We start from the raw sequence: 71,854 nt of genomic DNA, 5'->3' as shown, positions 1-71,854 counted from the left end.
TTAAAGAATTTATGATTCCGCAAAAGAATTTCAATGCTTTGCTTGAAGAAAAATTGCCTAAGATTGATGAGTTGGCTAGGAATGTGGATAGAATTTCTCTTGATGTTGATTCTTTGAAACTTAGATCTATTCCACCTAAGCATGATATCAATGAGTCTCTCAAAGCCATGAGAATTTCCATTGATGAGTGCAAAGAAAGAACCGCTAGGATGCGTGCTAAAAAAGATTGCTTTATGAAAGCGTGTTCTTCTAGTTTTCATGATAATAATGATGAAGATCTAAAAGTGATTGATGTGTCTCCTATTAAATGTTTGTTTTGCAATATGAATCTTGATAATGATGGGACTGTAGATGAGTCAAGTTTAGTTAAAAGGCATCACAATGATTCGGAGTTTTTAGATCTTGATGCAAAAATTGGTAAAAGTGGGATTGAAGAGGTCAAAACTTTACATAGCAATGAACCCACTATTTCGGATTTCAAGGAATTTAATTACGATAATTGTTCTTTAATAGATTGTATTTCCTTGTTGCAATCTGTGCTAAATTCTCCTCATGCTTATAGTCAAAATAAAGCTTTTACTAAACATATCGTTGATGCTTTAATGCAATCTTATGAAGAAAAGCTTGAATTAGAAGTTTCTATCTCTAGAAATTTTTATGATGAGTGGGAACCTACTATTAACATTAAGATTAAAGATCACGAATGCTATGCTTTGTGTAATTTGGGTGCTAGTGTTTCCATGATTCCAAAAACTTTGTGTGATGTGTTAGGTTTCCGTGAATTTGATGATTGTTCTTTAAACTTGCATCTTGCGGATTCCACCATTAAGAAACCTAAGGGAAGGATTAATGATGTTCTTATTGTTGCAAATAGGAATTTTGTGCCCGTAATTTTATTGTTCTTGATATAGATTGCAATCCTACTTGTCCTATTATTCTTGGTAGACCTTTCCTTAAAATGATTGGTGCAATTACTGATATGAAAGAAGGAAATATTAGATTCCAATTTCCGTTAAGGAAAGGCATGGAACACTTTCCTAGAAAGAAAATTAAATTACCTTATGAATATATTATGAGAGCCACTTATGGATTGCATACCAAAGATGGTAATACCTAGATCTATTCTTGCTTTTATGCCTAGCTAGGGGCGTTAAACGATAGCGCTTGTTGGGAGGCAACCCAATTTTATTTTTTGTTCCTTGCTTTTTGTTTCTGTTTAGTAATAAATAATTCATCTAGCTTCTGTTTAGACGTGGTTTTATGTTTTAAATTAGTGTTTGTGCCAAGTAGAACCTTTGGGAAGATTTGGGTGAAGTCTTTATGATCTTGCTGTAAAAAACAGAAACTTTAGCGCTCACGAGATTAGCTGCCATTTTTTACTGGAGACTGCTTTTAGGTTGATTCTTTTTGAAGATGATTAATAGATAACTCCCTCACGTCCACCAATTTATTTCAGAATTTTTGGAGTTACATAAGTATACGCTTGGTACAGATTACTACAGACTATTCTGTTTTTGACAGATTCTGTTTTTCGTGTGATGTTTGCTTATTTTGATGAATCTATGGTTAGTATCGGGGGTATGAACCATAGAGAAGTTGGAATACATTAGGTTTAACACCAATATAAATAAATAATGAGTTCATTACAGTACCTTAAAGTAGTGATTTGTTTTCTTATACTAACGGAGCTTATGAGATTTTCTGTTAAGTTTTGTGTTGTGAAGTTTTCAAGTTTTTGGTAAAGATTGGATGAATTATGGAACAAGGAGTGGCAAGAGCCTAAGCTTGGGGATTCCCAAGGCACCCGAAGGTAAAATTCAAGGACAACCAAAAGCCTAAGCTTGGGGATGCCCCAGAAGGCATCCCCTCTTTCGTCTTCGTCCATCGGTAACTTTACTTGAGGCTATATTTTTATTCACCACATGATATGTGTTTTGCTTGGAGCGTCTAGTATGATTTGAGTCCTTGCTTTTTAGTTTACCACAATCATCCTTGCTGTACACACCTTTTGGAGAGACACACATGAATCGGAATTTATTAGAATACTCTATGTGCTTCACTTATATCTTTTGAGCTAGATAATTTTGCTCTAGTGCTTCACTTATATCTTTTAGAGCACGGTGGTGGTTTTATTTTATAGAAATTATTGATCTCTCATGCTTCACTTATATTATTTTCAGAGTCCTTTAGAACAGCATGGTAATTTGCTTTGGCTATAAAACTAGTCCTGATATGATGAACATCCAAGATAGGTATAATAAAAACTTTCATAAAAAGTGCATTGAATACTATGAGAAGTTTGATACTTGATGATTGATTTGAGACATTAAGGTGGTAATATTAGAGTCATGCTAGTTGAGTAGTTGTGAATTTGAAAAATATTTGTGTTGAGCTTTGCAAGTCCCGTAGCATGCACGTATGGCAACCGTTGTGTGACAAATTTGAAACATGAGGCGTTCTTTGATTGTCATCCTTATGAGTGGCGGTCGGGGACGAGCGATGGTCTTTTACTACCAATCTATCCCCCTAGGAGCATGCGCATAATGCTTGGTTTTTGATGGCTTGTAGATTTTTGCAATAAGTATGTGAGTTCTTTATGACTAATGTTGAGTCCATGGATTATACGCACTCTCACCTTTCCATCATTGCTAGCCTCTTCGGTACCGTACATTGCCCTTTCTCACCTTGAGAGTTGGTGCAAGCTTCGCCGGTGCATCCAAACCCCGTGATATGATATTCTCTATCACACATAAACCTCCTTATATCTTCCTCAAAACAGCCACCATACACCTACCTATTATGGCATTTCCATAGCCATTCCGAGATATATTGCCATGCAACTTTCCACCGTTTCATTTAATATGACACACTTCATCATTGTCATATTGCTTTGCATGATCATGTAGTTGACATCGTATTTGTGGCAAAGCCACCATGCATAATTTTTCATACATGTCACTCTTGATTCATTGCTCATCCCGGTACACCGCCGGAGGCATTCATATAGAGTCATATTTTGTTCTAGTATCGAGTTGTAATCATTGAGTTGTAAATAAATAGAAGTGTGACGATCATCATTAATAGAGCGTTGTCCCAAATAAAAAGAGAGAAAAAAAGAGAAAGGCCAAATAAAAAAAGGGAAAGGCCCAAAAAAAGAAAGAAAAGAAATAAAAGGGGCAATGCTACTATCTTTTTTTCCACACTTGTGCTTCAAAGTAGCACCATGATCTTTATGATAGAGAGTCTCTTGTTTTGTCACTTTCATATACTAGTGGGAATTTTTCATTATAGAACTTGGATTGTATATTCCAACAATGGGCTTCCTCAAATGCCCTAGGTCTTCGTGAGCTTTACTCATTTGCTCGTAGCAGTCGACAAATTCACCAAATGGATCGAAGCCAAGCCTATCAAGAATCTTGACTCAAGCACTGCCATCAGTTTCATCAGAGAGCTGATATTCAGATATGGAGTTCCTCACAGCATTATCACAGATAACGGTGATACGTCTCCAACGTATCTATAATTTTTATTGTTCCATGCTATTATATTATCTGTTTTGGATGTTTAATGGGCTTTATTATGCACTTTTATATTATTTTTGGGACTAACCTATTAACCGAAGTCCCAGTGCAAATTGCTGTTTTTTTTGCCTATTTCAATGTTTCGCGGAAAAGGCATATCGAACGGAATGAAACCTTCGGGAGAGTTATTTTGGGAAGAAACACAATCCAGGAGACTTGGAGTGGACGTCAAGGAAGCAACAAGGCGACCACGAGGCAGGGAGGCGCGCCCAGGGGGGTAGGCGCGCCCCCACCCTCGTGGGCCCCTCGTGGCTCCACCGACCTACTTCTTTCACCTATATATACTCATATACCCGGAAAACATCCGAGGGCACCACGAAACCCTATTTCCACCACTGCAACCTTCTGTACCTATGAGATCCCATCTTGGGGCCTTTTCCGGCGCTCCGCCGGAGGGGGAATCGATCATGGAGGGCTTCTATATCAACACCATAGCCTCTTCGATGATGTGTGAGTAGTTTACCACAGACCTTCGGGTCCACAGTTATTAGCTAGATGGCTTCTTCTCTCTCTTTGGATCTCAATACAAAGTTCTCCTTGATTCTCTTGGAGATCTATTCGATCTAATTCTTTTTGTGGTGTGTTTGTCGAGATCCGATGAATTGTGGGTTTATGATCAAGATTATCTATGAACAATATTTGGTTCTTCTCTGAATTCTTATATGTATGATTTGATATCTTTGAATTATTAGTTTGGTTTGGCCTACTAGATTGATCTTTCTTGTAATGGGAGAAGTGCTTAGCTTTAGGTTCCATCTTGCACTGTCCTTTCCCACTGACAACAGGGGCAGCAAGGCACTTATTGTATTGTTGCCATCGAGGATAAAAAGATGGGGTTTATATCATATTGCTTGAGTTTATCCCTCTACATCATGTCATCTTGCCTAATGCGTTACTCTGTTCTTATGAACTTAATACTTCTGATGCATGTTGGATAGCGGTCGATGTGTGGAGTAATAGTAGTAGAAGTAGAATCGTTTTGGTCTACTTGTCGCGGGCGTGATGCCTATATACATGATCATGCCTAGATATTCTCATAACTATGCGCTTTTCTATCAATTGCTCGACAGTAATTTGTTCACCCACCGTAGATTATGCTATCTTGAGAGAAGCCACTAGTGAAACCTATGGCCCCCGGGTCTATCTTCCATTATATTATTTTCCTATCAAATTACTATTTCTATCGTCGTTTATTTTGCAATATTTACTTTCCAATCTATATCATAGAAATACCAAAAATATTTATCTTATTATCTCTATCAGATCTCACTTTTGCAAGTGGCCGTGAAGGGATTGACAACCCCTTTATCGAGTTGGTTGCAAGGTTCTTATTTGTTTGTGTAGGTATAAGGCGACTTGCGTGTAACCTCCTACTGAATACCTTGGTTCTCAAAAACTGAGCGAAATACTTATGCTACTTTGCTGCATCACCCTTTCCTCTTCAAGGGAGAACCAACACGTGTTCAAGAGGTAGCAAACGGCTCCAACTTTGATTCTGATGAGTTCAGGGCATTTTGCGCTTCCCAAGGCACTCGGGTCGATTATGCATCTGTTGCGCACCCACAGTCGAATGGGCGGGCAAAGAGAGCGAATGGCTTGATCCTTCAAGGGCTGAAGCCCCGACTGATGCACGACCTCAAGCATGCTGCTGGAGCTTGGGTGACAGAGTTGCCATCTTTCTTATGGGGACTGAGAACAACTCCCAACTAGTCGACTGATCGGACTCCCTTCTTCATGGTCTATGGTGCTGAAACCGTACTTCCGAGTGATCTGCTGCACAATGCACCCCGAGTGGAACTCTTCTCAGAAGCTGAAGCTGAACAGGCACGTCAAGATGTAGTGGATCTCCTAGAGGAAGAGCGAGAGATGGCTCTGATCCGGTCAACCATCTATCAGCAAGACTTGCGCCGTTTCCATGCCCGAAATGTCAGAGGCTGAGCATTTTAGGAAGGAGATCTTGTTCTCCGAGTGCACCAGAAACGACCTCACAAGCTTGCTCCGGCCTGGGAAGGACCCTTCATCATCACCAAGGTGCTCCACAATGGGGCATATCACCTCTACAACGTAGCCAAGAAAGAAGACGAGCCACGCTCGTGGAATGCGGAGCTGCTCCGTCGTTTTTATACCTAAGCACTCTTATCGACAAGTTGTAATAAGAATCCTTTAGTTTGCTTATCAAAGACAAGATTTTTGCAGTATCTTAATGATTGTTATCCCTTAAGAATATGTGTTCAAATCCCCCAGTGGGTGGCTTAGCCGCGAACCCGATTCGCCTAAGTTTCAAAAACACTCCGAGTGAAGAGCAACCCTCTCACTCGGGGGCTTAGCCGCGAACCCGATTCGCCTAAGTTTCAAAAACACTCTGAGTGAAGAGCAACCCTCTCACTCGGGGGCTTATCCGCGAACCCGATTCGCCTAAGTTTCAAAAACACTCCGAGTGGAGAGCAACCCTCCCACTCGGGGGCTTAGCTGCGACCCCGTACTCGCCTAAGTTACAAAACTACTCCGAGTGGAGAGCAATCCTCCCACTCGGGGGCTTAGCTGCGACCCCGTACTTGACTAAGTTACAAAACTACTCCGAGTGGAGAGCAATCCTCCCACTCGGGGGCTTAGCTGCGACCCCGTACTCGCCTAAGTTACAAAACTACTCCGAGTGGAGAGCAATCCTCCCACTCGGGGGCTTAGCTGCGACCCCATACTCGCCTAAGTTACAAAACTACTCCGAGTGGAGAGCAATCCTCCCACTCGGGGGCTTAGCTGCGACCCCGTACTCGCCTAAGGTACAAAACTACTTTGAGTGGAGAGCAATCCTCCCACTCGGGGGCTTAGCTGCGACCCCGTACTCGCCTAAGTTACAAAACTACTCCGAGTGGAGAGCAATCCTCCCACTCGGAGGCTTGGTTGCACTCAGAGTTGCGCCACAAATACGACATATGGTTGCGCTCGGACCTGCGCCACAAATACAACGTATAGTTGCACTCGGAGCTCCGCCACAAATACAACGTATCGTTGCACTCGGAGTTGCGCCACAAATACAACACATGGTTGCATTCTGAGCTGCGCCGCAAGTACAATCACTATTCCGAGTGGAGAGCAATCCTCTCATTCAGAAATTCAGTCACATTGATAAAATCAGAAGAAGGCAATGCAAATAAAGCAACCAAGTTCAGATAAATCCATGAAGGTTCAGAACCACGAACTGAAGTACTCGGGAGTCAGTCCCGAAAGAGTTTAACGGTTACAAAATCACTCGGCATTCCGAGGCAAATAAAGTCAAGACATCAAGTTTTTCACTCGGCAGGAGGAGGGCTAGCTGGCTCGACGAACTCATCCAGGTCGATTCCATCTGCGATACGAGTGGCAACATCGATGAAGGTCTCCATGAAGGACTGGAATTGAAGCTTCCTGGTGTTGGCAACCTTGATAGCCGCCAGCTTCTCTTCTCTAACTTCCTTGCAATGAACACGGACCAGAGACAGAGCCACATCAGCGTCGCAGCGAGCAGATGACTTCTTCCATGCCTGCACTCGACCAGGGATTTCATTGAGTCGAGTCATCAGAGACTCGAGGTCATTCTGGAACATCACACCTGGCCAGAGCTCCGTGTCGATCCGCGACACCGCCACTTTCAGTCGAGCAAGATAGTCCATAACGCTGGCGAGGCGAGATTCCAGCCGTAGCACGTTCATCGCAGCTTCGTCCTTGACGGGGGAGTTAATGGGGTCCAGATTCATCTCAATCCGCCCAGTCTCTTCCTCGAAATTTTGATAGAATTCTACACACACAGAAAAATGGTGAGTCGACAGTCGTATGATGAGTCAACAAGTTGCAAATCAGTCAGACAAGGGAGAATACCTTCAAGCATAAAGAACATCTTCTTGGCAAGGCCTCCCGGATAAGTCTCCAGTTCGTCTCTCTTCCGAGTGAGATCTTCGACTTTGTCAGTCAAGACCACCTTGTCCTTCTTCAGCTGCACGACTTCTTTGTTTGCTTCATCAACGACAGTCTTCAACTTGGCATTTTCTTCTTCCAACTTGCCGACTGAAGCCAGCTTCTTATCGGCAAGTTCAGTTTTCTCATGCGCCGTCTTCTGCGCTGCTGCAAGGACGAGTCCTTTTGCTCCAAAGCCTGCTTCATTTTGTCTAAAGAAATAACATTCTTCAGACGAGCTTGGAGTTGTCGGTTTTCACTATGCACATCTGTTCGAGTGGAGTCACTCGGTTCAAAATACGAAAGAAAAGATGACAAGGCAAATAGTCGACAAGTTATTACCTCCCATGGCAGCTGCTTCATCCTTAGCCTTCTGCAAATTCTACTTAGCTAGCTCCAAGTCGAGATTGAGTTGGATCTGCTTCTTCTCCAGATCAGCAAACTTGGTTCCAAGATCACGGGATTTCTGCAGCAAACAACAAGACAAGTCAGTCAACATAAACAAGAGTCAGTCATTTCCGAGTGATAAGATGCAAAGATCAGATGATTATGGAAAAAAGAGTTCTAAGACTACCGTTGAATCAAACATTCAACAGTAGTCTCGAGGACTACACCCAGTGGGTGCACTTAGCGTGCCCCCACTGGTTCGATTTCCCACTCGACATGGTCTGCCCAGTATGAGTGGAAGGAGTAAAAAAAGAAGGAAACGACAACACTTGTTTTCAGACCACCGCCAACTGCCCGCAGTCGACCATGGTCTCGGGGACTACACCCAGTGGGTGCACCTGGCGTGCCCCCACTGGTCCGGATCCCACTCGGCACGACCTGTCTAGACCGAGTGGAAGAACTACAACCAAACATTTCACAAAGACCCCCGCCGAATCAAACATTCAACGGCGGTCTCGGGGATTACACCCAGTGGGTGCACTCTGCGTGCCCCCACTAGTTCAAGAGTACACTCGACAGAGCTACACAGAGAAGTCAAAACACCTAGTGGGCGAGTGGATGCAAGGCACAGACTCATGATAGATGCGTATTAAAGGTTTCAAAACGCTCATCCACGGACATCTTACGAATAATAAAGCAGCATTTTTCAAGTACCATATCCTAACAGAGCAAAGATCAAGCTAAAAGACCAGTCGGAAATCAACTCACCTGGACGTTGGTTTGAAGGGCAGAGCTGGCATCATAGGCAGCCTTGCTGGCCTCGTACACCACCTTCATTTGCTCCATCATAAGGCCTGCTTGGCGTATAGCTTCCTTAGCAGCGCTTACTTGGTCCTCTGGGACATGATGGGTAACAAAGAGCGGAGTTGGTGGAACAGATGGGGCAGCGAAGGGATCTGAAGCATGGAGTTGCATAGACGGAGCAAGGACTTGGGCAGTCGACGCCGAAGGACGATCAGTCGACACAGGATCGGCAGAAGAAACAGAAGCCCGAATTGGATCTCCGGATTGATGGATGACTGGTTCTGGCGCCGATGTCGACTAAGGCACCTTGCTAACAGGCACCCTCCTGCTCGAAGTCCTGCCCTTTCTTCCTGTGTTCTTCTGAGGCACGTCTTCATGGTCGTCGTCGTCTGGAAGTTCAATAACATTCGGTGGTGCTACAAAACACTCGACCGTAAGAGTACAGTCGACCAACAGAACAATTGACAAAGTGAGGGCAAGGCTGCGGAGTTGTACCTGCTCGAGAAGTGGCTGCATCTGCAGTCTCCTCGTCATCTTGCTACTTGTCAATATTCATGGACGTTCCAGAAGTAGCCGCACTGAAAGTTCCAAGAACCCACTCGGTCAAGCTAGTGAATGAGTCGGCGATAACAGAAAGGACAAAGAGAAGAAGCAAACACTTACGCGGAAGCAACAGGGACATCCACCTTGATCTTGGGCAGGGCCTTCCGGGGTTTCGATGGCGCGACCTTCAGCTGCTTCGCAGCTTTCTCTGACGGCTTAGGGGTAGACGTCCATGTGCGCTTCGGAGCCTGCGTGCCTGGCGGGGCTGCTTTGCCACGCCCGCCCGCGGGGTCATGCGACTGCTTGGAACGCCGCTCGGAGCGGGGCGGCGAGTCGATCTCCTCACTACTGCCAGAATCTTCGTTGTCTTCATCACTTTCATCTGGGAATTGCCAGTCGGAGCTTTCGTCCGCGCTCTCCTCTCCTTCCTGGAGCTGCTCCCCGTTTGGCATCGAATACATCTTGGTGTAGATCTGCAAGGCACAAGTCAACAAAAAACAATCGGATTCAAGAGCAACTGCGAATCAAAGAAAGAGAGCACTCGTTATTTTGAGCTTAACCTCTTCCGGCTCGTGCTCAGCATCGAATGGCAGAACCCTCCTGGACCCCCTGGGGTTGTCCTTGTTCCCGGTTATGCTTCGCAGCCACTGAGCCACCATCTCCTCGGTGACCTCCTCTGGGTGGACCCGAGCGGTGTCATCAGCGCCCGAGTACATCCACATCGGATGGTCGCGGGCTTGGAGAGGCTGAATGCGTCGACTGAGGAACACTTCTAGCAAGTCCATGCCAGCCACCCCCTCCCGGACTAATCTGACAACCTGGTTGACTAAATGTGAAACCTCGCCTTTCTCCTCTGGAGTCACGGTCAGCGAAGAAGGTAGGCGGGGTCACTCCATGGTGAAAGGGGGGAGACCGGTCGACTGACCCGGAGTCGGGACATCCTTGCAAAAGAACCAGGTCGACTGCCATCCGCGGACTGACTCGGGAAGGGTTATGGAAGGAAAGGTGCTTTTACCCCTAGTCTGAATCCCCAAACCCCCACACATTGGGGTCACGTGTGTCTTCTCGTCAGTCGGATTCGCTTTCTTTACCGTTTGAGATCGGCAAGTGAAGATATGCTTGAAGAGACCCCAGTGCAGTTGGCAGCCCAAGAAATTTTCACACAAAGAAACGTACGCAACAAGATAGGTGAAGGTGTTTGGGGGGGAAATGATGGATTTGAGCACCGAAAAAGTTCAAGAAGCCCAAAAAAAAGGATGCGGAGGTAGGGAGAAACCACGGTCGACATGGGTTGCAAGGAGGACGCACTCACCCTCATGCGGCTGAGGTTCAGACTCGTTCCCCGGCAACCTCCAAGATCCATGGGCAATCAAGCCCGCACTGGCCAGATCCTCCAAGTCTTCTTTCTGGATCGTGGATCGAATCCAGTCCCCCTGGATCCAACCAGGCGGCAAACCAGACCTCGACGATGACCCCCGAGTCGTCTTCTTGCCCTTCGCCGTCGTCGCCGCCTTCTTCGAGCGCTTGAGGGCCGCCGTCTTGTCCTTCCCCATGGCGGCGGAGTGCGCACAGGCTGAGCGGAGACGACGGGAGAAGAGGAGAATGCGGTGGAGGAATAGAGAAGGAAGAGATCGATTGAGGCGCACTGTGCATCACATCGACCCGAGCGCTATTTATGAGGCCACTATCGAGTGGCTGGCGTGTGGGCCTGAGTAATCTAATCATATCCCGCAATAGTCGCTCGCCCGATACGTGGCGAAAAGGTGGCGCGAGGATTGAGGCGCCCCTGTCTATCCACTCCGATAACTACGGCACGCTCCGTCCCGCGTGCTTCTCCAAAATTTCGAATCCCGTGAGATCGGGAACCACAAAGCAACCAATCACGCCAGGATTTCACGCCATAACAACACTCGAAGATTGTCAGTATAGTTCACTTGACGACCTTTGAATCAATCGAGGCGACTAAAACAAGGTTGAAGCTTCAGCAAGATTCCCAGACTCCAGCGAAATGCCTTCGAAGCATAGAATCGAGTCGAAATCAACTTCTACACTTCTTCACTCGAACCTCAATCCATTCGTGGGCTAATGATGATGACATGTACCTAGGGTAGGGTCATAGGCCTGACCTAGACGCCCTACCCAAGGACACTGCCCTAGAGTCAAAGACATTCAAAGCACAACAGAAGATACCGACTGAAATCACCTTGGAGTGCAATCCACTCGACCAACTATCTCACTCGGATACCCCAATTCCATTCGACCAAGATAGAGTCATTCGACCACGCGAAGAATCACTCAGAGAACAGAAGGTCTAAAGCCACTCAGAACGGCAATGGTCAGGCATTCACTCTGTAGTCTTAAAGGTCATTTATATCTCTTTATAGCTAGCGTTACCAGTAACGCCCTGTATTAATGTACATTAAACCCTGTATGACTGAGGGCTGGAGGGGTTTGACGCACGCTATATAAGCCACCCCCCTCCTCGGGTACAAGGGTTCACACCTCCTGTAACTCTCACGCATAATCCAGTTGACCAAGCCTCCGGGCACCGAGACGTAGGGCTATTACTTCCTCCGAGAAGGGCTTGAACTCATACATCTTGCGTGCACAACCTCACCGTAGCTAGGATCTTGCCTCCTCCTACGTACCCCCTATTCTTACTGTCAGACTTACTCCCACGACAATCAAGCACCGTAAGATCGAACCCATCACAAAGCAACTCTTCCCATTGCAAGATAAATAGATCAAGTTGGCTAAACAAAACCCAATTATCAGAGAAGAAATACAAGGCTATAAGCAATCATGCATATAAGAGATCAAAGAAGACTCAAATAATTCATGGATAAAAAGATAGATCTGATCATAAACTCAAAGTTCATCGGATCCCAACAAACACACCACAAAAAGAATTACATCATATGGATCTCCAAGAGACCATTGTATTGAGAATCAAAAGAGAGAGAGGAAGCCATCTAGCTACTAACTACGAACTCGTAGGTCTACAATGAACTACTCGCGCATCATCGGAGAGGCACCAATGGACATGATGAACCCCTCCGTCATGGTGTCTAGATTGGATCTGGTGGTTCTGGAACTTGCGGTGGCTGGAATTGATTTTCGTCGACTCCCGTAGGGTTTCTGGAATATTGGGGTATTTATAGAGCAAAGAGGCAGTGCGGGAGGCCACCGAGGTGGGCACAACCCACCAGGGCGCGTCTGGGCCTCAAGTGGGTTGTGCTCCCCTCGGAGCACCCCCCAGGCGCTTCTCCGGCCCACTGGATGTCTTCTGGTCCAGAAAAGATCCACAGAAAGTTTCACTGCATTTGGACTCCGTTTGGTATTGATTTCCTGCGATGTAAAAAACAATGCACAAAACAACAACTGGCACTTGGCACTATGTCAATAGGTTAGTACCAAAAAATAATATAAAATGATTATAAAACATCCAAGAATTATAATATAACAACATGGAACAATAAAAAATTATAGATACGTTGGAGACGTATCAGCCACTCTTCAAAAGTTAGATGATTCTTCTGTTTATTGGAAGAAATATTGAAAGTAAAACTGTAATAAGTTTAGAGGCGGAAGAAAAGAAGACTGGAATGTCCAGTTCAGGATGAATGTCATACAAGTTATAAGATGTAGAGAAAGTCCGTCAAGTAAAGTGTGATTCTTGAGAATCGTGATTAAATTGTTAAGCACTAAATTCTTCGAGAATTCTGGTTAAAGGTTGATCGCGAGAATACCAACACGATTGCATGTCATTGCGAATTGATGCAAGAATCACTACGGTCTAATGACCAACAAATTAATGAGGTTGAAATATGGGTTGAAAATTTTGTAATAATGATACTTTTTCATCAATATATTACCTATGAATTTAGTGTCATAATTCATTTTAGAGTTTTGTACACTCTAGCCCATTGCATAGAAGTTGCAAGGAGGTTGTTCATAAGAGAACAATAGTTGTTCGATAAAATGAACAAAAGGGCCATGCTCCTATTGTGAAAAGGATTTAAGTTATGAATATTGATAATAGAATTGAACATCCATAACACTGACGCTAAATGTCACAAGACTAAAACAACACAACATATGTGTGGCACTGTATTTAGTCACATTGGTGTCCCCCATGGAAAAAATTCCATAGTGATGGATTTTGGAGTCATATGATTAATTACGAATCATCTGACACTTTCAACCTTCGTCCAAATAGTGAAGTAAACTGAAATACCGTTCACAGACCATAAAGAACGAGCAACAAAATAAGTTGGAATATTCATATTGATGTATGTAGTCCAATAAGTGTTGTTGCAAGTAGTGGATTTATCTATCTTCAAGGATGACTCAAGTAGATATTTATATTTACTAGTTGAGACATAAATCTGGATTTTTGAAATGTTTCAAAAGATTTTCATAATAAAGTAGAAATTATTGTAACAAGAAAATTATGTTTCTACAATTGAATTGCAAAAAGGAATATTTAAGTTACAAATTTAGCGAATGTCTGATGAGCTGTAAAAGAATTTTATAGCTTACACCTCGTAGGAACACTACTAAGAGTAGAGTGTTTTGAGTAGATGTAATCAAGCTATGTATGACATGGTGCAATCAAATATGACATTAATTATTTTGTCAATATACTTTTAATGTGATGCTTTAGAGACAGTGGCTTTTACATTGAAAAGAGCGCCATCAAATTTGTTGAAATAAGTGCTACTTTGTAGGTTATCCCAAATGAATGGGTATCCCTCTATCACTATCTCAAGGCAAAGTGTTTTGTTAGAGAGTGCGGTAATGTTGAAGAAAATGTTTTCTGCAAAATAGTGAGAGGGAGGATAGTGCAACTCGATAAGATTACAAAATATTCGTAATCAGGTATAAGAAAAGAAACACTAGAATTGGTTCCAATATTTCATACTTTAACTGATATGTAAGCCTCTACATAAGATGTAGTTTTTCAGTCGAACATGCAACTGAACTATATAGGTTGGAGAATTCGTACAGACCTTCAGGATGTGCAGACGAAATATTGTTGAAACAAACAATGAACCTATAATACACAGAGAAACGTTGATGGACCCTGACTCCAGAATTAGCTGTACGCCAAAATAATCTGAGATAGTATCCACACACATAATTCAAGTTTAGAACTTGATAGACCCTCTGAAAAACTTAAAGTCTAAAGTGTAGTGATGGATCTATAGATTGACAAAGATAAAATTGTTTTATAATGCTTGACTTGTTGCAAATAGTTTATGACAAGATCAAAGAGTTGATTATGACGAGATTGTCTCATCATAATAATACTTAAATTCAGTTTGGATTAAACTAGCAATTACTAAATATTTCAGTTATGAGATATAACATATGGATGTCAAAATGATTCCCATGAGCTGTAAATATAACCAAGGTTGTATATTTGATACGGTCCAAGGTAATTTTCTTGATCGATAGGATGCTAGTAAATGTGCGAACTTCAAGAGATCCTGTAATGATCTAAAGCAAGCATAGTGGAGTTGGAATCTTTGTGTTTGACGAATTGACCAAATAATATGATTTCATCGATAGAAACAAAGATGCTTGTATTTACAAGAAATTAAGTGGGAGCATGATAATATTTCTAAACACTATGTGTGCACGACACAATGTTGATTGGAAATGATATAAAGTTCTTGATACAGTTTAAGATTTTATTGAAAATAGTTTTTCAGTAAAGTACTTAGGCAATGTAGTCCTCATATTAGATATAATAATCTCTGGAGATAGTAATGTCTAATCGGGCTTAGCCAAATACATATTGACAAAATACTAAAGCAGTTTAGTATAAAAAACGCCAAAAAGATTTTCTTGTCAAAGTCACATGAAAGGAGTTATTAGCAAGAATCGGTACCTTGAAATACTAATGAGTGAAATACATGATTTCAATCGTACTTGTGTTAATTCCATGGTATGTAAATAACCAGATACGTCTAGTACTCCAAGTAAGTTGTGAGTAAAGTTACTGGAATTGTCAAATTGTTGATCATATGACAACAGTGAAAATGTCGCTGAGTACTGACGACATGTTTCTCGCATATGGAGAAAATGAAGAGATTGATGTAAAGAGTTACATCAATACATGCTTGATGTAAGTAGTACCTCGACAAAAATCTTCAATCGGTGCTCCAAGCGAATTTCAGTTTAAATTAAATAATTTATGGTGGCACAGTAAGTTGGAATTGATCCAAGAAAGTTACTGTGGTGAAATCTATAACAGAAGGCTGGGTATATTGTCACTTTAGAAGCAACAATAGAGGGTGATGAATCAAAAGGTTCATTTATGTAAAACACTATTTTTCAGATAGTGGTTCTATAGCTCAATCTAAGGAATCAAAGGTCTTACCGGTGATTCAATATATACTAAGCTCGTTTCACACAAATTATGAATTTATGTGAAAGCATGATGGATGCATTGAAATGCAAATGATACACATGGATCTGAAGTTTTCTGATTCGATAGGACGAAATCTATACCACAAGCAAAGCATGGACTGACACCAGATTGTCATTGGTGTAAAATTTAAAGGTGCTAACTAGATTATTGACTCTAGTGCAAGTGAGAGACTATTGAAAATATGCCCTAGAGGCAATAATATTTGTATTTTTATATTTCCATATTGATAGTTATAGAGTTTATATTTCATGCTATGACTCCTATGATCCTGGAATATGCAATTTAGTGTAAAACTCATATGCACGTGTGGAATAATAAACGGTTAAATGAAAGGTTCCTAGTCTTGCCTCTAGGACTAGCTCAAGTGTTGTTGGTGATCATATTTTTCGGATCTTAGGATATCATTTAAAGTGTTAGACGATGGTCCTAAAACAATTTTGAGATTATGACGTTGGAAGAACAATCATATTGATCGACCCAAACTTGTTTGTTGTGAATTGAATTAATATCGTCTATATTCAAATGTAATAACACGAAGTGTTAACGTGTGATTTTTCTCCTTAGATCATGAGAGTATTGCAGTCACTTCTTACCGTACGGTGGGCTTTGGGGTTGCTCAAAGGTCACCTGTAACACAGTGATCATAACGACAACTTACAGGTTCATTGGAGAGTTTGACAAGTGGCCCGATAGCTCGAGAGTGAGATTTGCTCCTCCGACGATGAAGAGATATTCTTAGGGATCTCTCGGTGTGACGACATCAATCATCGTCTGGCCAAACACACGTGACTTCATCACGGGGATGGCTGAACACAATAATGAGAAAGAAGAACAAAACCAGTAACGAGGATTTCAGTATAGTCAGCATGCATGGTGATGACTCAGGAGGATACCAATGCATCCTGTGTTTTGTGAAGTATCGCGAAGCAAAGGAAACATCACATGATAACCAAAGGTTCACTCGAATATCATTTGTGTAATCATAGGAACCAATATGGATGTCCACGGTTCCGTTATCGGTCATTTAACGAAGGGGTTTCGTTCATGTCTATGATTTACCGAATCTATGGGGTCACAAGCTTATGGTAGCCACGATATGCTAAGTGTTAGTGGAACAAGAGTAATGACAATATATTTGTGAATTGTTTCATTAATATCCGGAATAGTTCCGAGAGGTTCCGGAAACGTTTCGAGGTCACTGGTAGGGTTTCGGTGAATATCGAGTAATACCGATTAATATATATAGGTGGAAAATGTTTTTAGGGATGTTAAATTATATATATATATAATGCTCTTAAAATGTTTAGAACAAATATATATTTAATTTAATATCAACTGGCCTGATAAGGCCAAGTGGTGGAGAAGGAATTGGGCCACCAAGGCCCAATAGGGGAGGCACCCCCTTTCCCTCTTGAGGAAGGCCGAATTGGGGTGCCCCTTAGGCCAGTGCCTTCCTCCTTGGTAGAAGCCCTCCCTCTCCCCTCCAGCCTATATATACTAGAGGATTTCCACCTTTTTGTGACAGAAGTTTTGGAGCCTCCTCTAGTTGATCTAGTGCTAGTTTTAGTCGGTCCTAGTTGACTAATTAGAGATAGCCCTAGCCACCTCTAATCCTCATAATTAGAAGCCTCATGTGGTTCTAATCTCCTCCCTCTAATTCTCCAGCGACGATTAGCTCAGTACGGCGAATCGTTGCCGGATCGTGAATACCGTACGCTTGCAACCAAGTAGAGAGGTTGTGCTTTCGATCTTCCGTTTGAGGGATCATTCAAGGGCAGTTCGCGGGATCGTCATCGACGTTCGAGAGACTCCAAGTACGATCTACACTGACCCGTCTACTTCTGCTGCACTCTGAAGTCCGTAACGATCGTTGATCCAAACCCGATATGCATCTTCATATTGTTCCTGGGTGTTCGTAGGGTGATTTTTTTTTGTTTTCTACTACGTTTCCCAACAGGAACATGGGCCCCACAAGGTGCCCCTCCACCTCTTGCGACAATCTAACATGCAGTCCTTTTCCGGTACTCTACCATAGGGGAAATTATCATCGGAGCTATCTTCATCAATCTCGCTGCCACCATGTCCATGTGTGAGTAGTCCTCCTTGGATTATGGCTCCATAGCAATAGCTAGGTGGCAGCCCCTCTCTCTCTCTCTCTCTCTCTCTCTCTCTCTCTCTCTCTCTCTCTCTCTCTCTCTCTCTCTCTCTCTCTCTCTCGTCTCTCAATAAAAATATCACATAAGCTGCCTTACATGATTGTGATCCATCTAATGTAATTCTTGGTGTGTTTATTGTGGTGTGATGAATTTTCACTTTAAGATTAGATTTATATGTGATTTCTTTTGGATTTTTTTAAGTTCTTTGATGTATGGTTTATGGACATATATGCTATCTAATCTATTAGTCTCTCATTGGCCATGTTTACATTGATGATGAGTTGTGTATGTTAGCTAGATTTAATGTTTCAATTAATCTACCCTAGTGACAGAAAGGGGAAAAAGCTTCTACCGTGTTATTGCCATAAAAAATAACAATGTCGTTACCCTGATGGCGGCTCCGCATTGTCCCTGGCCATCGTGTTGGCTGAGGAGTGGGCGACCAAGGAGGCGGTGCGGAGGGAACGACGGAATGCGCTGCGCCGCTCGCGTTCGTCAAGTCCGATGAGGTGCCAACCTGGGTCCGCGAGGACCCCGACCTCGCACAGGCCTAGGCCCGTGACCGGTCACTCGCCACCATGAAAGTGGCCGTGTGACACTGTCGCTGTCTCGATCGGTGAGCTCGTCAAGATCGGCAAGGGGTATGCGTGTATGGTTGGATGGCCGGCTTCCGTATGATTGTCCACGTACGTGTCTGCGGATAAATATGTGCTCATTTTAGGGGTCCTGACACATGCAGTCATGAAGTTTATTCCTGGGGCCGGATCTTTTGGCAAGAGGTGAAAACCAGAACGGGCGTGAAATTGGCACAACTTCATCCGGAAACATGGGCGAGTGACATGATCCAGGGGCAGATAGTTAAAGGGGAAGATGCGTGTGTCATTTTATGTGGCTGCTGGGCGACATGGACTGAGCGTAATGCTCGGCGGCATGGCAACCAGGGGCGGTCGGTGATGGATTCGGTTCGCTGGACAATTGACACGGCAAATGATTTACTTTTGATGGGCAAAGAAGGCAGAATGAAGACACCAAAACCAAAAGCTAGCTGGCGAGCATCAGATGTAGTTGAAACGAGAATCAATGTGGATGCCTCCTATACAGAAGAGAGTAAATTAGGAGCTACATAACTGATATGGAGAGACAATACAGGGGCAGATGATTCGAGCTCAGGCTCTATGGTATGAAAGAGCAGCAAATGCGGAGGGCATGGAAGCCTTGGCTGTGAGAGATGCGGTTCGGTTGGCTCTAGAAAGAGCTATCCAGCATGTACACATTTAAACATGTGTCCAACACATTGTGAAGTTGTGGCAGTCCAGCAACTACGAGAGAGCAGAGATAGGAAGTATTCTGCATGACATCATGAAGATGAGTGCTGGTTTCTCTACTTTTACCTTGAACTTTATTGGGAGGGATGCTAATGCTGCGGCACATCTTTGTGCTAAAAGAGCGAGAGAGTCTAGGCGTAGATGTTTATGGCTTAATCACACCCCTTCTTTCCTTGCTGAAATTCTACAGCAAGATTGTAATACTGATCTTTGATTAATAAAGCTCATTGATTCAAAAAGAAAAGGAGTTTATACTAACTGGTTCCCTTGGTAATCTTCTCCACGCAGTAGTACTAGTTGTGTTAGGCCGAGTCAGGAGAGGGCAGTGGAACAGCACGCGAAATGCTTGATTGAGTGCGATGTCTATCCGCACGGCACCAGCTACCAGCGGGCGAACAGAAGAAGATCGGTCCATTACTGTTAGGCGGTACGCATCGATCACCACCATGTATTTCCAAACGGCGACTGTACTATATAGAGTAGAACGGAAAAGCTGCCGCTAACCTGACGCAGCCACACCACTCTGATCCAAAGCATGGCATTCGTCCTATCAGACAAACTGTCAAGGTATAATTAGGTGGCGTATCAGTGCCACTTTATCACGCCCCGTTCGTATGGCTGCAAGTGGAAAGGATTGGACCGAATCGGGGCGTACACGCTCGTACTAGGAGGGGTATCCATTTATCCCTTCACTGCACTTTTGTTACGTACTACACGAGGAGAGGACCCCCAATCATAAACCATAATGTCAATCATAATGTGCACTTGCACCTACTATCATGACAACTCAACTAATCTTCCTTCCCTCTCCCTCTCCCTCTCCCTCCATTGCGCGGCCCATCTTTATCCCCTCTCCCTCTTCCCAAAACAATGCATATTGTTCTCCACGAGTACTACAAGCGTACTAGCGGTACCGCTTGGTCCTCAAAATGCAGAATATACGTGGTACCAAAACTCGCGATACACCCCTACGAGGGCGGTGACGAAGTAGTATCACACACCATCAGGGACCTATTTGCAAACGAAACTACCCAAGCAGAGCTACTCTCTGCCTCGGCGCACTCGCACACTCCTTTCCCTCCTGCCTCCCTTTCCCAGATCCGACCAACTCCCCTCCCCACCGTCGGCCTGCCCTCCCTGCCATTCCCCGAACTCGCCGGGAACCCCAAACCCAACCGCTGCCAGTCGTCGGCGGAGGAGGAGGCAAGCGTCGGCGCTGGCGGAAATGGAGGCGGCGCTGGAGGCGGCGCGCTCCAAGGACACCAAGGAGCGTCTGGCCGGGGTGGAGCGGCTGCACGAGGCCCTGGAGGCCGCGGCGCGGCGCGGGCTCACCGCGGCCGAGGTCACGGCGCTCGTCGACACCTGCATGGATCTCACCAGGGACGCCAACTTCCGGGTCGCGCAGGGCGGCCTGCACGCGCTCTCCGCCGCCGCCGTGCTCGCCGGCGACCACTTCAAGATCCACCTCAATGCCCTCGTGCCCGCCGCCGTCGAGCGCCTCGGCGACGGCAAGCAGCCCGTCCGTGACGCCTCCCGCCAGCTCCTCGTCACGCTCATGGAGGTCAGCCCACAGCCTCTCCATTGTTGCCTTTTGCAATCGATATGGTCTGTGCTCCTCCGAGTTGGGTTCCGGGGGAATGTGGGTTCTATTCCATGCTTCCTGGGTAGTAGTTGCAATGGAATATAGTTCGAGCAGAAGATCTCATGTTCCAGCATATCAATGTGGGTGTTATGACATAGGGTTATGTTTCTAGACTACAATGGAATACTACCAAATTTTAGTTAGGATGAAGCGGACTTTACATTCATAAGGCGAGCTGCCTTCCGGATTACTACAATGTTGGTCTGCCCCCATGCTGCCGTCTGCTTTCCTATCCTTGCAACACATCACCATTAGGTTTCTACTACTACAGGGACCAGGCGTCTCTGCTCCTGTCTCAAACAACGTTTCAGCGGAATTCTAATGATAACCAAGTGAATTAGATTATAATTGCTCTTTTCTAGTTAAATGAACACACTTGGCTGAGTGCTGGAATATTTTGACTAAATGAAGGCACCAGTTTGGACTTGCCGATGGCTCTCTTTATTCAATTAATGCTTACTTTACACCACTGGATCGAGATGGAAGTTTGGAGTATAGTATCTGTATCTAGACCTGAGCTCTTAGTGTATTTTGCTTTCAGTGGAAAAAATATCTGCAATTTTCTGTCTTTTAGGTGCTTTACGGTCTTTGTTTCCGGTGCTAATATGGAGTTTAGCCAAGCAGAAGTATCAAATTAAACTACCAATTCCCTTTTTCTTGTGTATGTGGCTGCTTCTTTTGGCACAGTTATGCATGTGAGGTTGCAGATTGCACTTACATGATTTTGTATTTGGATTTAAATACACATTTTGAGCATCAGCACTTACATGATTTTGTATTTGGATTTAAATACACATTTTGAGCATCAGCTGTTGTCCACAGCTCACTTTCGTCCTTAAACTACGGAAGTGACCAAATTGGTCCCTGAACTATGTGATGTGGCTCGTTTTTGTAGTCTTGCCTATGTGACAGTACATACCAAAAAAGGCTTTCACCCCGCTTTATATATAAAGCAACGATCATCAACAACCCGGTACAAATGCATGCCACCACAACACACGCACACCCCCAAGGCAGGATACATAGGCGCTGAGCGTAGCAACACCACCCCAAGCACTACAGGAGCAACCGGGGTCCTCAACCGTGAACACGCCACCGCGAAGAAATGAAGCCGCATACGACGAACCGTGGGCTCCAAGGCGGCGCCTTCAGAAAGGGAACGACACCGGAGCGCCGCCACCGCGCCGCCACCGCCCGACCCGAGGGTCAGAGTTTCCCCTGGAGCAACATGACGGGCAATGAGGGCCGTGACGACGCCTACAAGAAGGGAACGAGCTTCGCCGCCGCCGGTCCGTACGAAGATAGAACAGGTTTTCACCCCGGCCAACACTCACTGCCACCGAACGCCACACCCCTGCTACCATGCCGCCCACATGGCCATGGTCACCAGGCAGCACCAAGCCACGGGCTCTGCGCATGAGCACCGTGCTACCACCACCAGGGCCGCCGCCCCGGCATCCAAGACCTTGACACCACCTCACCTGAGACCCGCCGCTACCCCAACCAAAGAGACGAGTGGAAAGGTCCCGCCTTTCGCACCCCTGGGCGGCCCCAAGCGCCGAGACCCAAAAGGTCGGCCAAAATTGGCCTCCATCGACCCGTCCTGTTGCACCGGGTGCGAGACGAGCTCGGTTCTGCTGCCGGGCGCAAGACGAGCTCGGTCCTGCTGCCGGGCGCGAGATGAGCTCGGTCCTGCAGCATCGGGCGCTAGACGAGTAATGTATCGCAGCTGGGAGAGGGCCAGCCCTTCGACGAAGGTAGTGCCCAGACGACGAGGAGAGGAATTGAAGGCCGACACAGGCCGCTCACCGACGGGCCGACGCCGGAGAAGTCCAGCCGACGCCGTGACATGAACCAGTCCACTACCATGAGCCACCACCACGCCGTGACAGCCCACATCCACGCCAGGACCCCGAGGGGCAGCCCCGCTGCCCTGCAGCAGCTGCGGAGCGCCACCGAAGTTGCAGCCCGCCCCCCAACCATAGATGCCCAGCACCCCGCCACCCCGAAAGGAGGCCTGGCCGCCAGCCGCCCCGTTGTCGCCTTAGCCAGGTCGCCGCCGCCACCCACGCCCACCGCCGCCACCACCCGGATCTGGGCTGGGGGAACCAGATCCGCCGCCAGCGAGTCCCCCACACCCCGGAACCCCACGAGCCGCCGCAGGGAGGGGGATCAGCACCACCGGGCCGCCAGGCCGCCGAGGGGAGGGGGCAGGGCCCGGGGAGGGCCCGATGACCCATGCCGTCGACACGGAAGGTCGCGCCCCGCGACGTACACCTCCAACGCGCGGGAGAAAGACGCCCTGCCGCCGCCTACGCCACGCGACCTTTGGCCGGCGACGCCACCAGCGGCGGCGAGCGGAGGGAGGCCAGGGCAGGGGTCGAGAAGAGGTGGCGCTAGGGTTGGCTCCCGGAGTCGCCCGCGGGAGCGACTCGGGAGCGAGAAGTTGGGGATCGGAGTCTTGTTCATGTGACAATACATGTGGATGCCGACTCAGCGTGAGGGACTGAGGGAGGCTGCAAATCCCAAAATGCCCAAGGAAAGAGGTTTTTGTTGCTGAATCTTAGCTCAATAAGTGACACATTTCTATGCGAGAAGGTCCAGGAACCATGGTAGAGCTATAACACAAGGAGAAGTGTTATAATGCAGTCCTTTTCTCAAGTTTTAGCTCAAAGGTCCACGACAAGGGTATTTTGGGTTATCGCATGCACAACATGTTCTTGGCCTTTTCCTGCCTAGTCAGTGCCCCATGTGTACTGCCACATTGGCAAGAGGACGAGAATGAACCACAATCGGTAGTTAAGGGACCGATTTGGTCACTCTGATAGTTAGGCACGAAAATGAGGTGTGTCAGTGCATGTGATAATTCAGGGATGAAATTGTGTATTCACTCTTATAATTCTGAACACTAGCTATGGGTTGATCCAGCACTTTGCAAAACTGTAGTTCTTTTGGGTACTTTAAAGTTGAAACATGATGTTTCCCATCATTACAGCAGTAAAATTCCCATTTGTGCTTTGAACAAAAACTTCTTGGTGCTGTGAGCTTCGATATATCATTATTATTCCTATGCTGCATACTCCTGTTTACATGGAAATCTGTCTTTTTGAATTGCACCGAAATCACTAATTTGTCAGTTGTCACATAAATGATCATCTATCTAGATGTGGAACTATTTTTACCCCATGGTTTTCTCGTGGGGTATAGTGAATTGATTCTGTCTCTCCAATGTCAGGTTTCTTCTCCAACAATCATTGTTGAAAGAGCTGGAAGTTATGCTTGGACTCACAAGAGCTGGAGGGTGCGAGAAGAGTTTGTGCGCACCCTTGCAACGGCAGTTGGGCTTTTTGCTTCTACAGAGCTCCTTCTACAGCGAGTGTTTCTTTCACCTGTATGTCAGGATGTTTTTTCTCCTTATTGGATACGGAATATCTTGTTTTCCCTTTAGTTTCTTGCGTAACTGGCAATGCTAACTGCTAATCTTGTTTCAACTTCACAGGTCCTGCAATTGTTGAATGATTTGAATCAAAGTGTTAGAGAGGCTGCAATCTCCTGTATTCAGGTGGTCCATCACAAGCCTGCCCATTTTGATGCTTTTCAGTTTCTTATGCAATTTTTCTTCAAACCGCGCTCCATCTTTGGCTATTGGTTAAAACTTTTCATTCTTTTTTGTTTTCTCTCATGTCTACATTATTGTTACAGTCCCATCCCCCGTATGATTCTAACTGGATTGTACAGTTCGGTGACTTGCTTCTTGTACCAAGCTAATTGACTTAAGAAACGCAAATTATTTTTTTGGATGTTCTCTTCTGGTTGCATTCCGTTTCTCTTACTCAGTCTCTTGCATTTCCCCTATTCTGCATTTTACCCATATACTTTGTTGAACTAGTTTAGGGCTTTAGGCAAGAAGGCACCATTACATACTATGGGCTACTAACGACATACCAAAGTTATTTTAGGTTTGGTACCAACTACTAATCATATTTCTGTTGAAAACAAAGCAACACTAACTTCTGTGGTCATGCAATTTACCTATATTCAAATGCAAACACTCAATTTTTCCTTCTGATCTGCCTGACTTCCCATGATGGTCTGCACATATATTTTACTGAAATACTTCACCCGTAATATTTGCATTCTACCTATTCACTACAGGAGATGTACAAAAATATGGGATCTCAGTTCCATGAAGAGCTGCAGCGCCATAATCTGCCTTCTTATATGGTAATGAACTAATGCATGTGGTCCTTTACTACTTAAGCATGGTGATCTCTCCATTGTTATCCGTTTATTTTGTCGTGATTGTTGCATCCTCCATGGTTATCCAAATTTAACGATGGCTGTGTTGACATAACATCGTGATTATCATTCCTTTGCCTCATTTGGTGTTTCAGCTAAAGGAAATAAATTCAAGATTGGATAAAATAGAACCAAAGGCTCCCCCATCTGATGGTGCTAGAACGCAATATAGGGCCATGGAAAGATCTGTTAGTGCTCATCCTAAAAGAGGCAGTCCAAGGAAAAAAAACACATCCAGGGAAAGCACATTATTTGGAGGCAAGTTCTACTTTGTCATACTGGACGATTCCATTTAATTTGATTAGTATCTATGATATGGCCAAAAGGGTTACCACAGATTTCAAGTAATTGCTTCATCTTTTATGTTCATGCAAGTGGACTTTCTCAGAGTTGTAGATGGTTGCTGAAGCACGTCCTATTATTACCACGACGTTACCAATATTTAGTGTCTCCTATTTCAGTCTGTGGACCATTATTTTGGTGTTCCTTGTACTGAGAGTCTATGCTATTATTCTGTTCCTTTTATATGGTTTATATAAAGAACAACGATGTTGTTCCTATTATTAAGTGTAGTTTAATTGCATGGTCAGAAGATTTGGATTTTGGAAAGATGTATGCCTAGAACTAGAAGAGTCACTAGATCAAACTGAAATGGCCAATCTACTACTGCTGATCTGATTAGACATACGGCACTGCTTTTGTGTTCATGCATGGATAATGGTATTAAAATGCATTTAGTTGGTTCATGACTTCAAAATTCAGACGGACAGCAGTGGTAAATTCCACATGTGGATCCAGTGACATAGTTGAAGTGGACATCACATGTTCCCTTCAGAAACCATGCTTTTATATATTAGCCTTGAAATATCTGCATGTTAATTATCAGCAACTCCATTCTGGACCTTGCATCAACTAAAACGATAGTCCATTCATCAGTGTGTTCAAATGCAGTTGTCCCTTTCAGAGTATGCACTACATATGGATGCCCCCATTACAAACAACATGATCATTTATTCGCTTGGTAGATAAAGTAGAGGCTTTCTGTTCCACTATTTTGGTAGGAAATTTTGTTACCGAAAAAATTAAGCAAACAAAGCTCAGCAGTCAAAAGTTGTTATCGCAATCTGGATGTATGCTAAGTTACTGTTCTAAAGTTCGTGGCAGAACACACATTCACCATATTGATGATATCTTGTTGGATTTCGTGCTATTTTCCAGGTGACACAGATATTACCGAAAAACCGGTGGAACCCATAAGAGTTCATTCAGAGAAAGAATTATTTAGAGAGATTGAGAAGATTGCATCTGCCCTTAATCCAGAAAAGGACTGGTCTATACGTATTGCTGCAATGCAAAGGATCGAAGCCTTGGTATATGGAGGTTGATCTTTGTCTCCCATGTCCTATTTTCATATCTAAGTTTTTGTTTTGTCATTAAATTACTTCCTTCAGAAAATGTACCTGTGCCGTTTTTGAAGTTCTCGTTATATGTCAAAGCTGAACTGAGGGGGAAATCCAGAGGAAGTTAATCTTTTTTCCTATAAACCCTAGGAAAAAAATAGACCATCCATATCCTTCAAAAGATATGCAGGATGCAGCCAACTTAGCCAGGTCTGGATGCTGGAAACCAGATTGTCCAAGAGAGACACTCTCGGGTAGCATCCACTTGTGTCATAGCAGAACTGTTGCAACTTTATAAGAGCATCTCCAGCCGTTCGTCCCCCCAGGGGCTAGAAAAAGCGCCGCTTGGGGGCGAACCGGCGATATTTTCGCCGTGGGGGCGATCGGGTTCCCAGCCGCCGCCCCCAGGGTCGCCCCCAGACGCCCTTTCTTAAACATTTTGAAAAAGATATTCGGTCAAGATTCGGCAAAACAGGACATAGATTCGGCAAACACGCCATAAATTCGGCAAACACGACATAGATTTAGGTGTTCCACAGTTTTTTACATAGAAAACATAAATTTAACTAAAAAAACAAAAGGGCCGCGCCTACAGGCCGAAGAACTCGCTGAACGCGGCATAGTCGCCGTCATCGCCGCCGCCATCGTCGTCGTCCTTCTCCTTCACGCGGCCGTCCTTGCTGGACCCCTGGCCGGGGTCGCCCTGGCGGACTGGTTTGGCCGCCGCCGGCGCGTCGTCGTCGCTGTCCTCAAGCACGACGCCGCCGCCCTCGTCGCGCCCACGGCGGCGCGCGGCAATCTCCTCCAGGGCGCGGCGCTGGCGCTCCATCTCCAGCCGCGCCCAATCTTCCCGCGCCCACTTCATAGCTGCCTCGTCGTCGAGCGCGTCATCGGGCTCGCTCTTCACGGCGGCGAGCCCTGGCTCCGTCTTCGGCCTGACGAGGCGGGGAGGAGCCGAGGAGGAGGCACGGCCGCCCTCGTTGATGACGAGAGGGGCGCTGGGGGTGCGCCGGCCGAGCGGTGTTTCCACGGGCTCGGGCTTGACGCTGACGAGCGCCGGCGACCCGGAGGAGTGGGAGGAGGTTCGGGAGGAGGAGGAGGAAGACCCACCCAGCATCACCGCGGCAGCCACGCGCCGACACTCCGGGGGGCCGGGGTCGCCGGGTACTGTAGCGGCGAATCGTTGCCGCCCTCGAGGTACTTGAGGACGGCGTGGAGCGTGCGGCCGGGGGCGCCCCACCACAGGTGGCGGCCATCGCTGTTGTTGCGCCCCTTGACCACCGGCGCGTTGTTGACGGAGGCGAGCCGCTCCACCTGCCGGCGTTCGAAGTACGCAGCCCATGCCTTGTGGTTGCCGGGGTCGTACTCCGGGAGGGCGCGGTCCTCCTCCGCCAGGGAGGCCCGCACACGCTCGATCTCGACATGGAAGTATGCGGGGTGCTCGACGTCAGGCACAGGCGGGATTGGCACGCCCCCGGCGCTGAGCCTCCACTGCCCCAGCGCGCGCATGTCGGGGGGCGCCGGGTAATTCGCCTCGTGGAGGAGGTGAGCTTCCCACTCGTGAAGAGAGCGGCGGCCGAAGCCGTTGGCTGCCGCCGCGTCGCCGGGGAACCATTCACCCATCAGGGTGTGCGTGCACGCGGTTGCTAGACGGGGAGAGACGGGGAGAGAGGGCGTCGGCGGCGAGAGAAGGAGGGCTGCGGGCGGGGTGATTCCACTGGCGAGGGAGGGGGCGGCTTTTATAGCGGCCGAGGGGCGGCAACGCGTGTGTACGCGTGGCGGGAGGGGGCGCGTCGCCGCACCGCGCCGCCCGTGAGGAATCAATGGAAGGCTGACCGGCGGCAACCTTGGCATTGATTCCCTGCAGGAAACCGAGGCGATGAGGACGACGAGGCTCGGGGGTCGCTGACTCGGCGGGCCCGCCGTTCTTTCGCGCCAAAAACGATTGCCCCGGCGCCCCCGGGCGGCCCCCAGCGTGCCGGGTTCAACCTGGGTCCGCCGGCGCCAGTTTCGGGCCTAACCGGCGAAAAATGGGCTCCTGGGGGCGCGACTGGGCCGTTTTTTGGGCGCCGGCGCCGAAAAAGGGGCCTGTTGGGGGCGCGACTGGAGATGCTCTAACTTATACAAGTACTCTTTGAGTCTTCAACATATCAATATGGCATTAGTGGGCATGGTGCTTATCACTAATTGGAAAGAGGGAGGGAGGGAGGGAGCGAACTGTTAATCATGTAAGCTGTATAGAAGTCACTTGAGTGGAACATGCTAAGCCATGGAAATTAATAGATCGGACAGTAAAGCAAAACTGTTTCACATTTATTAACATTATATTTAGCTATATTTGGTTCATAGTATTGACAAGTGTAATGTTAGATATATCCTATTACCTAGTCCTCTTTTGCTAACACGATTTTGCCTATTTTACTTGAAACTTTTTGTGCCAGGCGCAATTGATTATCCATCATTTTTCATGCTCTTGAAGCAGCTGGTTCATCCATTGTCCTCTCAGCTAGCCGATCGACGGTCTAGCATTGTAAAGCAGGTATTCTTTCTTGCCTTGATCTTTATTGACAACTCAATATCTGAATGCTGATATTATTGTTGCAAATTGCAACAGTAACCCCCATCTTCCCCAAACAATCAGTGTGCATGTGTGTGTGGTCATACTATCTCGACCATACGATATGCCTTGAGATCTGTGCAAGTTATCTCACCCCATGTGAGTAAATTGGGGGTGAGAGACCATGAACATATCTCAAGGCACATTGGATCAGTGATATAGTGTGAGTGCTTACTCACACAAGCGCAAAATCCACTCCAGAAAAACAATTTGGTGTAAATTGCATCACATGTCTAAGAACTTGAGAGGTGGGTGCAACTGGGTACAAGAACAGTACAAATCAGGTAGAGAAGATCAATGATTACGAGTCGAAAGACTAGTCGAGACTAGTTGATAGACTAGTCAAGTCACAACTCCAGTGTCGACTGCAAACCTCGTGTAGACTAATTCGCTGATTCGAGCAGCTGAGAGACTAGTCGTGCAGTTTGAGTTGAGCGACTTAATTTTTAATATTTCTTTTAGAGGCAAGTGACTCAAAATTGGAAGGGATAAGTGAGCCGCCCAGCCCGCAAGCCTCTGGGAGGGAAAATTTCATGTCTAGGTTTCAGTTTTGATCCAGAGAGAGCTGCCTTAGCTGGGATGAGGCGCTGCCAGCACCCACTGATCTGCCGCCACCGGCGGTGGCATGGAGAATCGCGACGCCCTCCGTCGGTTGCTTCTGCTCTTCCACTGGATCCGCCCCACTGCTCTGGCGCTCTCCCTCTCCGCTGGTTCTGCTGTCCAGATCCAGTGTTTGTCCCTCTGCTGGTTCCTGGGCTGGTTCATCTACACCTGAATCCGCCTTGTGCAAGTAATTTCTCCCTTGTCCTGTAAGTTCAATGCTACAGTACCATGTCGACTAGTCTCACACTAGTCTAGACTAGTCATGATTAGTCTATGAGTCTCAACCTCGGATGACTCGACAACTCGTAAACGTTGGAGAAGACTCAGGTTTAACCTCGCTGACACCTCAAGAGTGGGTGACATCTCTGTGGAGAGGGACACTGTGATGGCCCCGCTCCACTGCTCCACCATGGTGCTGCTTCTGCAGCCCCACGGTCTTTTAGTGACTGGTTGCAACCACTGTGGTAGGTCAAGGTATATACTGAAGTGGGTCTGTCGGTCCAAACTGTTAAGGCATGTGGAAGGGTGACTGGATGAGCTCAGGTGAATCGAGGGGAGGCAAGTGTTTCATCAAATAGATAAGAGAAGAAAGAGAAAAAGAGCAAATCATTGCAGAGTGTGGCTGAGTCATGCTACAGTTGCACCAAATTGCATAGCAGGGTGGATTTTGCACCTCACTGGCTGTAAATGAGCGTTTGTCCAGTCCTTTTACCCACTTGCACCCATCTTTTGTAGACCTGTAATGCAATATACTCATAAAATATAGATAGTTAATAATGATAGGTCATATCAGGGATTACGAGTCGAGCCGAGTCGCCAGGGCACCGACTCATGAACTGGCCGCGTGACTAATCAAGGTTTTTGGTTGGAAGGCAAGTACTAACTCATTGACTAGTCTTGACCAACTCATAGTCCTTTGGTCATATTGAGGGTAAAGCAAAATCACTATGACACAATTAGAACTAAACTTTTGAATTTTTGTAGTCAATCAGAGCTACTATAAGTCTACAACACAAGTAAGGGTAAGTTTCATAGAGCACAAGACAGACTCACCAAGATAACCAGTTTTCTCCCTAGATTTTAACATGGTTCCATAGAGGTTTAGACTCATCTACTACACAGGGACTATAATCATTACCTTGATGCCCTCGCACAATAAGGGAAGTCTGTTCTACCTTATTATTAAGGTTCCTTCGCCTAAAACTAAAAGCTTATTATTAAGGTTATGCACAGACTGCTGCATTGGAATTTCATGCCCGTTTAGTTGTTGACATTGGGAGGGGGAGTTGCATGCATGTGCGTACAAGTCAAGTTATCTAGTCACTAGATGGAGCCTTTTACCTTTGAGAGTTTCAGTACGCCATTAGGGTCTGTATAGTAGTTCCAGTTTACACCAATTTTGGGTTACAGCTAAACATCAGTTCAGCCTGAAGTTGTTTCATTTCGTAAGATGCAGGTGTTATGGAATTCTGTTGGAACATTTTCTGGTTAAATCTGCAGTCACAGGGCAAACTTCTTGCCTTCTTGGTGATGAAGAACTGCTGACTAGGTTTGTTTTGCAGGCATGTCATCTACTTAACGTACTATCGAAGGAACTCCTCAGCGACTTTGAAGCATGCGCTGAAATATTTATTCCGGTAATTCCTGAAGCTGTTTCAGTGTTATGCAACTCTTTTCTGGTACTAATAGGGCTAACATATTAATGAAATTATCAGGCACTTTTTAAGCTTGTTGTCATAACTGTGCTCGTGATTGCCGAATCTTCAGACAACTGTGTAAAAACTGTGAGGTTCCTGCCTTCACTTGTACTGAGCAATACTTCCTTTCATTACTTTTCTGACATGCAATATCTTGCAGATCCTGCGGAACTGCAAGGTTTCACGTATTGTTCCACTTATAGCTGACACAGCAAAAAATGACCGCAGTGCAATCCTCCGTGCCAGGTGCTTTTGCTTTTCATTGTCTCAACAGACGCGGGGTCTTAAAGATTATAACTACTTATACATTTTCTCCTACGGCAGGTGTTGTGAGTATGCACTTCTAATATTGGAATATTGGGCCGATGCTCCAGAAATACAACGCTCAGCTGATTTATATGAAGATCTAATAAAATGCTGTGTGGCAGATGCAATGAGCGAGGTAGGACTAACATCTATGTTTCCCGGCTTGATAACATTACCTCAATATTTTTATGCATTGAAACCTGAAACTTGTCTGAATTTGTGTTATTTCTTGTATGCAATGCCATACTGCAAATATAGGTTCGTGCAACTGCAAGAAGTTGCTATAGGATGTTCATAAAGACATGGCCTGAGCGTTCACGTCGGCTTTTTATGTCATTTGATCCTGCAATACAGAGGGTATGTGGATTTACTTCTCTGCATGCCTTTTCAGATCACTATATATGAATTATCAAACCTATAACAGAAAAAATGAGGTTGGACAAGCTGATTTTATATTCATCATTGTGATGTACTCATGTGTTGCACTGTTGCCAACTAAAAAAAGAGGAGAAGAAGCAATGGCTCTACATAGAAAGAGAAGGCACATAAAACTATCATCCAGCTAAGGACATTATTTAGATTGTTCTATGGAGCTCATGGAAGCAGAGTTTTTTATTGGGTTGTGTAATATCTTACACTGGTTTATTTTAAGTCTGAAACTCTGAATAGATATTGAACAGTACTCCCTCCGATCCATAATAAGTGTCGTGGTTTTCGTTCAAATTTGAACTAAAACCACGACACTTATTATGGATCGGAGGGAGTAGTATATATAGCATTTGATGCCTGGTGTTTTACTTTTCAATCATAATTCTAGTATTCTACATTTGGCTATAACAGCCAAGAATTGTTTGTAAATTTGCGGAAACCAGTGCAAATGAAATATCTACCCTGATTAGCTCAAGTCCAGGAGATAAGTTAGCAGTGGTAGACTCAACTTTACAGTTTAATATTTTTCTGAAAACTCTTCTTTATATAAAAAGGCCAAATAATGCATGACATCTTGTATTTTGTGACGACTTGGAATCACGAATCGCAGGTTGTACTAATTAGAGATGGCCTGATTCGAGCCTGAGGCCGGTGGTACCCTTGTCTCCCTGGAATTGTTGTGGGTTAGGGAAAGGAGAGGCGTTGTGTGCCGGTAGGGTGGAAAGCAAGGTTCAAAAGAGGGACAGGCGTAAATTCCTGGTTTTGCCTCTGCCTAGGGCACCTATCTTGCCTAAGAGCATGCCTAGGCATGCTTAAGCGCATGCCTAGCACGGTTAAGTTCTAGTGGTGAATCATTAATCTGTTGATGGGATCACTTGTTCAATTCAACAGATAAAGGCTCTACATAGAGTATTCATCCTTGACCAAGGTTTTTAAGGCGGTAAGGCGAGGTGAGGCGCCCTGGCCCCTTTTTTTTCTCGAGAAAACGCAAAAGACCTTTGCGTTTCTTTTCATTGAAAAGGGAGAAGTTCAGTTACAATCGTCCGAGGACGCGCGGGTTACATCCAGTTTAATGCACGTCCTAGGTTTGTGGCAACACAAGTCGGAGGCCAGGTGCCCCGGCTGCAGCCCAAGAGCAGGTCTCGTCCTTAATTCTATCTAATAGCGTGTTGAAGGATGGTGTTGCATTGTCGAAGACGCAGCTGTTCCTGTGCTTCCAAACCATCCATGGCATGAGCAACGCGACGGATTTTAGGGCCTTGCTTAGGATCGGCAGCGTGTTATCCTTGGCATGTTTCCACCAGTCCATATGCGAGGGTTCGTGTTATCCTTGGCATGTTTCCACCAGTCCATAAGCGAGGGTTCACGAGTGGGGGCTGGGGCTAGGATGCAGAGCCAGGCCAGTGTCTCATGCCATGCCTGGCAGGCGAAGGGGCATTCCAGCAGCAGATGGCACATAGTTTCCGGTTGTTGGTCACAAAGGAGGCAGCGGGGATGATGTTGGAGTCCATGGCGAGCCAGCCTCTCTGCAGTCCAGCACCGGTCCTGGTTGGCCAACCAGTGGAGGAATTTGACTCTCGGCGGCGCCTAGCATTTCCAAATTAGCTTCCAAGAATAGCAAGCCGTTGATCCATGGAAGGTGGCGAGGTAGCAGGACTGCGCGGAGTAGGTGCCGCTCGCTGTCCATCTCCAGATCAGCCTGTCTAGGGCGGCGGAGAGCTCGGTGTGCTGCATGATCTGCCAGAGCTGCAGATACTGACCAATCTCGTGGAGGCCGAGGTTGCCTTGGATGTCGTGTGCGTAGGAGTTGCCATTGAGCACATACGCCACGGTTCTCGTCGTGCATCGTCGCTTGGGGATGCAGCCGTAGAGGTTGGGCATGAGCTCGCGCACAGATTGGCCGTCGATCCACCGGTCCTCCCAGAGCAGGGCGGTCAGTGCATTCCCGATGACCATGGACGTGGATGCCCAGAACAGCGCCCGTTCCGTGGGCGGGAACTGAAGGTTGAGCCCTTGCCACGCTCGCTTCGGGTCCGTTCTGGAGAACCACAACCAGCGTAACCGTACTGCAAGGTCGGCGCGCTGGAGGTCGCGCACGCCTAGGCCCCCAAGCTCGATGGGGCGGCAAACTTGATTCCAGTTCACGTGGCAGTCTCCTCCATTGGCAGCAGCTCGCCCAGCCCAAAGGAAACCGCACCGAATCTTCTAGAGCTCTGCCACCATCCTGCACGGCGACAACATCGACCATGGTGCGTGATCATCTTCGTGGCCGCCTGGTCGCCGTGCAGGATGGTGGCAGAGCTCTTGGCGAAGTTCACCTGTAGGCCGGAGGCCCTGCCGAACAAGGCGAGTATCTCCCTGGTCGCGGCGGCATCGTCCGCTGTGGCGTGACAGAAGACCATGACGTCGTCGGCGTATAGCGAGATCGCCGGAATGTGTCGTCGGGGGTGCAGAGGCTGTAGGATGCCCAAGCTGTGGGCACGTCGCAAAAGCCGTCCAAGCGTGTCTACGACGAGCACGAAGAGCTGCAGAGACATGGAGTCGCCCTGCCGGAGCCCTTGTCGGTGCCAGATGGGAGGTCCGGGTCGCCGTTTAGAAGGATGCGCGTGCTGGCAGAAGACAGGAGGATGGCCGTCCATTCCAAGAATCGGTTCCCGAATCCATACTGGCGCAAAACCTCGAAGAGGAATGGCCATGACAGGGAATCTAAGGCACGCGTGAGGTCGAGCTTGAGCATGACTCTCGGAGCTCCCAGTTGGTGCAGCAGCTTGAGCGACTGCTTGACGAGGATGTAGTTGTCGTGCAAGCTTCGTCTCGAGATGAATGCATTTTGGTTGCGGCTGACCAGATGATCCAGCTTGGCACCGAGGCGGATCAAAAGCACATTGGTGAAGATTTTGGCCACGAGGTGAATCAGGCAGATCGGCCGGTAGTCGCGCAGCCCATGGGCGGCGGCGTTCTTCGGGAGCAGCGTTAGCAATGCTTGGTTCAACTTGTAGAACCCCCTTCCTCGCAAGTCATAGAGTTGCTGGAACACATCGAAGAAGTCCTGCCTGATGATGGTCCAGCATGCACAACCTGTCTGGACCCGGCGCCTTGCGCGCGGGGAGGCGCTTGACAGCCTCCCAAATCTCCTCTGCGCTGAACGGTGCATCAAGGTCGGCGAGGTCGGTCGGCTCAATGAGTTGTGACAGGTCCAGGGAGTGCCCCCGAGCGGTCGCTGTGCCAAGCAGGGCCTCATAATGAGAGAAGGCCGCCTCCGCCATGTCGGTGTGGTCTGTGAACACCCTGCCGTCCGTGGCCAGGCTAAAGATGCGGTTCTTCTGCCGACGGAACGAGCACTGCCGATGGAAGAAGCCCGTGTTGGCGTCGCCGTCTTTGAGATTAGCAATGCAAGAGCGTTGCCGAGCGATCGTGTGCTCCATGGATGCGAGCCCAATGTAAGATATCTTGAGCTACTTGCGAAGCCAGTCTTCCGGGGGCGAGAGGTTGCACGATTCCTCGGCTTTGTCGAAGCGCGGTATGAGCTCCCGGGAGATCGCTAGCTTGGCCTTGATGTTGCCCGTAGACTCGGAGCTCCAGCTTGTAAGACTCGTCGCCGTTGCCTGGAGCCTAAGCATGAGGCGGTGGAAGGGGTCGGCGTGGTATGTGGAGCCCCAAGCTGCGGTCACCACGTCGTGGAACCCGTCCAAACGCAGTCAGTATTCCTCCAAATGGAATCGTCTGTGCGAGGTGGGCGTGGGCGAGTAGTCCAGCAGCAACGGGGCGTGGTCCGACACCACGGACGCGAGGCAATGGAGGTGGCATCCGCTGTGCGTGTCTTCCCAGTCCGCGGTGCAGAGCACTCGATCGAGGTGCACCAGTGTCGGCGGTGATTGTTCGTTCGACCACGTGTAGCATCGCCCGGTGAGGTAGATCTCCTTGAGCGCGAGGTCGTTGGTGAGACGGCAAAATTTGCCCATCATGCGTCGGTTGACGTTGCCCGTGTTCTTGTCCTCGTCGTGAAGGATGAGGTTGAAATTGCCGCAAACCATCCACGGCTCAGGGCAGGCGGCTCTGATCTCGCGAAGCTCCTGCAGGAAGGCGACCTTGTCGGCATCGTCCTGAGGGCCGTACACCATCATTAGCCACCATGGCGTTCCGGTGGCTGTGGCTACCTTTGCCCTTACCACATTGGTGGTGAACATTGGGTCCGTGATAGTCACAACCCTGCTCTTCCACGCCAGCAGGATGCCGCCCCGCGTGCCATCGGCCGGGAGGTACGTGTAGTCATCGAATTCTGAGCCAAGCGCATCGAGGACAATGAACGAGTAGATCAACTCCATTTTTGTTTCTTGCAGGCATACAATGGAGGCCCCGGTAGTGTCCAGCAGCGACCGGATGGCATGGTGGCGAGCGCGCAAGTTAAGGCCGCGCACGTTCCAGATTGCTATCTTTAGGCCGTGATCCATGGGAACGGAATCGACGGGTAGGCATATCTAGACTGTGCTAGCTCTCGCATGCAGCACCGACGTGTGCTGCAGCGGTCGCGGCCGTTGCCATGCAGGCTGGGATCTCGTGATCAACAAGTGCGGCGATGGCCTTGAGGACCGTCAGGGGTAGGGGTGCCGCGAACATGCTGTCGTAGGCCTTCATCTCCGCAGCAGTGATCTTGTCAGTTCCAATGATCCTGAGAGTGCGTAGGATTTGAACGTGGGCACGTCGCTCTGCCGTGGGGGGTGCGCATGGCTGGCAGGCCGCGGTTGCAGATCGTCCTCGGCGAGGGGCAAAGTTGAGTGGCCGGCGCGGCTTCTTCCCCGGAGCTGGCAAGGCGGCGTTAAGATGTTTCGTAGCGGTGGCCAGAAACTCCCCAAGCGTCCAGGATTGGGGCATGGTGCGCCCTCGGGATCGTCGCAGCTGTGATTGGCGGCGATGCGAAACGGCTCGGCGTGTGACCGCCTGGGCTTTGGGTGTTCGTGGCCTCATCATTTGGTGCAGGCGGGTCTTCAGTGGGCCTCGGTGGAGAGGGGTTGGCCACGGGCCTCTGCAGGATCATGACCGGGCCCGTTGGGCTTTGGGCAGGCCGCGCGGCAGCGGGCAGGGGCAGCTCAGGCGCATGGGCGGGAGGATTGGCGCTGAAAGGTTGCGCCTCCCTGTCCGAGGCAGCGCGTGTGGGGTGGGGGTCGGTGAACTGGTCAGTGGAATCCAGCCCCACGTCTGAAACGGGTGGGGCGGTATCACCACTTTGTCCCGACCGGATCGCTGGCGCTGCAGATCCCTCCTGCTGGGAGTCTGGCGCATCGCTGGCAGGGGCCGGTTCCCGACAAGCCGAAGCGTCAGGAGAACCAGAGCTTGGCCCCACCGAATCGTCGTTGGGATCATTGCTGGGCACCAGATTCGAATTCATCAAGCGCTTCATGCAACTACTATGGCAGAAGAATAGAGTAGCATTTAGTAGGCATACAAAACCTTGAAAATGCTGGTTGTTGAGCCCACGTAGCATCCATCCCTCCCATCCTCTTTCTCTTCTCCGCAACAGAAAGCTGCATGAACATGAACAAATATGTTATAACTTAATAACTTATCACTCTTATCAGTCCACAATAAGTGAAAATACTGAGAACTAAATGTGAACAAAATTGAAAAACAGGATAACAAGCATGACTGCATGACATATTACAGAACCAATGTAAATCCACAACATTGAAGATGTTGTAAATTAGTCCACAAAAGCCACATGACATAAGTCCTGAATCCCGAGTCCTAAAAATTAGAGATTAGACTCTAGTGGCATAACATAGGTCCACATAACACCAACATATCAAAAGGCTTAAGGCTGGCCAACTCTCTCATGTTTCAACCTTCATCTCCAACTCCAAGTCTCAATAGCATCATCAAACTCATCGATGGTGGTAAACATTCATGTTGTCTGTTGTCTCTGCCATCTTGGCTAGCATTGTTTGGATCTTCATCATCATTGCTCACATTATCATCACAAATCACAAAGTCTGAATCATCGTTCTCTCCATTGCGGATATTTGAGTGTTGCTCTTGGTCCTCCTTTGCTCATCTTCTTTAATCATCACTCTTGTTGGTGTAGGTCTCGTGTGATGCCTTTGGTATGGGATACAGACAGTTGACGACCCCCTTTGAGTTGTAGTAGACTAGTAGCTGTCCTAGAAAGATTGGAATTTAAATGCATCGATCTCGACTGGCCTGGGTATCAGAGGCCTAGGATATTGGTTTGTCTGGGTTAGCCCAATCCATTACCACTGGAGTCTGAGTCCTAGCTATCTGCATTTTGGGCTATGTAACCAAAGGGGATCAAGTGGCACAGCAATTTGGTTTGGCTGCTGCCCTAGTAACCAGGTGGCTATATGCTCTCAACAGCTCCCCCCCCCCCCCCCCCCCGTGGCGATTTCTGTTATACTAATTTTCGGTGTGTTGAAACTATATGGATGTAGGTTGACATCTGGATCTTTAAGTGGTTCCAATTGTTGCTATGCAATTGCGAGTTTCTGTTTGTTTGATCTAACACTGGGCATTTTTGCAGATTATTAATGATGAAGATGGGGGCATGCACAAGCGATATCCTTCATCATTGCATGAGAAGGGTGCTCAACTTTCTCGTTCCTCATCTCATGCAAGTGGTACACATTTGACCGGATATAGCACTTCATCTATTGTTGCAATGGACAAGGGTGCAACAATTTCTTCTGAATCATCTCTCCCGTCAAGCATGCTCTTGTTGCAGTCTAAGGCAACTGGCAGACATGCGGAAAGAAGCATAGAGAGTGTGCTTAGTTCAAGCAAACAAAAGGTTTCAGCCATTGAGAGTTTATTGAAAGGCGTAGGCATCTCAGGCAGGCAAAATTTCTCAGCTGTGCGCTCAACAAGCTTGGATCTTGGTATGGTTTACGCTGCTCAATGATAATTTGTTTCATCAAGTATGGAAAGGCTCTTTTGTTGTGTAGCCAAGTCTTTACTGCTATTGCTTTCATGACTTATTTCTGTATACTTGATAAACCTTAATTTCTTTTTCTTTTCCTCCTAGTGCAGGAGTTGATCCTCCATCCTCTCGTGATCCTCATATACCGCTTGCTGCGCCTGCTTCAGACCGCCTTTCTTTGCAGAGTTCTGCATTGTTGGATTCATCCCTCCCTAGCATAAGCATCAGAAGAAATGGTGGTTCACGTTTGGTAGATGCAATGCCTCAGGTAGACACCAAGGAGCGATCGAGGTCACCATATTCGCATAATCTATCATCTGAACCCATGTCGGATTTGTCAGTGCCTTATTTGAGAAGATCTTCAGGGAGATCTCAAGATGATAGTATTACAGATGAGAGTAATGATACATGGCCAAGGCCTAACAGGCGATCGCCACAGATGCATACGGACAAACACTTCACAGATATGCCTTATAGGGATGCCAGTTACAGAAATCCACAAAACAACCATGTCCCACACTTCCAAAGGCCGCTTAGGAAGCAAGTGGCATCAAGGGTTTCTGTGGGTGTCAGACACAGTTTTGATGATGGCCATGTCCCATCTAATGACATGTCTGGATATACAGATGGCCCAGCATCACTAAATGAAGCCCTCTCTGAGGGTCTTAGTCCAAGCTCAGACTGGGTAGCAAGAGTTGCAGCTTTTAATTTTGTTCAGACATTATTGCAACTAGGACAGAAAGGCATTCAAGAAATTACTCAGAACTTTGAAAAGGTCATGAAGCTATTTTTTCGTTATTTGGATGATCCTCATCACAAAGTTGCACAGGCAGCTTTCTCCACACTTGCAGATATTGTTCCAGCATGCAAGAAGCCACTTGAGAGCTATGTTGAAAGAATTTTACCATATGTCTTTTCAAGACTTATTGACCCAAAGGAGTTGGTTTCTAAGCCATGTTCATCGACCTTGGAAGTTGTTGGCCGAACATATGCTGTTGACACATTGTTACCTGCAATAGTACGTTCACTGGATGAACAAAGGTCTCCTAAGGCGAAACTGGCTGTTCTTGAGTTCGCTAATAAGTCATTCAGCAAGTACAAGGTGGACTCTGAAGGTTACAGTAATAGCGGCTTTCTTAAGCTCTGGCTTTCAAAACTAGCACCTTTAATACATGAAAAGAATGCAAAGTTGAAGGAAACGTCCATTAAAGGAATCATATCAGTTTATTCTCATTTTGATTCAACAGCAGTCCTAAACTTTATTCTAAATTTGTCGATTGAAGAACAAAACCTTGTGAGGCGCTCGCTCAAGCAATATACTCCTCGTATTGAGGTTGATCTGGTAAACTACTTGCAGAGCAAGAAAGAGCGTTCACGTCCCAAGTCTTATGAATATGAACAGATTGATTTTGGAACTTCTGAAGATGGTTATAATCTGACATCCAGGAATAGCTATCCTTTTGGACGGGTCTCTGCTAGTTCCTTTGACAATGAATCTGGGAAGAGGATGCACGCAGTTCAAGATGTCCACACTGATCATGCTAATCAGTGTTTTGAGCCTTCTTCTGAAGCTGAAATTTTTACAGCAAGTCGGGAGTCAAAGAGCAATGCTCGCTCAGTTGTAGAAGCTGCACGCTCATGGGCAGATTATCCTGAAAAATCAGATGCCACCATTGATGATGAAAATTCTGTTGGCACCCCTCGCCAGGATTTTGGCCGTCATGTCTCTGATGGACATAATAATGCTGCTTTTACAACTGTTGGGAAAAATATGCAAGACATGGATCAATTTGTCGACCTTAGTTCTGTGAAGGTTGTCTCACATACAACTAACAGCCCCAGCATACCACAACTTCTTCATCAGGTACTTCTGATATATCCTTGTTTTGTATTCCTTCATCTTTGTTCACTCCAATAGTAATTCTGTATGTGTTGCTTTTACTTTTCATTGTCCTAAATAACATCATGATTATATGGCTTTGTACCTTCTTAGATAAGTAATGATGGTGAAGTTTCATCCCAAGACAAGCAGGACGCATTGCAGCAGTTGGTGCAAGCATCTGCGAACAATGATAACTCTATATGGACAAAGGTCTGTAACCTTACCATTTAAATTCCCATTTTAGTTTATTATTTGACGAAATATATTCTTGCCGCTTTCTTTTCGTGTGTTTACTTAGTTTAGATTCCTCTTCAGTCTTTCGTTGAGTGTTCAAGTTCATTCAATCTTACGACTTATTTTTCCATCTGGTGGTAAGGATTTCTGGAGTGCTGTCTGGGAAGGAGGGAAATGCATTTCCCAAAAGAGAATGCATTATGTTCCTTCTTATCTTGTCTATTTGCCCCCCCCCCCCTGCCTGTCTTTTCTTACATCTGAGTTAACTCAGCATTACCTTTTCATTAGACTATTAGGATAGTACTGCTATGTTTAGAAAATACCCTCTTTCTAATACAATCCAACTACTTGATATTTGGCTCTTAATGAGATGGTTTCTGTGATGAAGAATGTTTCACTATTTCAACAACAGAGAAGAGGACATTTGGTCTCTGTCTAAACAATCATTTTTAATTGGCGTCCCTCAATTCTTTTCCCACAAAAAGTAGTCACTATCCATTCCTCTCCATCTACTATGTTACTTAGTGTCATTTCAATATTTTATCATTCAACACATAATATTTGTATTCTAATACTGGCCCCTTCTCTAAATAGTATTTCAATCAGATTTTAACAACTCTCCTTGAGGTATTGGATGACTCTGATTCTTCTGTCAGGGAGCTTTCTCTATCGCTAGTTGCTGAGATGCTCCGCAATCAGGTCTGGTACTCATAAATCATGCATTTATGTAGGTAGTATTGTTGATTAATATTTTCTATTTATTTTCTCAGAAAGATCAAATGGAAGAATCCATAGAGATTATCCTTGAAAAGCTGGTGCAGATGACCAAAGATGTTGTGGCAAAGGTATATTTTCCTTAATTTAAGAGGTTTGGTCTTGTTTCTGCTGTGCTGATATTTTCTTAATGTGGGCGCAGATTTCAAATGAAGCAAACCAGTGCTTAAATGTCGTGTTGGCAAAATATGATCCGTTTAGATGCCTTGCTGTATGTCCAGTGCTGTAATCCTATTTACTAATGATATTACTTTAGTACTATTATCTTTGTTTATAGTTTTTTTAGCTAGCAACTTACATATGTTTTTTCACTTGCACTGCAGGTTATTGTGCCATTGCTAGTTACTGATGATGAGAAGACACTTGTCATGTGTATCAACTGTTTGACAAAGGCAAGTTAGTTTCACATTATAATTGGCCAAGAGAACAATATGATTCTCTTTTTAATTTGAAGAATCATTTGGCAAGTGCACTATTCAGAAGTTCCATTAGCTGATGGAATGGTTTTGGTTATCCGGCCCATCTTGGCTTGATGACTATTGATCTGATGGCCTGTCATGGCTTGATGACTATTGATCTGATGGCTGATGGTTCTGGTTCATCTGGCAATTTCTTAGATTCTAGGTTTGTAGTCAGCACTCACCAGGACCATCCTTTCTGACTATTGATCCGATAACCCTTGTGAACACCTATTCAGATAATTATTCCATTTAAGCACCACTGCTGGATCTGTTGGCGAGGATATATTTGTACAGAAAGGATTTTCTGATAACCCTGTTATTAGTTTGTAGAGTTGTTCACTCATTTTTATTCTTGTTAACTATAGCAATATATCCTGAGAAACAATGGTTGACTGTTGGTATTCTCCTGGTAAACATGCAGCTTGTTGGGCGGCTTTCACAAGAGGAATTGGTGGCTCAACTCCCTTCATTTTTACCAGCACTTTTTGATGCTTTCAGTAACCAGAGTCCAGATATTCGCAAGGTATTTGCCTGTTCTGCTGATGAACGACCTTTTTTCGCTGGCGTGCTAGTTCCTTGACTAGGGGACCTTGAAGCTTATGTGTGTTAAGGAGTATTAGTATTAGGTATAGGAGTCCTATTAGGCTATGTTTCCTTTCCTTGTACCCCTTGGGCCTTGCAATACAATCAAGTTGCATCCATAACAATGTGAAGAGCCTAAGAGAGCAGTCTAAAAAGGTGGCTTTTTGTCCCACCAGTAATACAGGCTTCTGGTAGTACCTGAAAACTAGGGATAGGGGTGTACGATTATTTTAGGCAGCATCAAAGGACCAGGGTTTTATGTGCCAGCTGTAATATCCACTTCTGTTTCTAAGAATAGATGTGGGGTGGGTGGAAGCTCTCAATCAACCTAAAGTTTAAACATGAAAAACACTCATGCTATTTGTTATTATTTCTTGCAGATATTTCAGTGCCAGGTTGTGTGGTTTTCAGCTTTAGCGCATCCTCTGTTTCAAATTTCTAGTGGGTCATTTTCATTTTACCCGTTGTTAGTGCACATTAACCATGCTTGACATTTATCTATTTTCTAGACTATTTATGGCAAAATTTACATTTAGCAAACATCATTGGTGTTCCACATCTGATATCATTTACACTTGCTTGCAGACTGTTGTATTCTGCCTGGTGGATATCTACATCATGCTAGGGAAAGCATTTGTACCGTATCTGGAGGGGCTTAGTAGCACACAGTTGCGGCTAGTAACAATCTACGCAAATCGGATATCGCAGGCAAGGTCTGGTGCACCTATCGATGCTAACCAATGAGTAGTATCATACTTGTGTACCACATGGACATTTGTTTGGATGGGCTGGAATTATGGGTTTCATTCATTTGTGCATTTGTATAGAAACAGACAGGTGGTGCTCATGTATTTAGCTCCTCGCTTTTGTGTGGTATGTGTTATTTGTCTTCTTATTTTCCTGTCATGTGTCACATTTGACCATTCACATTGTACAAAGAGAGACGGGAAAAGCTTCACGGTGCTTGTTCATCTCCCATTTTCCTGTAGGTTCTCAGAGGACAGATCTGTTGAGAGATAGTAGGTTGTGAATATTTACAGGACGGTTTAGTGCAGACGATGTTTTATTAGATGTTCAGGATCTTCCGATTGCTTTCTAGCATGTGACATGGCGTGAACGATTTTGGCACTGGATAGTGAAATTGCCTGCAATCGTGCAATTGAAGTGTGTACTGGTGGGCAAGTGATACATTTCTTTGTTCCCACTGTTTGATCGTTGGAAGAGTTGCAGATTTGTCCTCAAGTTAACAAGTTTTTTGTTTTTCTTTTGTAAAACTTGCCTAAGTCGAGATGCCTCTCTTGTAAGTTTGCCTCAAAATTGATTGTGAAGGGCAAAAGTGTGCTATAAATCAATACTGATAAGGTTGAAATGCCCGAAAGTCATCTTCTACTTGCGAGCTCATTTGAGCTTGCCATGAACAGTAAAATCACAAAAAAGCGAAAACAAAATCAAAAATTCTAAATTGTTTTTTGATGAAGTTTAACAAATGCTTAAAGTGCTTGCAAAATTTCATCGTGAAATGACATTTGTGGAAGTCTGGTAAAAAAACCCAGCACTTCAAAATGCTTTTGAAAAATAACTCTTTTGGAGCGTTGCTTTTTTTTTCCACAACTTCCACGAATGTCATTCTTTGATGAAATTTTGCAAGCAATGAAAACATTTGTCGATATTTGCCTCATAAAATTTTCAGAATTTTTGAATTTGTTTTCAATTTTTCTGGATTTTACCGTTCACCTGAGCTCATTTGAGCTAGAGCTCAGAAACTCTGCGTCCTGAAAATGCCCCTCTTCTTCAGGAGACATGGTCGTTCCCACTTCTCAGTTTATCTCTTGAGGCATGGCAAATGCATAGCCTGAACTCGCGGCCCCACAGTCCATGTAGGAGGAGCTGCCCTAGATGGTGTTAGACAAGTTCTTTAGGGACTGAGGGTGTGGTCTTGTGCAAAAGGTTGAAAATGGTGTAGTGGAAGGCAATCAAAGTTTCATTTGTCATGTGACTTCTTCCAAGACCCCGACCGTCTCGTCGCATAAACTTGCCTCGCCCTTTAAAAAGCTCCCCTAGCAAAAAAACGGGTTTAGGTCTACTCCGACAGCGCTACCACCATGAGCTTGATTCCTCAAATTCGTGCTCCTTCCCACGGCGGAGGGATCGTCTAAGTCTTGTGATCTTGTCGTTTCATGTAAGCTAGGTTGCATGTGTCGAGAGAGGGTGACTTCAGCGGAAGTAAGGGAGGTGCCGAAAGGGTGGAAGACCTACTCAGTCATCTCGATCTGCATGAATATGAGGAGGATGAGTTTGTGTGAGAATCGAAGTGGCTGATCAACGCGTGCAAGCAAAGTGGCTCGGCCATAGCGAAGGTGCATGTGAACAAGGGCTTTAGCCCCTCCGCTCTATAGGCAGATATGATATTGACATGGAACCTGGCAAGGGAGGTTCATTGAAGGGAAATCGATGATAACCCTTTTCACATTACAGTTCGGGTGATTGGAACACTACGATGACTATGGTCCATGGCTTTTTAACAATCAAGGTCTGATCATTGGAGAGTACAAATGGGTTCACAAACTCTATGGAGGTCGTTCTGGATAGGATCACCGTTTGGACTTGTGTTATCAACTTCCCGATTAGTTTTTGGTTCTAGAGGTGATCAAAGGCATGTGCATGAACACAGGGAAGGTGACAAAAGTTCCGATTGAGCTATGTCTATGAGTTCGTTCATGTGAGAGTAAGACTTGATGTTAACAAGAAACTCACTAGATTTGTGGCAATAAATAAAGCTAGCAAGAATGATTGTTATAAGGTGAAATACGAGAAATTACCAATTTTTTGTGGTGTCTGTGGCCTTCTTGGTTATTGGCAGCAAGAATTTGAAACGGACAAATATAACCCTGCAAGTTTGGAGTGGGGACTTCATCCTGATGGTGAGGTAGAGGTCGCGGCCCAGGTCGTGGTTGATGTAAAGGAAGAGAAGATGATGAGTTCAAACTTGATCGAACCTTTTGGTAGAGGAAGAGGGGTTGGATTTGGCCCTGGTGAGAATTATGATCGTTCTGATGGCAGAACTGAGGGGAATCTCCCAGTTGGAAACTGGAGGTTTAATGGTATCTATGAGGAAGAAAATAAAGTGTTGCTATGAAGGTGGATGACCGAATTGCATGAAAAGATGTCATTATTGGCCAGGATGCTGAGAAAATTTGAATGCATATGGTAAATAAGGTGCAAATGACATTTGGCAGCTGTTGAAAATGACACTGGCCTAGTAATTATATAGTAATAAATACTAAACATTTGGGACGCGTCTAGTGGGCGGCCGGCTGCCCACTAGTGCGATCCAGCGGTCCCGCGCTCCAGAAAAGGAAAGCGGCCACCGAACCACGTGATCAAAGCGACCAGTCCCGATAGGCCCAAACAGAAACAGAGAAAAGTCTCCCCCACGCTCCCACGTGGCCAGCTGTACGTACCCAGCCCCTCCCACGCCTCACGCCACCACGGTGCCTTCTTCTTCTCCACGAAAGAAGGGGATCCAAGGCCCTTCTTCCTCCTCCTACACAGCCGCCATGGCAACCCCAAAGTAGAAGAAGAAGGTGCTTCAAAAAAGATCTAAGGGCAGGGTGGTCAGAGCCATACCAGGCAGCAACATCAGGGCAGGTAATTTCCCTCCCTCTGGCCATTTTCTCTTCCCCCCTTCTTCTGCTGCATATGTCAATCCCTTTCTCCATGGATCTAGCAGAAATCCTTTGATAAGCTGCTTCAAAAAAGAGGTGGATCTGGCACATAAACCCCCCCCACCCCCACCCCGCCATGAGTGTCATATCTGCAACTGAAAACAACCAAGAATTACTATGCAACTAACCATGGATAAAAAGCCTACTATTTCCTGGTTTGTGTAACTAAACACAAGTCATTAGGTTTAGTTGCACAGCATCCTAGTTGCACGCTAAACATGGTTTGAGACCAACTTTACTGAACACTTTTCTAATATGCATGTCAACCAAGTTTCCCCCCACCTAGATGTGTTAAACAAACCAACTAAAGCAAGTTCTCTGGCCAACTGAAAACATGATTCTAGCCAACTCAACATGCATTGTAGACAAAAACCTAAACATGCATTGTAGCCAACGGAAAATACATAAGTGTGCAACTGAACCTGCATTCTGGCAACTCAGCATGCTTGCTAGGCAAAATTGAACATGTATCCTGAACATGAATTCTGAGTGAATAATATAAAAAACCTGAAGTATATGTGCAATAAAAACATGTATCGTGGCCAACTGAGCATGCATGTTGTCCAACTGAATATGCATCCTGGCCAACTGAAACACCTATGCTAGCCAACTTAACACATTGATTGTCCAACTGAACATGCATGCTGGCCAACTGACACATCTATTCTAGCCAAAACCAAAAATCTGTAGAACGATAGCGAAAAGACAAATAAACTTTTGTACATAGCTAATGAAACCACAAACCATATTAAAATAGTCACGCATATATTCTTGTCCCACACATATATTCTGGTCCCACACCTATTGCAAAGCTATAGTGTAAATAATATGTTCAATATACTAGAAGTAAAAACAGAAACGACGATGAAAAACATATATCTATAATCTGTCATCCAATTCTTCTTTCACCTGGATTTCCCCGCCTCAATTGTGGCATCAAATTATGTCCAGATTATGTGCAGAAAAATCTGAATCAGCTCCTTGCAAAAACAGAAACCTGTGGATCATTGCAACAAACAGAGGAAAAAAGTCAGGAAAACTCTGTAGTAAAAAAAAGTCATAAACCTAATGATGTGCAACTGTGCAACTAACATAACAACTCTGTGCAAACAAAAAAACACTCTTTGATGATTAAAACTTGATGCCACAATTGTGCAAACTAACATAATAACTCTGTGCAAATAAAAAAGTCATAAACCTTTCTTCTTGCCAGCTATTTACTACAAACTGTGCAACTAACATAACAACTCTGTGCAAACAAAAAAACCATGCCTGTTATAATAAAGATTCTGCTATAGACATGTAGTTTCTGCAACTAAGATTGTCATAATGGTGTGCAACTGGCTATTTAGTAAATTTTTTGGTTGTTTGAAACACTCTTTGATGATTAAAACTTGACATCAATTCCTTCTTTTTATATATGCAGGGGATCTGTGGCAGCAGCCAATAAAAGGAAAAAGAAATGCTTGATCTCAATGAGTTGCCTCCTGATCTCAATGAGCTTCCTCATGATATGGATCAACAACAACACAACATGCCACAAGGAAATTGGACAGAAAATGGGCGCTCTGTTTACTACACGCAGACAAGTCATGGGCCTAACCCTATGGGCCATGACAATGTGGCAGGGCAGTCATCAACCCGTGCTGCCCCTGTAGTGGTGTCTTTGCAGTCAGAGAGCCATACTCTTGATGACACGGGCACCGCAGCAAATGTTCCTGGTCCAACCAGGACTGAGCTCAGAGCTGGTGCTGTTGACGGTGTTGTGCAAGGAGAAGAAGGAGAAGATGAGGCTGGTTCTCAGCCAATGGAACCCTATGTCGGCATGAGGTTTGACAGCCTTCAAATTGCTAAGGATCACTACAATAGCTACGCCCTGCGGATGGGTTTCTCTGTCAAAATGAACACCTCTAGGCGGACAGGCAATGTATTGGTAAAACAACAGTTTTGCTGCAACAAGTACAAGAAGCCAAAAGCTGATGATGGAGGAGCTGAGGCTCCTCCTGTCCTGGACCCTATACCAGATCCAAAACCTGTTGACACTGATGAGGAAATGGAAGATGAACCTCTAATCTTTGCTGAAGATGAGGCTGATCCTAATAAGAAAAGAAGAAACGAAAACGCGAGACAATAAAGCAGACTCAATGCAAGGCAAAAATGTTGGTGAAGCTGATGGATGGGCGATGGGAGGTGACGCACTTTGTTCGTGACCACAATCATCCGCTGGTGAACAAACCTTCGTTGTCCAAATACTTGAGATCCCACCAAGGCATCTCTCCTGATGAAAAGGAGTTTTTGCGCATCTTGTATAACTGCAACTTGACTACAGGTGTGTTTCTATATCCCTTACAGAATTAAGTTTCCCGCTAGGCAGTCCAGTGTGCAACTGTTATGGTACTGGTGTGCAACTAAAATGCCTTAAGTGTGCAACTAGATTACCTTCACTGTGCAACTACATGATGTTCCTGTGCAACTAGATTACCTTCATTGTGCAACTACATAGTGTCCTGTGTACAAAATGAAAAAAGGTGCAGCTAGTTGTCCATTTCCTGCAACTATCTTCTGTGCCAACACATGTCATATTACTGTGCAGCTGGATATGTGCATCCGTGCGACTAAAAAAAGAGATATTGTTTCTTTTTGTATTATGCATGACGTATGATGCATTATGGATCTGAGATGATGGTGCCGTTCGGACCAAAGGCAATAACAAATCTATGTACAAGTTTTCTTAGAGATGACACAAAGGAGGGTGACATGATTGAGACAATTGCGCACTTCAAGGATATACAAAAAACCGATCCAGACTTCTTCTATAAGGTAAAATATGATGAAGAGGACAAAGTTGTCAACATATTTTGGGTGGATGGCTCAGCTCGAAAAGCTTATTTGGAGGCGTACCACGATTGCATATCGTTTGACACCACCTACATGACCAACATGTACAATATGCCGTTTGCGCCCTTCATCGGAATAAACCGACATGGCCAATCTTTCATGCTGGGTTGGGCGCTTGTGAGGCAGGAGTTGGCATCAAGCTTTGGTTGGGTCTTCCGAGCATTCCTAGAGGCTATGGATGGCAAACCTCCTGACAACTTCATAACCGATCAGGATGGTGCAATGAGGCAGTCAATACAGTGCATCTTTCCATCCATAGTGCACCGCTGTTGTCGATGGCACATCATGAAAAAGGCTCAAGAAAAAGTTGGTTGGCTGTTGTGCCGGAACCCAGGGCTCTCAGATGATTTCAACTACTGTGTTGACTTCAGCTTCACTATAGACGAGTTTGAGCAGAATTGGGTTGGGTTAATGATGAAGTACGAGGCTATGACACACACACACTTTGAGAAGTTGTACGAATACATGTCAACTTGGGTTCCGTGCTACTTCAAACACATGTTCTTCCCCTTCCTGCAGTCTACACAACGTAGTGAGGGGTTCAACGCCGTCCTAAAAAGATATGTGAACCCACACAATTCAATGCTGAACTTTGTCAAGCAATATGAAAAAATTCAGAACCACATCCTTCCCAAGGAAGGCTGCAATGATTACAGGACAGAACACCTTGAGATTGAGCTATGGTCCAACTTCCCAATAGAGAGGCAAGCTTACGAAACCTACACTAGGGACCTTTACCACAAGTTCAGAGAAGAGTTTGTGCTGATTGGACGTTATAATGCGTTCCTAGTTGGTGCTGACCTTTTTTTAGCTCAGACCGAACCAGAAATTTGTTGGCAAATATGGTTCTCAAAACTACTTAGTGCAGGCAAGGGTGGGGGAGGGTTCCTATTTGTGTGAATGCTGCAAAATGGACAAGGGCGACATGCTCTGTTGCCACATCCTCAAGGTGTTCACCCATCTTGGAGTTGATGTCATACCGGAAAGGTACATGCTAAGACGGTGGACACCTACTGCTGTCCCTAGTGCGCCAGGGACCGGGTATGAGCAACCAGATGAAATGCGTCCTCAATCAAAGAAGCAGATAAGGGAGAGAAACATGATATACGATTTTCGGAAACTAGCCAAGTTTGCAAGTGGCTCTGATGCAGCACAGAAAATTGTATACAAGCATATGCGCGGAGCACGCACCAAGATCAGCCACCAGAACAAGTCCAAGAAAAAGAAAAAACCGGCTGCTGCTACTAGGCCATCAGATGATGGCAACCCTCAAGGACCTCCTCCACCTCCAGGCTCTACACAGCATGCTCCGCCACCTCCTCCCCCCGCCTGGCCCAATAAGCAGTGCCCTGCGTCGTCCTCCCAATGGCTCTACAGGCATCACTCAGGGGGCTCGTCTTCCAGGTAATTACCTGCCCCAACTCCCCATCTAACTAGGTGTGTCACTTCACTTGCACACATCATGGTGCCCAGTTGCACAGAACAGGCTACCCAGTTGCGCACGCTGTGTTAGTTCGAGCATCAAGATAAATAACTAACTTGTTTTACCTATTCTGGCTATAGGTGATGGCAACCCTCGAGGACCTCCTCCACCTCCAGGCCCTACACGGCATGCTCCGCCACCTCCTCCCCCGCCTGGCCCAACAAGCAGTGCTCCGCGTGCTCCTCCCAATGGCCCTACAGGGAGTACCCAGGGGGCTCACCACCCAGGTAATTACCTGCCCCGAATCCCCATGCAACTAGGTGTGTGACTTCAGTTGCACACATCATGGTGCCCAGTTGCACAGAACGGGCTATCTAGTTGCGCGCGCTATGTTAGTTCGAGCATCAAGATAAAAAACTAACTTGTTTTTCCTGTTCTGGCTATAGGTGATTACCATCCAAGTGCCATGACGGGCTGTGCTACTACAGGTTTTTTTTCAACTTAACTTGCACACATCAACCAGTTAGTTGCACAGCATGGTCTGTGTGGTTGCAGAAAACATCAGACCTGGTTGCGCAAAAAAATACTAAACTTTTTTATATGATTATTCCACAAGTGATCGAACACAACCTCGTGATGGTCTAGCGCCCACGCACACTTGTCCTACTGCCCCGTTGGAGGCTGCATCCCTTGCACAAGCCTCTGATGATTTTGTGCCCAGGGATCCTCCAAGGTCTACTACAAAGGGTAGGGCGAAGAGTCGACGGTACAAATCGGCGCTGGAGCTACACCCAAAGAAGAAAAACAAATGCAGCCAGTGCTAATCTACAGAGCACACTGCTGGTGTGTGTCCACTCGGGCTGCTGTGATTCTCTTTCATCGTTTGTATCTTTGTGACAAAAAGGAAAAGAATGATGGTTTTTGAGCAATGTTGGGACCAAGTGGACACATTCAGCATCTATGCTTTCTCTTATCTAATTTGTTTTCCTTGAATTAGTTCATGCACTGTGTAAAAATGGTTGCTATTTGTGCCTTGTTGGCAAATGGTTAAATATTTAGTTGTTGAACAAATGTATGTCCAGTGCTCCTAATGTGTCAACAAAAGTGATGATATTGAGTTGCAAACGGAATTACTACTAGTGTGCAACTACAAAATCTGCTCAAAAATTGTGCAAACCAGCAACTACCTCCATGGGGCAGAGAAAGAAAAGAGTACTGACCTAGTCCTTGTCGTATCTGAGCAACTTCCTCCATGGGGCGGAGTTGTGCGGGCTGGTGACCCAATCATTGCCAGTTTTTTCCTGATGTTGAGTACTTCCTTGGGTTCGTAGTCGGGCAGTTGGCTACCGTTCCACTCAGTGGCGTTAAGCAGTGCGAACAGCCCACACTCATTGCTGCGGTGGGCAAAAAATAAAATTTGTCACGGAAATTTAAAACCAAAAAAGATAATGTACTCTGTGAAACTGTGCAACTACTTATGTGCCACTGTGCAACTACTTATGTGCCACTGTGCAACTGACTATATAATCCATGAGAAACTCATAAAAATGAAAAACAGATTGCAAACTAGTTCTGTGCTTTAAAAAACTAAAGATTGCACATGTAGAAAAATTTAAAAACTACAAATTAATGGTAAAAAAATTGAGAAGAATGCCATGCTTATTGTCTTACTTGCCGAGCTGCTTCGGTACGTCAATGTCAATAATCTGGAAGTGCTTGATGCTGAACTTTGGGTAATGCTTCCTCCATAGCTGGCGTACTGGCCCCGCGATGGTAGAGGCGGTGGTCATCAACTCAATGTTGTCCACCTTCCTGTTTGAATCAAGTACTTTGAAGCGTCCGTCCCTCAAGTTGACATTGAAGACCCAATAATGCCTCCCTCCCTCCTTATCGTTTACATCAGCGCACTCGAGCACTGGCAACATGACCTGCAAGCGTGAACGATTTCAAACACAGATACACGCTGTAGGTAAGAAAAACAGTAAAAGACTTGGTGAAGTTAAAACAGGTTGCCAGAAAGTATTTGCCAACTAACATATGTGTCATGTGCAACTGAACATGCTATGGGTGCCAACTAAAGAGATGGATCATGTGGGCACAACACTCACCAAGTCTTGCTTGTCGAGACGGTTCTTGTAATCAAACTTCTTGTTTATCTCATTCACATTGTGGATCCCTTGCTGTAAGTTGATCTGCAGAGATTATAAGCATGCCTCAAACTTCTTACTAGATGAAAGGACTCCCTGAATTGGTCAACAAAAGTGCTATAAAAAATAAGAGGGGAAAAAGGTTTTGAAAAAACTTACAGAAAACCTCAGTGGCATAACGACCTTCTTTGACCCTTCTGGTAAGTTATCCACGATGTGTAAGATTCCAGTCTCAATAACAATTCTTGACAGCCATTGAACTGGTTTCATCGAATCAACTAACTCCTTTAAATAAATGTAGAAAGCACCATACCTGATTATCTTAGGGCTGATTTTTTTAAGAAATAAAAAGAAAAGTTAGCTCGAAGGGTCACAACAACAAAAAAATGTGTATGAAACTAAAACAAAACAGTGTGCAACTAAAAGCCCTATTCTGTGCAACATGTTCTTCTTCTCTGTGCAACTAAGTGGCTGATCCTGTGCAACTAAAAAAGATATGTATGTAGGCTGTGGGGAGTTGGTTTACCTGGTAGTCTCATTATTTGCTCCTGGAAGATGCCTGACCCAATACATGAGGGCGGCGTAAAGCTTGTTGACTGCCTCATTGGAGCTGAACGTCTTTTTCTTATTGTAGTCAATGAATGGAGACCTTTGAGATGCTGCGGGCCTTATTACCCTCCTCTGTCTTCGTGCAATAGGTGGTCCTGAAGAACTGCTCGTGCCAACTTCAGGTTCTGCGCATATCGGGGTGTGGCAACTGTCTCGTGATCCAACATCTGGCTCTTGAGCTATTGCCTTGCCAGCATCAGCAGTAGCGCATCCTTCATTCACAGTTGCTGGGTCCAACTCACCCTCATCTATGATAACCACACCGGCTTGCGCTGTTTCTGCTGCTGGAGCAGGTGCCGGAGCATCACCATCTATGCCGAGGTCAAAAGATGGTGCATCGCAGAACCCGTCACCATGATAGCTGCAAGAGTTTGATCTGCATATGGGTTCAAGGCCCAGGGCATCTCCTTGCGGTACATACACATGTGCATCATTCGCCGACTTGGTTCGCAATAGTGTTGTAGTTGGCGGCCTTGGAGGCTTGCACCTACTTACAATGTTGAAGACATCCTCTTGTGTTAATGAGTGCTGAAAGTCAGCTCTTGGTGATGTAGGCTTGCTTGGTTGCTGTGTGCTAGCTCTTGGGGACGACACTTTGGTAGTTTGATCACCTCCTTTCGTGTTTGGCATTGAAGTATCTATATGAGTTGGCACCTTGGGGCTTGCAGTTGCAGTGATGCCTTCCTGAGCAGCAATGGTGGTTTAGACTGTTACCACGCTGCTAACTGACACATCAGTTGGCACACTGGTATCTTCAGTTGGCATCTTTCCAGTCTGAGTTGGCATCAACCTAGCAGAACTTGGCACCCCTGCATCAATTGCCGTGGAACGCAGTTCTGTCTCGTCTCTGAACACCACACCTTTTGTGCCATGTTCCCCCTTTGTGCCCTTGGCAAACTTGACAATCTTTTGTTGCTTAGCTGGTTTAGGTGGGACTGCTGAAAGAGGAGTCTTCCCTTTGATCTGTTGAACTCCTGTGATGGTGGTTGGCTCTCTGCTCACTACAGTTGGCATATCAGTTTGAACCACAGCTTCCTTGACCACATTTATTTCAGCATCTGCACTCACCATCTTCTCCTTGGTTTGAGGCAACTGCAGATTCTTCTTCATTGAAAATGCTTTGTGCTTCTGGACCACGTGAGGGTTTGCCACGGATGCTGCCTTGCTCTTGCTGCAGCTTACATCTGGAAGCTGCTTCAAATATTCCTTGTATTTTTTCTTTGAATGAACCCAGTCAAGACCCTTTCCTGCTTCCTCCATGTCAATTTGATTCTTTTCAGCCTCACTTGATAAGAACAGGCTCTGAGAAATGGCAAAGTTGATATTCTCGCACATCTCTTTGTCACTAAAAACTGGCACGGGAAAGGTAGTTAGCAAAGCTGGCTTCAAGTTGAACAGCTTGAACATATCAATGCTGCCCTGAGACTCTGCTTCCTCGTTTTTCTTTGACTTCGGCAAATCCTTGTCTTTCCAGCACATTTTGTCAATCAACATCTGTAGTGTGCTCCTGCTGCTCAATGAATTGCTACTGCTGGCAGGGTTGGCAGAGCTGCTAGTCCTCCTAGATGTGTTGCCGCCTGTACCACCAGAACCAGGGGCGTTGTCATCATCATCATCGCTGTTGTCACTGCCTCCATTGGATCCACCTTGATCATCACCATCAACATCCTCATCTTCTTCCTCATCATCTTCTACCCCCTCACTGCCATCAAGTGCTGCACCTTTGTCTTCGTCCCCCTCTTTGGCCTCATCTTCTTCTTCCTCCTCCTCTGCCTCACTATCTTCTTCCTTGTCCTCCTCCTCCTCTCCTTTGTCCTCTTCTTCTTTGTCCTCCTCTTCTTTCTCCTCTTCCTCCTCCTCCTCCTCTGCATCTTCTTCTTTGTCATCCTCCTCTTTGTCCTCCTCCTTTGATTCATCCGCATCTGTGTCCTCGTCATCGTCAATATCTAGCGATGCTTCCATTTCCTCATCTTCTTCTGACTCCTCCTCAACAAACTCTTCTTCTTCTTGTATAGTTGAAACCCGTCTCTTTCTTTTTGGAGCACGGCGTGACATCCCGGTTCGCATTGATGGTTGTTGTACGTAGGGATCAATATCTGACTCCTCGTCATCGATCTTGGCAACTGCTTCAATGAAGGTGCCAACCTGTTTAGTTACAGCCTTGCACATGTCATTAACCACTTTGGCAATCTTTGCCTTTTTCTGCATCAGCACAAAAAAAATATTCAGTTCTGATTCAGTTAGAAAACATTTTTAAAAAAGAAAATGTCTGTAACTGACCATGATGTGTTAAGCAAGCCGACTAAGACATATTTTCTGGCCAACTAAAAACATGATTCTAGCCAACTACACATGCATTGTGGCCAAAACTAAACATGCATTCTGCCAAGTTGATGTCATTGGTTGCAAATGAACACATTGACTGTCCAAAGAATATGTGCAACTAAAATGGCATATATGTGCAACTGAACATACATCCCAGCCAACTGAATCCTGTATTCTCGCAACTAAAAAGGCATATATGTGCAACTGAACATACATCCCAGCCAAAAGAAAATGTTGGTAACTGATCCAAACTTCTGTATGCAAAAGACTAACCTGCGGATTGTAGGTTATTGGTAACTTGGATGCCACGAATGCTTTAGCTTGCAAAATACCGCCAAACAGTGGTATCTACTCCGTACCTCTATACTCCTCTTTAAGCTGATGTAAAAAAGAGAAAAAGAAAAGAACAAGGTTATCAAAAACAGATTTGTGTGTTGAACGAAACCAAACATTATAACCTGTGCAACTACAACAAGATACTGGGTAGAGAATTCGATTCTATATATATGCAACTGAACAAAGACAAAAAAACTGTGCAACCCACATTGCACCTAAAAAAAGTTTTTGCCAACTGATGTCACACATTTGTGCAGCAAGATAAGTAAAACTGTGCAACTTAAAACAGATGGTGTGCCAATTAAAAATGAACATGTGTGCAGATGCCAAACTTAAAGCTACAAGTTGTGCAACTACATGCATTGTTGTGCCAGCTGATCACAGTTTTTGTGCAATTTCCAAAAAGTGAGCACACATGAATAGAACATAAAAAGAAGCCACTGTTGAAAAAAAACAAAGAGAACTCACTTGTAATTTTCCGAACACACCAGGAGAGATCGTGTCCTTCTTGATCACCTTGGCAATTAGAATACTATCACATGCATTCGCTCGTATCGCGCAGCTGCTTACTGGGATATCATGAACGAGCGCATCAATGTATAGTATCTGCACCAGACCCAACAAAGGAAAAGCCAAGTTCAGTTATTATGAGGAGTATTTCAGAAAACTATAACTGCACAAAGAAGAAGAATACATGGAAGTGCTCGTTTTCACTAACCATCAAGTGATAGAAGCAGCAGCAGACGGTTTGCTTCTCCTAGTCCATGTTCCGGAAAGCTTCATTTATGTTTTCTGCTATGAAGAAGCAGATGTTTGTCATCTTGAGCATTTCATGATCTAGCACAAGTCTGTATCACTTTGGGCTGAGCTTTAGGGTCGTGGTTGGTGCTAGAAAAGTGTTGAATGCAACCGCAAGCCAGGCCATAAAGAATGTGTCATCCGTTCTTCCAGCCATATCCTGAATCATCTTGCACCATGTAGTGATCTGGGGATGAGAATCTCCAGTTATGTTGAAAGCCTCTCTGAATCTCCTAGTTGCATCCTTGTCAACTACATATTTGACTTTTTGACCCATGTTTGGGAGATCAAATGCCCTGTGAACACTGTCAGCATCGACACGGATCCTTCCCCTGCCTGGGAAAACCATTTCAAAGCTCTCTGGCTGGTAGGACTGCACCAGCAACTTAGTGAGGTCCGCTGGAAGTGTGTTTGATAAGTTCAATAGGCCCCTAAACAACCTCGAAACTAGCTCAGACTTCTGCGGTGGGGATAGAGAGCTGTTGAACTTTGCAAACCGCCCTGGTGATGCCCTTATCCTGCCCGCTTGTGATGGTTGCTCCACATCTTCCCTGCAGCCACCTCAACTCCTTCACCGCTGGCCTGTTGATGAGAAAATAAGAAACATTAAACACAAGAGAAAAAACAGGAATGAAAAAAAACTAGCAATCACCATTTGGATCAGTATTGCAAAAACTATATAAACATAAAATGGATCATGCCAACTAATATGATGTTTTTGTGCAACTAATAAAGCTCATGATGACAACTAAAGACTACAAGTGTGCAACGTGCAAAAAAACTAAGAAAATATACTAGACCTGACAACTACAAAAAGTTCTAGGGGATGTGCAACAATAAGAAATGATGTTGCAACAAGATAACATCAACCAAAAAAAGGATTGCAAGGAACTGTTAAATAGCATTACATTAGCACATCAACAAAAACAAGATCAGCAAGGAGTACTCCATTTGCTAATGCAGAAAATTGACAAATTAGCAAGTCAACAGTAGGTGAGCTACTCCATTTTTATGTGCTCCATCTGCTACAAGAAATTCTGTGTACTCATGCTTGTAATTGTCCTCTTGCAAAAAAATAACTCCATGATAGTACTCCAGATCATGATTAGTACTCAAGAAAACAATTATAAATAGTCAGTAATTGACAAGGATCATGTGCTTTAAGTTCAGTTAAATTTGATTAATGGAAAAGATTCACCTAGAGCAAGGTTCATTTTGACATGGAGTAGTTTATTTCATAGGAGTAAACACTAGCCATATTGACATGGAGTATTTTATTTGACAGGAGTAAACAATAGTAACATTAATACATTTGCATTACTGCTAATAATGACCATGTGCAACTTTGAAACTTTTGCATTACTACTGATAATGACCATGTACTGGTGGAGTAGTTTTGCATTCTGTAAAAAAACCACATACCTTAGCATCTGCTGTGGAAGATGCGGCAGCTCCTCCAGCAACTGCTACCTGCACAAAATGGTGACTAGTGATGTCAACTACAAGATGCCAACTAATGTCAACAAGAAGATGCCAACTCATGTCAACTTGTGGGAAAACTATATTTAGATCAAGATGACCATTGATGTCAACTACAAGATTGTTATTGACCAACTACAACAAAAATAGTGGTGCCAATGGCTGCATAATTTCATCAGCGTCTAAAAAGCAAGAAACACTTATATTCAAGAATTTACTTACCCTACTAGATGACTCAGGTCCCCTTCCAACTGCTGCACGTCTAGTTCGTTTTACAACACGAAACTGATCAACATCCTAAGAAAATAAAAAACATGAGCATGGGAAAAAACAAAAAATTATTATATGACCCAAACAAAACCAAAATAAGGTGCTTGTGTCATCAGCATGCCACTTACCTCGACTTCCTCTCCCTGCTGAACACTCCGAGCAGGTCGTGGCTGGCGATTAGCAGGACGCTTCGAGTTCCGGCGAAGCGACTGACTTCCAGAACGCTGATTAAGCAACCAAAGAAAACATGAAAAAAAGGACATTAGCATACGTGCATAAGTTGAAAACAACTCAAAAGCATAGAAAAAGTGAAAAAATACATCTTCTTCATTGCCATCCGCATCTCCTCCTATTATAACCATTTTTGCCTTGCGGGGGGGGAATACAACAAAAGAAAACATAGTAAGAAGATGCGCAAACAAACTAGAGAAATCATAAAAGGTTGCTTTGATCTGCAGACCTCTACACATATGCAGGACACATAGTGCAAAAAACTATAAAACATGTGGACAACCAACTACTACAATGATGCAGCCAACTGGGCAGTCAACCTTGTGCAAACTGGACAACATATAAGCCAACAAAGTTTAACTGTGGCAAGTAATAACTAGGCAGAAAATAGTTAACTAAAGGCAACCAGCTCAGTATGATAACTTGTGCAACTGGAACAAAAAAATGCATAGCCAACAAGAAATATATCCAGCAAAACAATTGGGTATAATATATTGGAAATTGGCAAGCATTGGTACTGATTTGCACAAATAAGGGTCCCTATTTGCACACATTAGGCGAAAACACATGAACAACCACATCCACTGAAGGAAATATGCCCTAGAAACAATAATAAAGTTGTTATTTATATTTTCTTATATCATGATAAATGTTTATTATTCATGCTAGAATTGTATTAACCGGAAACTTAGTACTTGTGTGAATACATAGACAAACAGAGTGTCACTAGTATGCCTCTACTTGACTAGCTCGTTGAATCAAAGATGGTTAAGTTTCCTAGCCATAGACATGAGTTGTCACTTGATTAACGGGATCACATCATTAGAGAATGATGTGATTGACTTGACCCATTCCGTTAGCTTAGCACTTGATCGTTTAGTATGTTGCTATTGCTTTCTTCATGACTTATACATGTTCCTATGACTATGAGATTATGCAACTCCCGAATACCGGAGGAAGACTTTGTGTGCTACCAAACGTCACAACGTAACTGGGTGACTATAAAGATGCTCTACAGGTGTCTTCGATGGTACTTGTTGAGTTGGCATAGATCGAGATTAGGATTTGTCACTCCGATTGTCGGAGAGGTATCTCTGGCCCTCTCGGTAATGCACATCACTATAAGCCTTGCAAGCAACGTGACTAATGAGTTAGTTGCGGGATGATGCAATACAGAACGAGTAATGAGACTTGCCAGTAACGAGATTGAACTAGGTATTGAGATACCGACGATCGAATCTCGGGCAAGTAACATACCGATGACAAAGGGAACAACGTATGTTGTTATGCGGTTTGACTTATAAAGATCTTCGTAGAATATGTGGGAGCCAATATGAACATCCAGGTTCCGCTATTGGTTATTGACCGGAGACGTGTCTCGGTCATGTCTACATAGCTCTCGAACCCGTAGGGTCCGCACGCTTAACGTTCGGTATTATGAGTTTATGTGTTTTGATGTACCGAAGATAGTTCGGAGTCCCGGATGTGATCACGGACAGAACAAGGAGTCTCGAAATGGTCGAGACATAAAGATTGATATATTGGACGACTATATTCGGAGACAGGAAGTGTTCCGGGTGATTTCGGAGAAAACCGGAGAGCCGAAGGGTTACCGGAACCCCCCCCCCACCCCCGGGGGAACTAATGGGCCACATGGGCCTTAGTGGAGAGAGAAAGGGCCGGCCAGGGCAGGCCGCGCGCCCCCTCCCCCTCTGGTCCGAATTGGACTAGGGAAGGGGGCTGCGCTCCCCTTTCCTTCTCCCTCTCCTCCTTCCTTTCCCCCTCATAGTAGGACTAGGAAAGGGGAGTCCTACTCCTACTAGGAGGAGGAGGACTCCTCTCTTGGCGCGCCCGAAGGGCTGGCCGGCATCCCCCCTTGCTCCTTTACGGGGGCATGGGCACCCTAGAACACACAAGTTGATCATTGATCTCTTAGCTGTGTGCGGTGCCCCCCTCCACCATAATCCACCTCGGTCATATCGTTGCAGTTGTTAGGCGAAGCCCTGCGCCGGTAGCTTCATCATCACCGTCATCACGCCGTCGTGCTGACGAAGCTCTCCCTCGACACTCAGCTGGATTGAGAGTTCGTGGGACGTCACCGAGCTGAACGTGTGCAGATCACGGAGGTGTCGTAGTTTCGGTACTAGGATCGGTCGGATCGTGAAGACGTACGACTACATCAACCGCGTTGTCATAACGCTTCCGCTTTCGGTCTACGAGGGTACGTGGACAACACTCTCCCCTCTCGTTGCTATGCATCACCATGATCTTGCGTGTGCGTAGGATTTTTTTTGAAATTACTACGTTCCCCAACAGTGGCATCCGAGCCAGGTTTATGTGTAGATGTTATATGGACGAGTAGAACACAAGTGAGTTGTGGGCGATAATAGTCATACTGCTTACCAGCATGTCATACTTTGATTCGGCGGTATTGTTGGATGAAGCGGCCCGGACCGACATTACGCGTACGCTTACGTGAGACTGGTTCTACCGACGTGCTTCGCACACAGGTGGCTGGCGGGTGTCAGTTTCTCCAACTTTAGTTGAATCGAGTGTGGCTATGCCCGGTCCTTGTTGAAGGTTAAAACATCACATACTTGATGAAAAATCGTTGTGGTTTTGATGCGTAGGTAAGGACGGTTCTTGCTGAGCCCGTAGCAGCCACGTAAAACTTGCAACAACAAAGTAGAGGGCGTCTAACTTGTTTTTGCAGGGCATGTTGTATGTGATATGGTCAAGACATGATGCTAAATTTTATTGTATGAGATGATCATGTTTTGTAGCGGAGTTATCGACAACTGGCAGGAGCCATATGGTTGTCGCTTTATTGTATGAAATGCAATCGCCATGTAATTGCTTTACTTTATCACTAAGCGGTAGCGATAGTCGTAGAAGCAATAGTTGGCGAGACGACAACGATGCTACGATGGAGATCAAGGTGTCGCGCCGGTTATGATGGTGATCATGATAGTGCTTTGGAGATGGAGATCAAAGGCACAAGATGACGATGGCCATATCATATCACTTATATTGATTGCATGTGATGTTTATCTTTTATGCATCTTATTTTGCTTAGTTCGACGGTAGCATTGCAAGATGATCTCTCACTAAATTTCAAGGTACAAGTGTTCTCCCCGAGTATGCACCGTTGCGAAAGTTTGTCGTGCCGAGACACCACGTGACGATCGGGTGTGATAAGCTCTACGTTCACATACAACGGGTGCAAGCCAGTTTTGCACATGCATAATACTCGGTTAAACTTGACGACCCTAACATATGCAGATATGGCCTCGGAACACTGAGACCGAAAGGTCGAGCGTGAATCATATAGTAGATATGATCAACATAGTGATGTTCACCATTGAAAACTACTCCATCTCACGTGATGATCGGACATGGTTTAGTTGATATGGATCACGTGATCACTTAGATGATTAGAGGGATGTCTATCTAAGTGGGAGTTCTTAAGTAATTTGATTAATTAAACTTTAATTTATCATGAACTTAGTACCTGATAGTATTTTGCATGTCTATGTTGTTGTAGATAGATGGCCCATGTTGTTGTTCCGTTGAATTTTAATGCGTTCCTAGAGAAAGCTAAGTTGAAAGATGATGGTAGCAACTACACGGACTGGGTCCGTAACTTAAGGATTATCCTCATTGCTGCACAGAAGAATTACGTCCTGGAAGCACCGCTAGGTGCCAAACCCGCTGCAGGAGCAACGCCAGATGTTATGAACGTCTGGCAGAGCAAAGCTGATGCCTACTCGATAGTTCAGTGTGCCATGCTTTACAGCTTAGAACCGGGACTTCAATGACGTTTTGAACGTCATGGAGCATATGAGATGTTCCAGGAGTTGAAGTTAATATTTCAAGCAAATGCCTAGATTGAGAGATATGAAGTCTCCAATAAGTTCTATAGCTGCAAGATGGAGGAGAACAGTTCTGTCAGTGAACACATACTCAAAATGTCTGGGTATAATAATCACTTGATTCAACTGGGAGTTAATCTTCCTGATGATAGTGTCATTGACAGAATTCTTCAATCACTGCCATCAAGCTACAAGAGCTTCATGATGAACTATAATATGCAAGGGATGGATAAGACAATTCCCGAGCTATTCGCAATGCTAAAGGCTGCGGAGGTAGAAATCAAGAAGGAGTATCAAGTGTTGATGGTCAACAAGACCACCAGTTTCAAGAAAAATGGTAAAGGGAAGAAGGGGAACTTCAAGAAGAACGGCAAGCAAGTTGCTGCTCAAGTGAAGAAGTCCAAGTCTGGACCTAAGCCTGAGACTGAGTGCTTCTACTGCAAAGGGACTGGTCACTGGAAGCGGAACTGCACCAAGTATTTGGCGGATAAGAAGGATGGCAAGGTGAATAAAGGTATATGTGATATACATGTTATTGATGTGTACCTTACTAATGCTCGCAGTAGTACCTGGGTATTTGATACTGGTTCTGTTGCTAATATTTGCAACTCGAAACAAGGACTACGGATTAAGCGAAGATTGGCTAAGGACGAGGTGACGATGCGCATGGGAAATGGTTCCAAAGTCGATGTGATCGCAGTCGGCACGCTACCTCTACATCTACCTTCGGGATTAGTTTTAGACCTGAATAATTGTTATTTGGTGCCAGCGTTAAGCATGAACATTATATCTGGATCTTGTTTGATGCGAGACGATTATTCATTTAAATCAAAGAATAATGGTTGTTCTATTTATATGAGTAATATCTTTTATGGTCATGCACCCTTGAAGAGTGGTCTATTTTTATTGAATCTCGATAGTAGTGATACACATATTCATAACATTGAAGCCAAAAGATGCAGAGTTGATAATGATAGTGCAACTTATTTGTGGCACTGCATTTTGGGTTATATTGGTGTAAAGCGCATGAAGAAACTCCATTCTGATGGACTTTTGGAACCACTTGATTATGAATCACTTGGTACTTGCGAACCATGCCTCATGGGCAAGATGACTAAAACTCCGTTCTCCGGAACAATGGAGCGAGCAACAAATTTGTTGGAAATCATACATACTGATGTATGTGGTCCGATGAATGTTGAGGCTCGCGGAGGGTATCGTTATTTTCTCACCTTCACAGATGATTTGAGCAGATATGGGTATATCTACTTGATGAAGCATAAGTCTGAAACATTTAAAAAGTTCAAGAATTTCAGAGTGAAGTGGAAATCATCATAACAAGAAAATAAAGTTTCTATGTTCTGATCGTGGAGGAGAATATTTGAGTTACGAGTTTGGTCTTCATTTGAAACAATGCGGAATAGTTTCACAACTCACGCCACCCGGAACAACACAGCGTAATGGTGTGTCCAAACGTCGTAATTGTACTTTACTAGATATGGTGCGATCTATGATGTCTCTTACTGATTTACCGCTATCGTTTTGGGGTTATGCTTTAGAGACGACTGCATTCACGTTAAATAGGACACCATCTAAATCCATTGAGACGACACCTTATGAACTGTGGTTTGGCAAGAAACCCAAGTTGTCGTTTCTTAAAGTTTGGGGCTGCGATGCTTATGTGAAAAAGCTTCAACCTGATAAGCTCGAACCCAAATCGGAGAAATGTGTCTTCATAGGATACCCAAAGAAGACTATTGAGAACACCTTCTATCACAGATCCGAAGGCAAGACATTCGTTGCTAAGAATGGATCCTTTCTAGAGAAGGAGTTTTCTCTTGAAAGAAGTGAGTGGGAGGAAAGTAGAACTTGATGAGGTAAATGTACCTGCTCCCTTGTTGGAAATTAGTTCATCATAGAAATCTGTTCCTGTGACTCCTACACCAATTAGTGAGGAAGCTAATGATGATGATCATGTAACTTCAGATCAAGTTACTACCAAACCTCGTAGGTCAACCAGAGTAAGATCCGCACCAGAGTGGTACGGTAATCCTGTTCTGGAGGTCATGTTACTTGACCATGACGAACCTACAAACTATAAGGAAGCGATGATGAGCCCAGATTCCGCAAAATGGCTTGAGGCCATGAAATCTAAGATGGGATCCATGTATGAGAACAAAGTGTGGACTTTGGTTGACTTGCTTGATGATCGGCAAGCCATCGAGAATAAATGGATCTTCAAGAAGAAGACTGACACTGATGGTAATGTTACTATCTACAAAGCTCGACTTGTTGCGAAAGGTTTTCGACAAGTTCAAGGAGTTGACTACGATGAGACATTCTCACTCGTAGCGATGCTTAAGTCCGTCCGAATCATGTTAGCAATTGCTGTATTTTATGATTATGAAATTTGGCAAATGGATGTAAAGATTGCATTCCTGAATCGATTTCTGGAAGAAGAGTTGTATATGATGCAACGTGAAGGCTTTATCGATCCAAAGGATGCTAACAAAGTGTGCAAGCTCCAGCGATCCATTTATGGACTGGTGCAAGCATCTCGGAGTTGGAATAAACGTTTTGATAGTGTGATCAAAGCATATGGTTTTATACAGACTTTTGGAGAAGCCTGTATTTACAAGAAAGTTAGTGGGAGCTCTGTAGCATTTCTAATATTATATGTGGATGACATATTGTTGATTGGAAATGATATAGAATTTCTGGATAGCATAAAAGGATACTTGAATGAGTTTTTCAATGAAAGACCTCGGTGAAGCTGCTTATATATTGGGCATTAAGATCTATAGAGATAGATCAAGACGCTTAATTGGACTTTCACAGAGCACATACCTTGACAAAGTTTTGAAGAAGTTCAAAATGGATCAAGCAAAGAAAGGGTTCTTGCCTGTGTTACAAGGTGTGAAGTTGAGTTAGACTCAATGCCCGACCACTGCAGAAGATAGAGAGAAAATGAAAGTCATTCCCTATGCTTCGGCCATAGGTTCTATCATGTATGCAATGTTGTGTACCAGACCTGATGTGTGCCTTGCTATTAGTTTAGCAGGGAGGTACCAAAGTAATCCAGCAGTGGATCACTGGACAGCGGTCAAGAACATCTTGAAATACCTGAAACTAAGGATATGTTTCTCTTTATGGAGGTGACAAAGAGCTCGTCGTAAATGGTTACGTCGATGCAAGCTTTGACACTGATCCGGATGACTCTAAGTCACAAACCGGATACGTATTTATATTGAACGGTGGACCTGTCAGTTGGTGTAGTTCTAAGAAAAGCGTCGTGGCGGGATCTACGTGTGAAGCGGAGTACATAGCTGCTTCGGAAGCAACAAATGAAGGAGTCTGGATGAAGGAGTTCATATCCGATCTAGGTGTCATACCTAGTGCATCGGGTCCAATGAAAATCTTTTGTGACAATACCGGTGCAATTGCCTTGGCAAAGGAATCCAGATTTCACAAGAGAACCAAGAACATCAAGAGACGCTTCAATTCCATCCGTGATCAAGTCAAGGAGGGAGACATAGAGATTTTCAAGATACATACGGATCTGAATGTTGCAGACCCGTTGACTAAGCCTCTCTCACGAGCAAAACATGATCAACACCAAGACTCCATGGGTGTTAAAATCATTACTATGTAATCTAGATTATTGACTCTAGTGCAAGTGGGAGACTGAAGGAAATATGCCCTAGAGGCAATAATAAAGTTGTTATTTATATTTCCTTATATCATGATAAATGTTTATTATTCATGCTAGAATTGTATTAACCGGAAACTTAGTACTTGTGTGAATACATATACAAACAGAGTGTCACTAGTATGCCTCTAGTTGACTAGCTCATTGAATCAAAGATGGTTAAGTTTCCTAGCCATAGACATGAGTTGTCATTTGATTAATGGGATCACATCATTAGAGAATGATGTGATTGACTTGACCCATTCCGTTAGCTTAGCACTTGATCATTTAGTATGTTGCTATTGCTTTCTTCATGACTTATACATGTTCCTATGACTATGAGATTATGCAACTCCCGAATACCGGAGGAACACTTTGTGTGCTACCAAACGTCACAACGTAACTGGGTGATTATAAAGGTGCTCTACAGGTGTCTCCGATGGTACTTGTTGAGTTGGCATAGATCGAGATTAGGATTTGTCACTCCGATTGTCTGAGAGGTATCTTTGGGCCCTCTCGGTAATGCACATCACTATAAGCCTTGCAAGCAATGTGACTAATGAGTTAGTTGCGGGATGATGCATTACAGAATGAGTAAAGAGACTTGCCGGTAACGAGATTGAACTAGGTATTGAGATACCGACGATCGAATCTCGGGCAAGTAACATACCGATGACAAAGGGAACAACGTATGTTGTTATGCGGTTTGACCGATAAAGATCTTCGTAGAATATGTGGGAGCCAATATGAACATCCAGGTTCCGCTATTGGTTATTGACCGGAGACGTGTCTCGGTCATGTCTACATAGTTCTCGAACCCGTGGGGTCCGCACGCTTAACGTTCGGTATTATGAGTTTATGTGTTTTGATGTATCCGGTCATGTCTACATAGTTCTCGAACCCGTGGGGTCCGCACGCTTAACGTTCGGTATTATGAGTTTATGTGTTTTGATGTACCGTAGATAGTTTGGAGTCCCGGATGTGATCACAGACATGATGAGGAGTCTCGAAATGGTCGAGACATAAAGATTGATATATTGGACGGCTATATTCGGACACCGGAAATGTTCCGGGTGATTTCGGAGAAAACCGGAGTGCCGAAGGGTTACCGGAACCCCCCGGGGAACTAATGGGCCACATGGGCCTTAGTGGAGAGAGAGAGGGCCGGCCAGGGCAGGCCGCGCGCGCCCTCCCCCTCTGGTCCGAATTGGACTAGGGAAGGGGGGCGGCGCCCCCCTTTCCTTCTCCCTCTCCTTCCTCCTTTCCCCCTCCTAGTAGGACTAGGAAAGGGAGTCCTACTCCTACTAGGAGGAGGACTCCTCCTCTCTTGGCGCGCCCCAAGGGCCGGCCGGCCTCCCCCCTTGCTCCTTTATATACGGGGGCAGGGGGGCACCCTAGAACATACAAGTTGATCATTGATCTCTTAGCCGTGTGCGGTGCCCTCCTCCATCATAATCCACCTCGGTCATATTGTTGCAGTGCTTAGGCGAAGCCCTGTGCCAGTAGCTTCATCATCACCGTCATCACGCCGTCGTGCTGACAAAACTCTCCTTCGACACTCAGCTGGATCGATAGTTCGTGGGACGTCACCGAGCTGAACGTGTGCAGATCGCGGAGGTGCCGTACTTTCGGTACTAGGATCGGTCGGATCGTGAAGACGTACGACTACATCAACCGCGTTGTCATAACACTTCCGCTTTCGGTCTACGAGGGTACGTGGACAACACTCTCCCCTCTCGTTGCTATGCATCACCATGATCTTGCGTGTGCGTAGGAATTTTTTTGAAATTACTACGTTCCCCAACATCCACAAGAAAGACTTCAGATTGGGTAGACTATATTGGAAAATTGGTAAGCATTGGTACTAATTTACACAATCAAGAGGCCCCAGTTGCACACAACAGGGGAAAAACACACGAACTACCAGGTCTAGCACAAAGGCTGGCAGAAAAATCAGTAGACTATATTGGAAAATTGTCAACCATTGGTACTAATTTGCACAAGTGATGATATCTATTTGCACACACCCGAATAAAAACACGTGGACCACCACATCCACCACAAGGCTGGTAGATTGGGTACACTATATTGCAAAAATTGGCAAGCATTGGTGCTAAATTGCACAAACAAGGTTCCTAGTTGCACACAGCAGCGGAAAACACACGGACCACTAGATCAATCACAAAGGCTGGCAGCTTGGATAAAGAATATTGGGAAATTGGCAAGCATAGGTACTAATTTGCATAGGTAATGGTCCCTAATTGCACACAACAGGGGAAAACACATGACCCAGGAGAACCACCACAAGGCTGGCAAATTATCTCAAAAATTGTCTACTACTGCTCCTAATTTGCACGCAAGGGGCAACAGAGTTGCACACCGCAGGGAAAAAACACTCATCAAAAACACCAGATCCACCACGAGGCTACAATCCACAGACGAGGCTCTATCGCCGCAAACCACTCATCCCGTACGTATATGCACGAGCTCTCGCCCTACTGCAACGCAAAAACGACGGGATGAGCACGACCCTAGCCCACCCCTGCCAATCCGGCGGTTTCCCAAACGAAGTAGTCCGCGGGGGTGACCTCAACCTCGCCGGAAAATGAGTTCGACCTCCCTAACCCCGACCGCGACCTCGAGTTCGACCTCTACCTCGACCTCCCTGACAACGATCGCGACCTCACCGGAAAACGTGCGACCTCACCAGAAAAAGGAGGGCGGGTGAGTGGAGAAACAAGCAGGGACGAAGAACGGGGAGCGCGCGTAGGAGCAGCACCCGCGCCGCCGCGGACGACGACCCTCACGGCGCACCCCGCCGTCGACCACAACCCGGCGGATTTGGAACCGCCTCTGAGCACCAACGAACGACGAAAGCAAGGGGGAAAGAGGAGGAATGGGCCGCGAGAGGTGGGGGATGGACGTGGTAATGGCACGAAATCCGAAACCGCCGCTCACTACGCACGACGGCTAATACGCTGGGGAACTGCCTAATCCTGTATGACATGTGGGTCCCACGAGAGATTTATCTCGCGCGGCGCGGCGCAATCGGACCAGGCGACCGGTCCACGCGCGGGTCCGAGCAGCGCGGCTCCACCACCCGACCAGGGACACCTGGACACCCCGCGCCGTCGATCGGGACGAGATCGAGCGGCTCTGATTCGGCCGCTCGTTCTCTCCGTTTAGTGCACGGCCACTTTTTAGATTTTGGGAAACATTTGATACAGACCACACGATTATTGCATTTTGATGCACGCGGTTGGAGTTGCCCTTACCATGTGGGCATTCGCAAAAAGCAAAAAAAAAAATTACCACGTGGGTTCCACTTGTCAGTTGACCACACGTGAGAACCGAACGCGCAAACTTCCTGCGGCCGAGTGTTGGCGCGCACCCACCCAAGCGGCGGCGGCGAGCGATGGATCGCCCCCAGCTCCGGAACCCTAGCAGCCGCCCTCTTAAGCCGCCGCGGCCACCGCGAGGCTCGGCCTTCCAGCCCCCACCGGCGTCGAGGCCTCTCCCCGGGCCCTCCTCTCCAGGCTCGTCTCCCTCGCCTCCACCGCTTTTACGATTCTTGTATTACCCCTCGAGTTCTTGGAACCAAGATTGATGCAGAAGTTCCCGTCTTGTGGGTTGAGTCGGGATTTGGGGTTCAGGAACACGCCGGGGAGTTAATTCTGCGTTAGGATTCTAATTGGACCGGAATGCCGATCCTGCGTTTCCCCCCAAAGATAAACAGAAGAGTTCATGGCATTTTGGGGAGATTTGGGATCATTTCATTCTCGATGTAGTAGGATCTGGTGCTAGTTTAAAGGCTGTGCGCTTCCGTTCCCTACATATATGTTGCTGTTTTCCATCTGTTCCTTGTGATTCTTGACTAGCACGTTCGGTTTCTGAGAGGTCATGGGGTTTTAGGATCTTCTTTTTTACTTCTTTGAATTTTGTTTGTACAGCTCTGGCTATTGCGAATCTTGCTAATTGACCCTTAAGTACCAACATGTTGGTCATTGCAGTCTTTCTTGAGTGAGAGTTTCATCCTGTAAATCATTCTGTATTTCTGGCTTCATGTAATGATTCACTATCTAATGGCAGATGGAAGGCCAAGAAAAAAGGTTCGATTTGCAAGTGAAGCTGGTAGTCATCACATGCATGGGAGACAGGATGCTGCTAACACAGGCAGAGCTGAGAAAACTAAGCCCCAAGGTGCCTCTAATCTACTGGAACTCCTGTCTTTCTTAACAGTACTGAATTTATGCATTAGTACTCTTTTAGACGCTATATGTTTCTGCATCTTGCAATTCTGTAATAACACAGCTTAAAGGGGGCGTTGTGCCACAACTATAATCTGGTAACGTTAATTCTTTTCTTATGTGTGTCAACCTGTCTGCTTATTGGAATTCCTACTCAAAGGTTCAATATGCTCTAAATTCAAAAGGATGCTTGTAATGTACCTGTTAGATTGTTCGAGCCATGTGATATTTAATTTTCTGTTGGAAGGGTCAATGCTGGGCTGGGAATAACCCACCTGATGACTTGTATTCAAACATTCAAATTTCAAAATACACAGAATCAGACAATCAAGTCTGCCTAAGATTGGAGTAACAGAAAATAAAAATAAAAAGCAATAATAATAAATAATGTGTGTTATTTGACACTCCTATGTGGGCATCACTTCCTATGCAGGTTCCGATGCGAAAACTACCGAACTCAAATTCTTTAAGAAATTGTGGGAGCAGTCAGGATGTAGATCCCGTTCCCTCAGACAACCTCATCAAAACATTGTGCCAAGCATCTCCAAGCAAAAAGAGGGCGATAGAATGGGTTTGTAATTTTTTATCCACTCTTGCTGTCCTATAGTATCATTCTCTTTGATTCTTCTTGCTTCATACATTAAAAGGCGCTGCAACGGATCAGTCCTATGATCTTCTTCTGTTCTTTCTGCATCTTGTAGAACCACAGAACATGACGTCGCACAAGAAGTTCCCTGCCCAGAATGTTACTCTGTGTCCTGATGAGACCCCAGCCACACCCTTAAAC

General features: G+C 45.5%; 3 protein-coding genes across 6 annotated transcripts in view; all 3 read left to right on the top strand.

Moving 5' to 3' along the window:
* Positions 1-20,060: 20,060 nt before the first annotated feature.
* LOC123144837 (CLIP-associated protein) lies at positions 20,061-43,995 on the top strand. 4 transcript variants are annotated; one of them, XM_044564086.1, is made up of 21 exons: positions 20,069-20,726; positions 24,043-24,198; positions 24,307-24,369; positions 24,963-25,031; positions 25,202-25,364; positions 26,325-26,486; positions 28,948-29,045; positions 31,289-31,363; positions 31,442-31,510; positions 31,584-31,669; positions 31,748-31,865; positions 31,988-32,086; positions 38,691-39,045; positions 39,197-40,950; positions 41,080-41,178; positions 41,809-41,901; positions 41,973-42,047; positions 42,119-42,187; positions 42,300-42,368; positions 42,859-42,960; positions 43,605-43,995. In XM_044564086.1, exons 1-21 carry the CDS (start codon positions 20,391-20,393, stop codon positions 43,761-43,763), a joined length of 4,269 nt encoding a protein of 1,422 aa, XP_044420021.1. In that variant the 5' UTR covers positions 20,069-20,390; the 3' UTR covers positions 43,764-43,995. The 4 variants fall into 4 exon arrangements, with proteins under 4 accessions (XP_044420023.1, XP_044420022.1, XP_044420021.1 ...); XM_044564085.1 differs by having other exon boundaries at positions 20,071-20,726; positions 41,797-41,901; XM_044564087.1 differs by lacking the exons at positions 42,119-42,187; positions 42,300-42,368; positions 42,859-42,960; positions 43,605-43,995 and having other exon boundaries at positions 20,067-20,726; positions 41,859-41,901; positions 41,973-42,028.
* Positions 43,996-46,530: 2,535 nt separating this feature from the next.
* Positions 46,531-49,196, top strand: LOC123144838 (uncharacterized). Its single transcript, XM_044564089.1, has 2 exons — positions 46,531-46,667; positions 48,171-49,196. The coding sequence occupies exon 2, from the start codon at positions 48,207-48,209 to the stop codon at positions 48,876-48,878; it is 672 nt and encodes a 223-aa protein (XP_044420024.1). The 5' UTR covers positions 46,531-46,667; positions 48,171-48,206; the 3' UTR covers positions 48,879-49,196.
* A 20,949-nt stretch (positions 49,197-70,145) lies between these two features.
* The window catches only part of LOC123144836 (uncharacterized), a 5,570-nt gene continuing 3,861 nt past the window's right edge, over positions 70,146-71,854 (top strand). The window contains exons 1-4 of the mRNA XM_044564084.1: positions 70,146-70,356; positions 70,910-71,020; positions 71,501-71,638; positions 71,769-71,854. The exon at positions 71,769-71,854 is cut by the window's right edge and continues 46 nt beyond it. Of these exons, the coding sequence (XP_044420019.1) occupies positions 70,236-70,356; positions 70,910-71,020; positions 71,501-71,638; positions 71,769-71,854 (456 nt within the window). The 5' untranslated portion in view covers positions 70,146-70,235. The remainder of the gene's footprint in view (positions 70,357-70,909; positions 71,021-71,500; positions 71,639-71,768) is intronic.

Source organism: Triticum aestivum, chromosome 6D (genome assembly GCF_018294505.1).
Source record: "Triticum aestivum cultivar Chinese Spring chromosome 6D, IWGSC CS RefSeq v2.1, whole genome shotgun sequence".
NCBI lineage: Eukaryota > Viridiplantae > Streptophyta > Magnoliopsida > Poales > Poaceae > Triticum > Triticum aestivum.
The sequence above is the reverse complement of the archived record's forward strand: the minus strand, read 5'-3'. Positions and strand labels throughout refer to the sequence as shown.

What these genes read in the sequence shown, in the direction of transcription:
- LOC123144837 (XM_044564085.1), top strand. Translation starts at nt 20,391, where the DNA reads ATGGAGGCGGCGCTGGAGGCGGCGCGCTCCAAGGACACCAAGGAGCGT. An exon ending in AGCGAGTGTTTCTTTCACCT is followed by an intron (nt 24,199 to 24,306) that starts GTATGTCAGGAT and finishes TCAACTTCACAG; the next exon opens with GTCCTGCAATTGTTGAATGA. An exon ending in AGTGCAATCCTCCGTGCCAG is followed by an intron (nt 31,670 to 31,747) that starts GTGCTTTTGCTT and finishes CTCCTACGGCAG; the next exon opens with GTGTTGTGAGTATGCACTTC.
- LOC123144838 (XM_044564089.1), top strand. Translation starts at nt 48,207, where the DNA reads ATGCTTGATCTCAATGAGTTGCCTCCTGATCTCAATGAGCTTCCTCAT.